The sequence below is a fragment of the Dendrobates tinctorius genome, unplaced genomic scaffold, assembly GCF_039654945.1.
Source record: "Dendrobates tinctorius isolate UK_male_01 unplaced genomic scaffold, ASM3965494v1 ptg000231l, whole genome shotgun sequence".
In the NCBI taxonomy this organism is placed as follows: domain Eukaryota; kingdom Metazoa; phylum Chordata; class Amphibia; order Anura; family Dendrobatidae; genus Dendrobates; species Dendrobates tinctorius.
In genome coordinates, this window is record NW_027361898.1 from 21,956,635 (window position 1) to 22,028,723 (window position 72,089).

General features: G+C 45.2%; 1 protein-coding gene across 3 annotated transcripts; it reads left to right on the top strand.

Moving 5' to 3' along the window:
* Positions 1 to 14,494: 14,494 nt before the first annotated feature.
* Positions 14,495 to 55,356, top strand: GJB1 (gap junction protein beta 1). Of its 3 annotated transcripts, none has more exons than XM_073556171.1 (2): positions 14,495 to 14,640; positions 54,094 to 55,356. In XM_073556171.1, the coding sequence occupies exon 2, from the start codon at positions 54,106 to 54,108 to the stop codon at positions 54,895 to 54,897; it is 792 nt and encodes a 263-aa protein (XP_073412272.1). In that variant the 5' UTR covers positions 14,495 to 14,640; positions 54,094 to 54,105; the 3' UTR covers positions 54,898 to 55,356. The 3 variants fall into 3 exon arrangements, with proteins under 3 accessions (XP_073412272.1, XP_073412270.1, XP_073412271.1); XM_073556169.1 differs by lacking the exon at positions 14,495 to 14,640 and adding an exon at positions 39,640 to 39,796; XM_073556170.1 differs by lacking the exon at positions 14,495 to 14,640 and adding an exon at positions 39,840 to 40,615.
* The last annotated feature ends 16,733 nt before the right edge of the window (positions 55,357 to 72,089 follow it).

Here is a 72,089-nt window from a genome sequence, read left to right on the forward strand (position 1 = left end):
CTTTCTGTTCCAGGCTGGGAATTCAGTTGTCCTTCTCCTCTGCTTTTCACCCTCAGACCAATGGGCAGACAGAGAGAACAAACCAGACCTTGGAGTCATATTTGAGATGTTTTATTTCTGCTGATCAGGATGATTGGGTTTCATTTTTGCCCTTGGCCGAATTTGCTTTAAATAATAGAGCTAGTTCTGCCACTTTGATGTCACCTTTTTTTTCGTAACTTTGGGTTTCATCCTCGATTTTCTTCAGGGCAGGTGGAGCCCTCTGCCTGCCCAGGTGTTGACACTGTGGTGGAGAGAATGCACCAGATCTGGGACCAAGTGGTGGATAAGTTATCTCTCTCTCAGGAGAAGGCCCAGCGGTTTTCCAACCGACATAGGACCATTGGTTCCCAGTTTAAGGTTGGTGATATGGTGTGGTTATCATCAAAAAATATTGCTATGAAGGTGGCTTCTCCTAAGTTTAAGCCTAGATTTATTGGACCTTACAAGATTGTGGAGATTATTAATCCGGTCTCTTTTCGTTTGGCTCTTCCTGTCACATTTAAAATCCATAATGTGTTCCATAAATCTTTGTTGAAGAGGTTTGTTGAACCTGTTGTTCCGGGGGTGGCACCTCCAGACCCTGTATTGGTTGAAGGTAACATGGAGTATGAGGTAGAAAAAGTACTGGATTCCCGTCTGGCTAGACGGAGACTCCAGTATTTGGTTAAGTGGAAGGGTTATGGTCAGGAGGATAATTCCTGGGTCTCCGCCTCTGATATTCATGCCAAATGATTGGTGCGTGCCTTTCATCGGGCTCACCCTGATCGCCCTGGTGGCATAGTTGAGGGTTCGGTGACCCCTCCTCAAGGGGGAGGTACTGTTGTGAGTTAATTTTCCCCTTCATTACTGAGGCCCGAGGAACTCCCTCTTCTGGTAAAAGAAGGTAGTGAGCCTGATTGTCAAACACCTGAGGCTGATGATTGTGACTGGCTGAGTGGAGTTACGGACTGGATATAATGCTGCCGACGCCCTTCTGCCCTGCGGGTGATTTCTCTGTGGGATCCTTGGAGACCAGTCTGAATTCCTGCTCCTCCAAATCTAAGTTTGCTGCTCGGCCTTTTGCTTTTGTGCTTTGACTTTGTTTTTGCTTTGTTTTTCTGGATTTCTGCCATTCCCTGCTGGGGTGTGCTGAATTCATTTAGCTCTGTCTTCTGAAAATACCTGAGTGCTGATTCAGTTTTTGAAGCCTAGCTGCTTCAGGGCCTTTTTCATATCAGCTGGTTGGCTTATGTCTTTGATAGGGTTTTGGCAGATTGCAGACAGCAGCCTTCCTGTCCCTTTCCTATCTAGGTAGTTTTGGGGCCCCGTCTTTGCTCAGTCTATCTTTCTGTCTGTGTTAGTATTTTCATCTTGCTTCACCGTCATTATATGTTGGGGGCTGCCTATTGCTTTGGGGTCTGCTCTGGGGCAGTTTAGATTTCCCCTTTCTTTCTTTAGGCCTATGTATTTCTCCGGCTGTGATCGAGGGGTCTAGGGCATCGTAGGAACCCCCCACGGCTACTGCTAGTTGTGTTGATAGGTTCAGGGGTCTGCAATCTGATAGTTGCCAACTTCTCTGGTTTTCTGGACTTAGCTTGTATTTCAGCTTTTGCCTCCTACGGTGACTCATTCATAACACGGGAGTATGTGGAGTGCCTAGGAGAATAAAAAGTATAATCTCTTTCCGATGCGTGTGAGTATCTCCAAAAATCTTGTAGGTGGAATTCATGGGATAGGAGGTTCAAACCCCTCCTAGTTCTCTTCCTTCCTGAAGAGCAGTCAAGGTCCGCATTCATGGGGAGATTGAAATCACCACATATGATATTGCTACCCTTCGCTTTTAAAGAGATATCATTAAAGGTAGTTCTCAAAAATTTGTGTTGGCCTTCATTGGGAGCATATACATTTGTCAACGTGTGCACCTTTCCATTTAGCAGGCAAGTGACTCTCAAGCATCTACCTACGGAGTCAGCATATTGTGATAACAATTGAAATGCTATTGTACGTTTCACCATAATGCACACACCAGCCTTTTTGGTCTGACCATTAGCAAAAAACATGTGGGGGAAGTGAGGGTGTCGAAGCCTGAAATTATCGGCTTCCAGTAGATGTGTTTCTTGAAGGCAGACAACATCCGCCCGTGACCTCCCCACCTCCCTCCCTCCACATCATAGAGCGTTTTTCAGGGGAATTTAGGCCCCTAACATTCAAGGATAAGATTTGTATACTCATAATACTGATACGAGAAGTTCACAGTGCTGCCGGCAGAATGGAACTGCACACTTAATATAGTCACATATAGCATGCTAGAACCAACACGTCTACAAATACACTGAGAGTCCATTGTAGCACATAGATGCATGGGTATTTGGGAGGAAAAAACCTGGAAGAAAAAATGGGAGCAGAAATACTTACAGACGGGCCAGAGTATTGGCCCGAAAGGATGCCAAAAAGAAAATAAAAAAGAGAACAGACAAAAAAAAGAAAGGAAAAGTAAAAAAGAAAAAGATAAGAAACCAAAACATAGTCAAATATACGAGAGCCACTCGTATAAACATCCAGAACAGTTCGGACGATCCGCAGATCAAGGATCTACGAGGGGGGTGGAAGTGAAAAGTTCACGAACCAAGGCCCACTAGGAAGCGTAGCAGGAGAGTCCAGTTATCCAAACTCATACCATGCAGTACAGTCAAGCCATAGACCACTCCGAAGCCACCTTCCTTGAGTGTATTGTTGTGAAGAGGTTTTAGAGCTTCGTGGTGTTACTCCATCAGCTAATAGTGATCAAATTATGACTGAACATTATGACCCAGAAAACAAACAGGATTCAATGCAGTGGGTCAAAAAATGAACAACCCTTTCGGAGAGTTCAAAGTCACCATTTCGGCTGAAAATCTGACGGCCACTTTTTTGGGGACCGCAAAGGAATTTCACTAATTAAATATGAAGAAAAGGGTGCAATTATCAGCAGGATATTGTATACTGCTACTTTAAATCGATTACAAGATGCCATAAAAGTTAAAAGGCGAGGAAAACTGGCCAAAGAAGTACTCCGTCTCCATGACAACACGACCGTATGCCCAGTGCATTAGGGCTGTTTTGCGAGACTGTGGATTCCAGGAAATTAATCATCCACCCTATAATCCTGACTTACCGCCAGTGATAACTAACTATCTGTTCCCCAATTTAAAAGAAAGACCTTCATGGATTGGGATGATGAGCTGAAATCATTGAAAATTGACCATTTTTTTGAGGGAAAAAAGAAATGTAATTTTTTCAAGGAATGGAAAATCTAGTTTCTAAATGTAATAGATTTATAGATGTTAAAGGTAATTATATAGAAAATGCATGTGACCAAATATGTAGGTGGAAAAGCTGTTTTTCAGTTGGAGGAAGCTGATGGACTGGTCTGGTCAGATACTCCTCCATCAGCAGCCATTTCGGAGCTTCGGAGCGGGAGAACTTTGCTGTGAGGAAGGAGGATAACCTGCCAAACATATGTTAGTAAGTGCCACACAATCATGTTCCTAAATCTATTTTTAAAGTAAAGATAAAATGTTCATCCTCTTCAAATGCATCAATCGCTGGTAAACTAAAGAGTCCTCTTGATTCCCTTTGCCACCATGCACCTACAGAAAAGCAACTGAACAGCCACATTGGAGACCTATTGGACCTGTGACACCCATTACACTAGCTCAAACCAGTTCTTCAAATCTGGTTCTTAAAATCACTAATTTTCAGGACTGGCTATTTGACAATGTATGGGAGACTACAGCACCTTGACTTTTGTTACTAAATTAACATTTTAACACAAGCTAGCCACCCAGCCCATGTAGCCACCTTGTAACTCCTGTACACTGCTATAAAGAGTTTCATGTGTATGCAATTCTTTTATATGTGATTGTAGCAGAAGGTCTGTTTTACCAGGGACCTCCATCAGTCATAAAGATACTCTAAGACCTCTTTCACACATCAGGTTTTCGCCGTCAGGCGCGATCCGGCGCTTTTGACAAAAACCGGATCCGGCGAAATGCAATGCCGGATCCAGTTTCCCCCCCATTGACTTGCATTAGAGCCGGATCGAGCCGGATGGCCATGCGTTTCATCCGATTTTCGCCGGATCCGGCAATGTGACGTGATCCGGCGTCTGGAAAAAACGGCTACTGTAACGTTTTTTGTCTCCGGTGAAAAAGCCGGACACGCCGGATCCGGCGTGTCCGGCTTTTTCATACAATGAAAGCCTATGAGCGCCGCAATGCGCCTGATCCGGCAGCAGCCGGATCCGGCGGCCGGATCTGGTTGTTTTGGTCTGAGCATGCTCAGTAGCTCTGCCCAAAAGACATATATAAAATCAAGACAGTGGGACCCTCAGCCACACCCAACATGACACCCAAGCCAAGAACCAGGAGCAGGAGAAGGCAGCAGACATCTGCAGCAGCACCATCAGCACCACCCCAAATGGAGCAGCATGCTGAACAACGGGAGGGGAGTCCAGCAGCAGATGAGAGACGGTAATTATCAAATCCCCCATTCCTCCAAACTAGGGCTATGGAATATCAAGGTATTCATTGGCCCTTTGTTTCTCTTTATTCAACAGCCGCCCAATAGATGCAGCAGCAGCAGCAGCAGCAATGGCGGCAGCAGCAGGAACACCACCCACAGCCATGGAGTCTGGACATGAGGAAGACAGCACATCTTCTTCTGGGAGCCCTCCCTCGCATCGTCAGCGTTTGACGGTAAGTTTTTATTTCCAAAATCCATCATCTCTGTAATATATGTCTATTCATTGCCTTTTATTTCAAAACAGGAATCACAAGATGAAGAGGAGCTCCCAGAAGAAGAAGGAAGGGGTGGACAGACGCTTGGAGTGGGCTCACAATTGGTAAGTTTTTTGCATCAAACGCAGAAACACAACATCACACTACACACAACACATAGAAAACAATGTTCTGCAGACCACACACAGCAAACAAATGCCTACATCCAAAGACATAACATTTTTTGTTTTCTTCTCTAGTCTTCCCAATCTGGTGCTCGGCCAAGAGGTCCTCGCAGTGCCTCCCGGGGTCGTCGGCGACAGCAACGCGGCGGTCACCAGCGTGTAAGTATAAATATTTTTGCTTTGTTTTTTTTGCACTTTTTATTTCATTTCTTTTGTGGAGGCTAATTATGTTATTTTTGTCTTTTTCTTTAACAGCCTTCACAGCGTGCTCTCAACTCTGACGCTGAGGATGGAGGGATTGATGTGGACCGCCTCATCGATCTCGTCAGAGAAAGGGAGCTGCTCTGGAATATGGCTGACCGCCGCCACGCTGACCTTATCGTTACCCGACGACTCTGGGAGGAAATCTGTTCGCTCCTTGTGGACCGCTGGGAGGACATCGAAGCTCGGGCCCAGATTAAAGAGCGTAAGTATATACAGTACCGGTTGCTTGATTTAAACCAGTGTTTCCCGAACTCCAGTCCTCGTGGTCCCCACGGATCATGTGTTCAGGATTTCTATTTACTTTGGAAATCCTGAAAACATGACCCCTGGGGACCATGAGGACTGGAGTTTGGGAAACACTGATGTTGTATACTAACCACTTTGTCCTTTCTCGTTTCAGGGGAGAGAATTGTGAAGCGGTGGCGGTCTGTGAGGGATCGTTTCAAGAAGGAGTTCAATAAAGAGATGCGGGCCCCGAGTGGATCTGGAGGACGCAGGAGCAAGTACAAGTACGCACGAGCCCTGTCGTTCCTCCGGGAGACAATGCTCACCAGAAGGTAAATATTACACACCACATGTGACAAAAAAATGTTTAGATGTAACTTTTTTTTCAGCCAGGGCCATGCCATGTCACTATTTTAATTGGTTTTTTTTCTCTTTATTCCACAGCACGGTGAGCAGCACTCGGGAGCCTGCACGATTGGACCCTTCTGCCCCTGCCACCTCTAGTACACCTGCGGGTACTGGGCGGCAGCGGCAGAGGGGTCAGGAAAAGAGTTATGCGCCAGAGTTCTGGCATCTGAATTCATCTTTCCAGAACTGTCTAAAAGTCTTGTCAGAGCAAATCTCCGCAGGCTTTCAGCAGATCAACTCCAGCATTCTGGAGGTGAAGACACTTCTGCAAACCATGCATTCAGAAGCAAGATCTTCTCCAAACCACACCTTTTTCAGGTCTGTTGTGGAGCGCATGGCAACACTATCTCCTACCCAGCAGATGCATGTAATGCATTCGTGCCACGGTGCTCTACAGCAGGTTACCTCCCAACCTCCACCTCCCACCACTGTAGTTCCTCCACCTGCACCCCCTCCAGCCACTTTCCATCCTCCCCCTCCTATTACATCTGCACCCCCTCCAGCCACTTTCCATCCTCCCCCTCCTATTACATACCAGCAACCTGCCCAGTACCAGCAACCTCCCCAGTACCAGCAACCTCCCCAGTACCAGACATCTCCCCACTTCCAGCAACCTGCCCCGTATCAAACTCCTTCCCCGTACCAAACTCCTTCCCCGTACCAAACTCCTTCCCCATACAACTTTCCATCAACATCATCTGCTCCTACAGTCCCTGCCCAACCCTCCACTCCACCGCCCACCACCTCTTCTGCCTCCCACATGTCCACCCATTCTGTAGCTTTTTCCACACCATCACCTCTAACTGTTCCTTCCCCACCACGATCCCAGTCCTCTCTCCACACTCCCATTGTCGAAGTGTCCCGCAGCCCATCCAGCAGTATTTCCACCCCACACTACACAGATTTGTAATGTGTGTTTTGTAATAAAAATGCCCAGTTTTTTTTCAAACCTTTATTAAAAAAGTTTTTTTAACTTTAAAAACAGTTTACAAACAAAAAAATATTTTAAATAAAAGTTAAATTATTGTTTACACTGGTTGTCTGTCATTTCTTTCTGCGGCGAAATATGTTTAAAAAAAAGGTTAAATAAAGGGTATTTAAAAGGTAAAAAGGTATTCAAAACCAGGTATATAACTGTGGGTAAATTTTAGCTTTTTGCCACAGTTGTGTTCCTGGTTGTGTTTGAAGCAAAGTATTTCACCTAAAAAGTTGTGTTTATTGTTGGTGATTTCCTAACAATGTACACAACTTTTGTTAAAAGGTGAAATACTTTGCATAAATCACAACCAGGTACACACCTGTGGCCTAAAGCTAAAAATAGAGACCATGACAAGATAGCCAACTTTGGTTGGGAAAGGTATATACTGTTGGTACAGAAGGTACACAAGTTTGGTTAGGGCACAAATCTTTCACACTCTGTCATCCTGCCAGTGTACTCTGCCTTGAGGTGACATAAAGTATAGTGCAAAATTGTCCCTCATTACTGAAACCGTCACAGAACTTCTAGTGTCATGGTAATCTTGCAAGGTGGTTTCTTCAGAGGTGTCCTCAATGGAAATGGGTTCCTTGCAGATAACAAAATTGTGGAGTACCATGCAAGCTTTGATCACCTCGTCAACAGTTTCTGTCTTGAGGTTGATCGCAGTCAATAGGACCCGCCATTTGGCTGTCAGAATACCAAAGGTACATTCAACCATTCTTCTTGCTCTTGTGAGGCGGTAATTAAAAATGTGTTTTGGTCTTGTCAATCCTCTGCTAGAGTACGGTTTCAAAAGGTGTTCTGACAGCTGGAAGGCTTCATCCCCTACACAGACAAATGGCATAGGTGGACCAGATGTTTGCGGCAGCGGTCTAGGTGGTGGGAACTGGAAGGTGTTTCCATACAGTTTACGCCCCATGGCAGACAGTTTGAAAACTTGAGAGTCATTGGAGCGGCCATAGGCCCCAATATCCACAGCAATAAATTTGTATTCCGCGTCAGCGATGGCCATGAGGACAATTGAAAAATATTTCTTGTAATTGAAATATTCCGATCCCGATCTGGCTGGCTTTACAATGCGGATATGTTTCCCATCCACAGCGCCCAAGCAGTTGGGAAACTGACATATCTGTTGAAACTTGTCAGCAATTTCAATCCACCTCTCTGTTGTGGGCTCTGGTAAAAACTCTTCAGCTAAGGAGTCCCACAGTGCACGGCATGTGTACTTCACTATTCCAGATATGGTGGAAATCCCGAGTCTGTCCTGGAAATGCAGTGACGAAAGGGATTCTCCAGTTGCAAGAAATCTGTGGGGAATTAAAAAACAATCAATTAGTTTTAAATCACAGCATTACATACCAAAACTCAGCTATAACACTTGGAGATACAAACTACCACCAACAAGATTGCAGTGAAAGTGTGCTCTGATGCGATCACATCCAATAAATGTGGCTTACCTTAAAGTCACCATCAGACGCTCTGCGGGTGAAACAGAGAAGCGGCAATAGGTGTCCGCTTTTCTTATGAGGTGTGCAATGCGCTCCACCAAGTAATCAAAATTCTCCATTTTCATCCGAACATATCCAAAAAATTTATCCAGGTTTCGTCGAAGGTCCATGCAGAGTGTAGAATAGACCCCACGCGTCATTCTCTTGGCTGTGATGGAGTGGATCCACAAACGTCGTCTACGATGCCTGATGCGCTGCTGTCTCGCTCTCTCCTTCTCCAGAACAATCACCCTCAAACGATTCGCCTCCGCTATAAAATCCGCCAAATTCTTCAAAATATTTCCAATCACAACATCCACCTTCGCCAGTAACTTGCTCTTCTCTCCAACCTGCACTTTCTCCTCGACAACCTGTCAAAGAAGGGCTGTAGGAACACTCTATATATAGTTTTCCAGTAGCCAATCCCGTTCGGAAGGCCACAAGGGTCAATTTAAAAAACCGGATCCGGCGTAATCCGTCGAAAAACGGATAGAAAAACGGATGAACCGGATGAGACGGATCCGGTTTTGTCTGTCAAGAACAAGACGGATCCGGCAGAAAACCGGATCCGTCACATCCGGTTTTACAAAACATTTGCCGGATCCGGCGTTCCGGCACGACGCCGGATCGCGCCTGACGCCGAAAACCTGATGTGTGAAAGTAGCCTAAGAGCAGCATTGAACATGACGTGAATATGACTCCATGCAGCTTAAGCTTTTGCAAAATATTTTTTTTACTTTAAAGGCACATTCCGCACAATGATTTTTCTGTACATTTATTTTCCCCAAAAGGTACCCTGTGATCATGTAACATGTTCCAACATAGCATCATAATAGTGTGTCACAAGTGCAAGTATGTTTCTATAATAATATACAGTATTACAGACAACTTTTAGGCAAGGATGGAAAAAAAATACTGCAAATTAAGAAAGCTTTAAAAAATAGGAAGGTTAATACTTTATTTCTATCAATTAATAAAATGCGAAGTGAATGAACAAAAGAGATGGTCTGACTAGAACAACTGGAAAGTCGACTGAGGGATAAGGTGCCAAAAGAAAATATCCTGGCTATTCTCCTGTTAATGCATGGAGCAGCTGCATTTCTAGCAGATGCTTCTATGGACTTGTGAGATTGACAGCAACGTCAGTAAGCCTTTCCAACACAGCCCGTAGAGCACTATGGCTTAAATAATGGCCAGGCGATGTCCAGTCTAAAATCAAACTAAATTCCATCCCATGTGACTTAGAATATTTGTTTGGTCCTGCTCTGGATGACATCCTGGACAAAGCTAGAGATAGGAAAGGGTTTCCTAATTGGCCATCCTAGAATACAAAAGGTCCTTTTGGAGAAGAAGGAATGGCAGAAAAAAAACCTCCCAGGGAGCAAGAAATATGAGAAGACAAGAGAAATAAAAACAGGGGTCATGTTTAGGAGTCCCTGCTCAGGGAAAAAAAAAGTCATCCCAGTGACGCCATCCTCCAGGGAGGGAGAAGGCTTTCCTTCTTTTTCCCTACTTGGACAAGAATCTCATCCAACAGATGAATTCACAATAAAGTGGAACCTGGAATTAGATTGGAGTTTTGGACTCTTCCTCCTCAGATGGTTGCGGTACCAACTCCTTGAATATCTTTGGGGGCACCGTTAGCCCTGGATCTAGTTAAAAAACAGGTTCTTATAGAAGTATCAATGGAGAAGAAAAGGAAAAGTTTCTATTGCCACTTTTTCTTGATAAAGAAGCCAGACGGCACCTTCAAAACCATCATCAATTTGAAGAATCTGAACAAATTCTTGAAATATTGGCCATTCAAGATGGAGTCAATAAAATCGACTATAAAACTTGTTTCCAGGCTGTTACATGAGTGTGCTGGACATACAAAGTAAAGTGGGCACCATCAACTAATAATTATAAAAATATTAGAAGTGAGATCACCTAAATGCACGTAAAGCACAGTAAATCCACAAAAGAAGAAAGCACATGCATAAACTCAGGATCACCACAATATATGGAAAGATACAAAAAAGTTTTTATTTATAAATCAGTTAAAAACATTTAAAAATTCCAAAAAGGAACATGCATATTAGATCCAAAATTTAGAATATAATATTCACAAAAATACCCACTGGCTGCAAAAATTCCTTATTATACAAAATTATTGCATGATATCACAGAAAATGCTGCTAACATATTGCCATCCATAATATTGTTTATACACAAGCAAAAGAAAGCAAAATCTTATTCAGGCACAGGCATTGGTAATCACTAGGGCATGACCACCTCTGAATCCTGCACAATAGCACTGAGCTAAGAAACCCATCGGAAAAACACAAGCCCAGTGGGAACGAACAAATGTATATACCAAGGCAAGCTAATACTTCACCCTAAGCAATCTAAAAAGTTGCCCCATAGACTAGAGAGCAGCAATGTAGCCAAGTGGAGAAAGAGGACCCACACATTCCGACACTCAAGGTGTCTTTTTCAAGGTGAGTGTATCTGGTCCAGAGAGAGTAACTTATTTATGGGTACATAATTAATTATAATTCTTACCAGCTGGTAACTGGCAGCAGGAATGAATACCACATGTCCCGGTGACATGCTAAAGAGACCCGGAACTTAAGCACAGAACGGGTCAGATTGTTAGTGCACTTGCATGCACCACATATCAAGCAGAAGTCACAAAGAATTTCTAGCGCATGCACAATCTAACCTGAAAGGGGAGAGCTCAGAGCGCAGGCACGAGTCTACTAAGGCAATAGATCACAAGCACACACTGCACACTATCAAGCACATGCGCAATCAATACCAAGTGCACAGCAGTGTACAAGTATAAGCGCATAAGACGAGAATAACGTTGGTGCAGATAACTCGAAATATACAATGTGGTATAGGTCATTATAAATACAAAGGAACAGAAAAAGGAGTCATGAATATAGGAGTGTCAGGAACACTGCACTGCACTTGCTCACTGAGCTAGTGCGCATGTCCTGAGTACAAAAGATACCTGTGGAGCAGGGCAGCAGCAGTGAAGATGCGTGCTTCAGACTAACAGGGCCTGAAGCATGTGACTGCTGGGGGCGTGGCCTAAGCTCTGCAGAGCTAGGAGCTGAAGGAAAATTCCTAGAAAGGTAACTACGGGACAAGTTACCAAGGGGCATAGGCAGAGACGTAAACCAGGCTAAGCCAGGGTCAAAGCACGAGATAGCATGACAATACCAAAGTGTTAGACAGAGCGGATAATCAGGACGTAGCAATAGATCAGAAAACCAGAACGGGCAATAGACGGTACAATAGGGACAAACTGTAACAGAGTAACGATAGCCAAACCAGGAGGTCAGAACCGGAGAAGGCGATAGTACCAAAACGTGAGACAGAGAACAGAGTGAGGGGACAGACCGGGTCATACACGGGAAGCAAACAAGCAACGCAGTATACACGTACACCAGGGGTCAGACACACAGCCAGAATAACAGTATACCTGATTGGGAATCCTAGTCTGGAGTGAGTATAAATACCCCTCCCAGATCCAACAAGAGGCCGGCAAAAGTTAACCCTGCGAGAATAGGACATTAACCATGTCCTAACCATGACAGTACCCCCCTCTTAATGGGGGGCCACTGGACCCCCAGGTTTCTCTGGGTATCTGGCATGAAAAGCCCGCACCAGTCGATCAGCGTGCACCAAACTGGCCGGAACCCATGACTGATACTCAACGGAATATCCCTTCCAATGAATAAGGTACTGAAGTCTCCGGCGCACCCACCGTGAATCAATGATGCGCCCTACCTCGTACTCCAGTTGACCCTCTACCAACACTGGTGGAGCCACAGATGAGGGATCTTCTCTAACTGTCCCCACAGGTTTTAATAGGGACCTGTGGAAGACATTAGATATTTTGAAGGAGGTGGGCAACTGTAATCTGTATGCCACCGGGTTGATCACCTCTACAATCTTGTATGGGTCAATAAATTTGGGGCCCAATTTCACAGAGGGTATTTTAAGTTTGATGTTATGGGTGGACAACCAGAGTTTTTCCCCCACTGTTAATGCAGGACCCACCTCCTCCTGTCCGCAAAATGTTTGTACTTCTTCTGGGCTTTGAAGATGTTCCCCTGCACCTCCCTCCAGAGGGTTTTTAACTGTTGTACCATCCCCTCAGCACCAGGGCAATCAGAATCCATACGGGAAAATTCCCCAAACTGCGGAACAAGTTACCAAGGGGCATAGGCAGAGACATAAACCAGATTTAGCTGGGGTCAAAGCACGAGATAGCACGACAATACCAAAGGGTTAGACAGAACGGATAATCAGGACGTAGCAATAGATCAGAAAACCAGAACGGGCAATAGAAGGTACAGTGGGGACAAACTGTAACAGAGTAACGATAGCCAAGCCATGAGGTCAGAACCAGAGAAGGCGATAGTACCAAAACGTGAGACAGAAAACAGAGTGAGGGGACAGACCGGGTCATACACGGAAAGCAAACAAGCAAAGCAGTATACACGCACACCAGGGATCAGACACACAGCCAGAATAACAGTATAGCTGACAGGGAATCCTAGTCTGGAGTGAGTATAAATACCCCTCCCAGATCCAAAGAGAGGCCGGCAAAAGTTAACCCTGCGAGAACAGGACATTAACCATGTCCTAACCATGACAAGGAGATTCCTGAAAAATTATACACAAATATAAATATAAGAATTCTTCATAACTACAGTAATATATGTATATATAATGGGCACAGAGAAAGAAAAGTATAATTTTACAAATATAAGAATTTCATATCCCTTGGATGAATAATTGCACGAAATTTCCATTTGTACATCAAAATGCCAGAGTTGTAAATACAGAAACATATAAATATGTCATCACGAACTAGACAGCTACCATGGACATCCAAAAAAAAGTTGGAGAATATAGACCCCATTTCAGTAACAAGGTAATTAATATAAAGACATAAACAATGTATTTATAGTCAATGTTCAAAAAAATGGGAGAACAATACGTTAGCAGCATATATACATGCATAAGGACAATAAGAGAAAAAGGTCAATTGTCACATAGCCAACTAAATGTTGGCTATTTGCAAACAATATATACGTAATTCTAGGCTTAGTTTAAAGGCACTTCCAATCATATAAATAAATCCAACAGAGCAAAAATAGGAAGCCTATGCCAAATAGAATTAAAATTAATCAACTTTATTTATCACAGTTAAAAATACACTCATAAAAATCATTTTTCAGTGGAGATATATGTCACCAAAATGAACTGTTTAACAAGGAAAGAACATGCTTTGAAATGCCATAGTAATAAGTAGTTTAATAAAAACCGTTCCAAAAGTCAAGTTAATTTGCATAAATCACAATTATGGCATATATATACACAAAAAGAGAGCTACATTTATGCACTCATCAACTAGTACCCAAATGGGTCATGCACATTAATTTAAATGTCCTTTGTATTCATATATATACCTGAGAGAAAAACATCTTTTCAGTTAGTCAAAAAAAGTATCCACATAGCCAAGCCTACATAGGGTTAAATAAATGAGCTGCCATACAAAATGAAGGCTCATATATAGGTAAATAAATAAACAGACTGTCTCCCAGCTTAATTTAAAGGTGCTTTTAACTGGTGCAGAATATAAATTGCAAAGTGCATTTTAGCTGAGAATAATGGCTAAGTAGCCAATTAGCTGATAATATTTACTAAAGTGCCCAAAATATGCCAGCAGAAATGTAATACAAAATGGACAACCTCACAGCTTAATTCAGAGGTATTATTTACTAGTGCAAAAATGTATACATTGCAAAGTGCAATGGCTAAATAGCCAATAAACTAATAGTATTGCTAAAATGCCCACTATAGTACGCCAGCAAAAGTTATACAAAATATACAAATTGCAGTGTGCACTAGCTTAACATAATGGCTAAGTAGCCGATAACTTGATAGCATTTACTGAGGTGTTCAATATAATGTGGCCGCAAAACATGGACGGTGAAAAAAAGGCTGATTTCAAAAGGACATGTTACCTTGTAAACAGCGCTATGCATACCTCTGAATTAAGCTGTGAGGTTGTCCAAAACAATGACCATGTCTTTATAAACCCTTTTTCAAAATAAGCCGATCTCTCACATTTTACTTTTTTCAGGAGCGCCGGCACCAGACTGGATTATTTTTCTTTTATCCTACAGTACACCTGCGGACGACTGAGGATTGCCCCGTTGACCAGGAGCCGTGCAGCATACCGAGTAATTAGGACCTTGGTTTAGGACATTCCCCTAGGGCCAATACGTTGTTCCTTCTACCTCAATTTGGTGAGCGCATCAGCTTTGTAATTTCCTTTTTGACATTTTTAATATCGCACTTAGATCCTGTGCGGTGCTGTCCCTTTTATATTCCCTATCCATATTTATATGAAAATATGTTATGTGCTTGGAAGCTTCTGATTTTTTGGCAACATCTGAGTTAGAGACACACCTGTGGATGTATTTTAATGCACACCTGAAACACACTGATTCTTTGTGTAGCATCATGGGAAAGTCTAAAGAAATCAGCCAAGCTATCAGGAAGAGAATTGTGGACTTGCACAAGTCTAGCTCATCCTTGGGCACAATTTAAAGATACCTGAAGGTGCCTTGTTCATCTGCACAAACAATTATATGCAAGTACAAACAAGATGGGAATGTCCAGCCATCAGGAAGGAGACGGGTTCTATGTCCCAGAGATGAACGTGCTTTGGTCTAACATGTGCATATCAGACCAAAGCACTGACATGTGCATATCAACCCAAGGACTAAAGCACAAGACCTTGTGAAGACTATGGCAGAAGCTGGTAAGATTGTCTCAATATCCACAGTGAAACGAGTACTGTATCAACATGGGCTGAAGGCCACTCTACCAGGAGGAAGCCATTACTCCTAAAGAAACATAAAAAAGCCAGATTAATGTTTGCAAATGCACACAGGAACAAAGTCCTTAATTTTTGAAGACATGTCCTGTGGTCTGATGAAACTAAAATTGAACTTTTTGGGCTTAATGCTCATCGTTACATTTGGAGGAAAAAGGGAGAAGCTTGGAAGCTTAAGAAAGCCATCTCAACTGTGAAACACGGGGGTGACAGCATCATGTTGTTGGGTTGTTTTGCTGCAGGAGGGACTGGTGCACTTCACAAAATAGATGGCATCATGAGAAAAGAAGATTATGTGGCAATACTGAAGGAACATCTTAAGCCATCAGCCAGGAAGATAAAGCTTGGGAGGAAATGGACAATGAACTGAAGCATACTGACAAATTGGTAACAAAGTGGCTTAAGGATAACAAAGTCAATGTTTTGGAGTGGCCATCACAGAGCCCTGATCTCAATCCTGTTGAAAATTTATGGGCATAGCTGAAAAGGCAGGTTCGAGCAAGGTGACCTACAAATCTGGATCAGTTACACCAGTTTTGATAGGAGGAATGGACCTAAATTCCAACCAACTCTTCTGAGAAGCTTGTGGAAGGATATCAGAAACATTTGACCCAAGTCATTCAGTTTAAGGGCAATGGTACCAAATAATGAAATGTATGTAAATGTTTGATTTTGCAATAAGTAATAAAAATGCCCTAAAACATTCTCTCTCTCTCTCATTATTCTGGCAATTGGCAAATATTAATAATTATGGTGATCCTAACTAACCTAAAACAGGAAAGGTGTATTCTGATTTCATTTAGTTATTGAGGAAAACAAGCATATGTGTCTTTTTATAAAGTACCATGTATACTCGAGTATAAGCAGACCCGAGTATAAGCCGACCCCCCTAATTTTGCCACAAAAAAACTGGGAAAACTTATTGACTCGAGTATAAGCCTAGGGTGGAAAATGAGGTGGACGCCGTGTCATTGCCCCATATGCTGCACACTGACCGAACTGACTCTGTATAATTGTGCCTTTTGTCCCTACTCCCGGGAGGACCACTTACCTTTTTTGGCTCTCCTTCTTTTGAACATAATGCAAATGACAGCAGTACAATACATAGTACTGTGATGAAGGTCAATGTGACCGAAACGCCTATACTGTATGTACTGTACATTAAAATCTACCTTTTCACTGGAAAATATATATAGTGTGTGCCAAGTTTCTATATTCATATGATTACGGACTAGGATCCTACTTGCTGCACCACCACTTATATAGCTGTGCTAAACGGTTTTTGTATTGTAGGGTGAAAAATGCAGCAGCTACTGGCAAATTTCAAAAATAAAAATAGATACCAATAAAAGTAAAATTAATTGAGACATCAGTAGGTTAAATGTTTTTGAATATCCATCAGGAGCCCCATATAATGCTCGAAACAGTTCATGATGGGCCCCATAAGATGCTCCATACAAAATACTCCCCATATAATGCTGCATAAAGGTTAATAATGGCTCCATAAGATGCTCCATAGAATAATATGCCCCATATGCTGCTCCATAAAGGTTGATGGCCCCATAAGATGCTCCATAGATTATGCCCCTGTAAGATGCTCCATAAGAGGCACCATAGATTATGCCCCCATATGCTGCCCCCATAAGATGCTCCATATATTATGCCCCCATGTGCTGCCCCCATAAGATGCTCAATAGATTATGCCCCCATATGCTTCCCCCATAAGATGCTCCATATATTATGCCCCTATATGCTGCTCCATAGATTATGCCCCAAATGCTGCTGCAAATAAAAAAAATGACATACTCACCTCTCCGTCACTGGAGTACAGGTGTCGGTGTCACCGCTGGCTCAAGACCCGGCACCTGAGATATTCACCTGTTCCCAGTCCATCGCTGCTCGCCATTGTCTGCCACGTCCTCTGTCAGTGAAGTTCAGGCAGCAGAGGGAGCGGCGCGCACTAACCACGTCATCGCGCCCTCTGCTGCCAGAACATCACTGACAGAGGACGCGGCAGACAGCGGCGAGCAGCGATGGACTGGGGACAGGTGAATATTGGATATATTTACCCCCTTCTGGCTTGGTCTCTTCAGCCCCGTTCTCCCACGGTCTCCCTTCCTTCAGCGGTCACGTGGTACCACTCATTAAAGTCATGAATATGCGCATATTCATGACTTTAATTAGCGGTACTATGTGACCGATGAAGGAAGGAAGGGAGACCATGGCACAAGCAGGGGGGCTGCAGAGATGCGTCAGGGGGGTCAGTATGATCTGACACCCCCGCTCCCTCTCCCCCGCCGACCCCCTGGTGTATATGACTCGAGTATAAGCCGAGAGAGGGACTTTCAGCCAAAAAAAAATGGGCTGAAAATCTTGGCTTATACTCGAGTATATACGGTATATGGAAACTTCTGGTTTCATCTGTATCTCTGTAAATCTCTAATGTGGTGCTGTCATGAGGGAAAGAAAAGACGTACAGTGGGGAAAATAAACATTTTAAACACCGCCGAATTTGCAAGTTTTCCCACCTACAAAAAATGGAGAGGTCTGTAATTTTTATCGTAGGTACACTGCAACTGTGAAAGACAGATTCTAAAAAAATCCAGAAAATCATATTGTATTATTTCTACAAAATTAATCTGCATTTTATTGCGTGAAATAAGTATTTGATGCAATAGAAAAACAGAATGTGATATTTGTTATATAAACCTTTGTTTGCAATTACAGAGGTCAGACATTTCCTGTAGTTCTTGACCAAGTTTGTACACACTGCATTTTGACCTACTCCTCCTTACAGTCTGGAGACTGGCTAGACCACTCTAGGACTTTGAAATGCTTCTTTTTTTCTGAGCCACTCCTTAACTGCCCTGGCTGTGTGCTTCGGGTCATTGGAAGACCCAGCCACTACCCATCTTCAATGCTCTTACTGAGGGAAGGAAGTTATTGACCAAAATCTCATGATACATAACCCCATCCATCCTCCCTTCAATAGGGTGCAGTCATCCTGTTCCCTTTCTGGAAGAGCACCCCCAAAGTATGATGTTTCCCTCACCATGCTTCACGGTTGGGATGGTGGTCTTGGGGTTGTACTCATCATTCTATTTTGGTCTCCTCTGACCACATGACCTTCTCCCATGCCTCCTCAGGATCATCCAGATGATCATTGGTGAACTTCAAACTGGCCTGTACATGTGCTCGCGTGAGCAAGGGGACCTTGCGTGCCCTGCAGGATTTTAATCCATTGTGATGTAGTGTGTTACTGACAGTAGTATTTGAGACTGTGGCTCCAGCTCTCTTCAGGTAATTAACCAGGTCCTCCTGTGTAGTTCTGGGCTGATTCCTGACCTTTCTCAGAATCATCCTTACCCCACAAGGTGAGATCTCGCATGGAGCCCCAGACCGAGGAAGATTGACAATCATCTTATGCTTCTTCAATTTTCTGTATTTTCTAATAATTGTGCCAACAGTTGTTGCCTTCTCACCAAGCTGCTTGCCTATTGTCCTGTAGCCCAACCCAGCCTTGTGCAGGTCTACAAATTTTTCCCTGTTGTCCTTAGATGGCTTTTTGTTCTTTGTCATGGTGGAGAGGTTGGAGTGTGATTGATAGTGTTTGGACAGATGTCTTTTATACAGGTAGCAAGTTAACAATCAGGTGCAATTAAATCAAGTAATGAGTTGAAGGGCTTCTTAAAGAAAAACTAAGGGCATGTTCACACGGTCAGTAACTGGCAGCGCTTTGAACGCAGCAGATGTCTGCTGCGTCCAAAGCACTGCCGGCGTTTCAACTCAGGTGATTCCGAATATGTTCCTTGAACCGTGCAGAATCACGGCGTCCTATACATTGCACTGGTGATATTTATCTTGCGGAGATAGACATGCTGCGCTCTGGAAAGACACGCCGCATGTCCGTCTTCGCAGGGAAGCCGGATGCATCTGTGCACGCATAGTGGAGATGGGATTGCTTGAAATCCCATCCACTATGCTGTAACATCTGACCGCTGTGAGCTGGACGCTGCGGATGTACGCAGCGTCCAACCTGCAGCGTTTACTGACCGTGGGAACATACCCTAAGAGGTCGGTGAGAGTCAGAATTCTTGCTGGTTGGTAGTTGATCAAATACTTATTTAATGCAATAAAAAGCAATTTAATTATTTAAAAATCATACAATGTGATTTTTTAGATTGTGTCTCTCACAGTTGAAATGTACCTATGATAAAAATTACAGACCTTTCCATTCTTTGTAGGTGGGAAAACTTGCAACATCGGCAGTGTATCAAATACTTATTTTGGTCACTGTAATTACTGTACTTACTGGTAATGGGATTTTCCAGAGCACTTGACAGTACCCTTATATTCCCCCCATATGTCACTGGTAATCGATGGGCACTAATCAAAATTACGGCGTGCATCTAGGTTATGGTTTGGTGCAGGTATGTGTATATACGAGTAATTGTATTATAGGTCCTCTCACACTCTGTAACCCAACTGATGAGGAAGAGAGGTTCCTCCCTTTTTATTTAGTAGGTTCCTGTCCTTGATAGGCAGATCGCCTATTTCGCCTGGTGTTGTCATTGGCTCTGGAAAATCCCACTACTGGTAAACAATTACGTCTTTTTCATATTACACCCACAAACTTAAATATATTTTATGTGATATACCAACACAAATTAGCAAGTATTTTTGAAATGTAAAGGAAATGATACATTTTTTTTTGTTTTTTTAATTATTTAAAAAATATAAATCTGAAAATTGTAACATGCATTTATATTTATTTATTTATTTTACTCACTTATATAGCGCCATTAATTCCACAGCGCTTTACAGACCTGTGTTTGGAGTGTGGGAGGAAACTAGAGAACCCAGAAAAAAAAACACACAAACACGGAGAGAACCTACAAACTCTTTGCAGATGTTGTCCTTGATGGGATATTCAACCCCCTGCAATCTGATACCCCTAAAAAAAAATCACGAGTAACCAACTTTCTCTAGAAGTCACATAATTAGTAAATTGAGTACAGTTGTGTATAATTTATTCTCAGTGTAACTACAGCTGTTCTGTGAAGGCCTCAGAGGTTGTTTGAGAACATTAGGGATCAAACAACATTATGATAACCAAGGAAAACAGCATGATTAGTTTATAAAAAAAATAGCCCAAGCTCTGAATATCTCACGAAGCACTGTTCAAGCCATCTTCCAAAAATGAAAGGAGTATGGCACAACTGCAAAATTATCAATACATGGCCGTCCACCTCAACTAACATCCCAAGCAAGGAGAGCACTACATGTAGATAGAAAAGCAGCAAAGAGGCCCATGGTCATTCTGAAGGAGCTATAGAGATCAACAGCTCAGGAGGGAGCATCTGTCCACAGGACAACCATTAGGGCTTGCTCACACAAGGGTAAAACTGGGACGAGTGCTATCCGATAAAAAAAGGGATTGCACTTGGACTAATTTAATTCAATGATGCAGTGCTGATGAGTGTATTTTTTCTTAAATGTATTTGACATGAGATAAAAATTGCAGCACTCCAAAATCAAACGGGTACGAGAAAAAAATTGGATGCCATATGGACCATCAGTATGGCATCCAAGTTTTACAGATACATTGCAATACTGTAAGAAGTTAAACTGTAAAGGGTCCTATAAAAGATTAATAGCTGCTTAGTTAAAAAAATGGATCGCTTACGAACTGCACATTTAAGACAAGTGAGAAACAAAAAAGTACCACGCTCCTAGTTGAGAATGGGACTGATTTTTTTATATGCTCGTATGACTCCGACCTTAGTCATATACTGAGCAAATCTAGCCTTTATGAAAGGAGAGGCAAGAAGAAAGCCATTTTTAAAGCAAGAGGTAAAAAGTCCCATTTGTAGTTTGCAAAAAAACATGTAGGGGACATAGCTAGCATGTAGAAGAGGTGCTTTGGTAAGATGAAGTCAAAGCAGAACTTTTTGGGGCTAAATACAAAATGCTATTGTGGTAATAACAGGTACGCAGGATGCAGTGAGGAGACGGGAGACTAATTTGTACTTTGGACTGTAACTTTTATAAATGGAAGCTGCTAGGGCTATCCTAAGCAACCAAAACAAAGTAACAGCAGTTGTCCTCACAGGGACTCAGCACAAACACTATTAAGGAGAACACAACAACCCCGGCAAAGGCCGGTTACTATAGGGCTGCGGTATGGCCGACTGTGGGTCCTTAGTTTCTATAGTATCACTTATCCGTCCTGACGTCCCTCGACGTCTCAGATGATGTTGCTTCGGCATCGCAGATCTGGCGTAGTCTTCGGGCGCTCCAACGCCCAGGAGGGGTGGGGGCACAACATGTCCTGGGCGAGTTCTTTGATGAGGCAACCCCTGTGAAAGCAGCGGGTTTCCGCCGGTTAGCGGATTAAGGGAGACCCCAGCCTCTGAGCAGAGGTGAGTCGCAGTTACGTGGAGTGGTGGTTGGTAGGCCACGTGCACAGCCTGGGGCTGTGCAGAGAGTTTCTCTGTTAGCGAGGAGCAGGCCTCAACTGCCGACTGCAGCGGGGTGATGGCAGCTGTGGGCGGTAATGGACAGGCTGCAGCTGCGGACTGTAGTGGAGCGGCAAAGTCTGCTGGCGGCAGCAGGCAGGCCGCAACCGCGGGCTGGAGTGGGGCGGCAGCGGCCGAGAGTGGCAGCGGACAGGTCGCAACGGGCTGGAGTACAGTGGCAACGGCCGCAGACAACAGTTGGAAAGCCGCGACTCCGGACTGGAGTGAAGCGGCACTCTCCTGTCAGTAAGCTCGGCGCTTCCTCGCGGCAGGCCACTGACGCTCCCACAGTCTCCTGCTCCGTCTCTGCCGTTCTGCTGACTGACTGTCCGGCGCGTTCCCTGCCCCTTTTATACTCGGGCCTTCCCCTGCTGTTTTGTCCCTCTCAGCCATCCGCCTTCCTCCTCCGAACCACGGGTACAGTTCCCTTAGGAACCTAGATGGCGGTCCCCTTGGTTCCAGCCCGGACATTCTGCGGGGGCCCTCCTTCCCACACTCCCCCATCCTGTATGCTTGCCAGTCCTCGGGCGAGGGCCTTAGTAGACTTGGATTGGCCTGTGGAAATGTCAATTTTTGTTGCCATATGAACTGGTCCTGTTCGTATCGTTCGGGGGGTTTGCCAGCTGCTGACTGCTCGGAGCGTCTAAGTTCGACTATGGTGGAGTCTTCCGGGGTGGTGGATGGTGGTGGGCTAGTTGGTTCAGGCATGTAAATTGGGTCAGTTGAGTTGTCATTGAGTGGACAGCCCACAGATATCGTGGGGAAGTCTTCCTCGTTGTCCGGGTCCCAGGCCACTGGCAGTGGTTCAGAGACCTGGGGGGGTAGGCTCAGGTTGTACAGGGTCGGTGGAAGTACATGGGCGTACCATATTACGGTGTACAATGTGATTGGGCAGTGTTCCGTCTTTCTCGGGTCGTATTTCGTATACAGGTCCATCGGGGTTTATGCGGCGTAAGACTCGGTAGGGACTTTCTTCCCAGCGTGGTTCTAATTTGTTCTGGGGGCGTTGGTCTAGTCCGAGTACCCGGTCTCCGATTTGAAGGTTGGAGGGTGGAGGTAGATTTCTTCCTGGGTGTTCTAAGTCTTGGAGCTTGGTATGAACAATTCGGTGGAGGGTTTGCAGCCGGTGTCGGTGATTTCGTACCCATGATGATACTCCGGTCCAGGGCTGGGGCTCCTCTGGGTCCAACTCTACCTCCGTGATCCCTTTGCCTTCTCGCCTGAATAGTAGGGAGTAGGGGGTATAGCCGGTAACTCGGTGCACCTGGTTGTTATAGACCCATACTAGTTCAGGGACATACTCGGGCCAGCATGCCTTCCTGTCACTCTCCAGGGTACGCAACATTTGAATTAATGTCCGATTAAATCGATCGCATGCCCCGTTTCCCTGCGGGTGGAATGGCGTGGTCCGGGATTTGTCGATACCGTAGAGACGATGTAGTTCCTCCATAATTTTTCCCAAAAAACATGCTCCTTGGTCGGAATTTATACGTTGAGGGCAGCCGTACACTTGTATAAAGTTTCTACAAATTGCGGAGGCGGCCGACTCCGCGGTTTGGTCTCGGGTGGGAGTGACCACGGCAAACTTAGTGAAATGGTCCACCATGACGAGGCAGTGTTTGTACCCCTGGAATGCGGGACCAATGTCAAGTAATCTACCATCAAAAGCTCGAGGGGCGCTGAGGTCACTATTGTTTGCACTGGGGCTCGCTGTGCGAGCGGTTTGGCTAGCTGCATAGGCTGCAGGCCCGTAAAGTCTCGTCCACAGCAGCATGCAAGCATGGATAGTAAATTATCTGCTGCAACCATTGCAAGGTCTTTTGAGCCCCGAAGTGGGTCCCTTTTTCGTGGGCTTCTCGGGCCAGTTCGTTGAGTTGGGCTCTGGGCGCAACTACCTGCCAAATCGTCTTAGATGTTGTCCGTGATGTCGTTTTACGATACAATAGTCCTCTTCTGATGACCAGCCTCTCCCATTGTCGTAACATCAGCGACATATCCTGAGTCAAAGTCTGTCTTTGAGAGTCAGTGGGTAGTTTGCCAGCAGCTACCCATTGCCGTAGCAGCCCAATTTCTTCATCTTTTTGCTGCTGTTGGATCCATTTTTTCACGGGATTGCTCCAGCATGCCCCTTAGGGGTTCCGAGGGGGATACTTTCTGGGTGGCAGCCGTGAGCACGGTGGCAGTGAGGGCGAACGGTATCTCTTCCCCTTCCAGTTCGTCGTCTCGACTCTTCCCTGGAGTTGTATGTCGGATCCGGGAGAGGGCGTCAGCATGTACATTTTCGGCCCCTCTTTTATAGATAATCTCATTGTCAGGAACACTGCACTGAACTTGCTCACTGAGCCACTGCGCTTGTCCAGAGTAAAACAAACTGTGCTCAGAGATACCTGTGGAGCGGGCAGCAGCAGAGAAGGTGCATACTTCAGAACAGCAGGACCTGAAGCACGTGACTGCTGGGGGCATGGCCTAAACCTCAAAGAGCTAGGAGCTGCAGGAAAACTCCTAGCAGGGTAACTATGGGACAAAGTTACCAAGGGGCATAGACAGGGGTGAAAACAGATCAAGCCGGGGTCAAAGCACGAGATTGCACAACAAAACCAGAGGATTATACAGGAAGGATAGTCAGGACGTAGCCAATGAGTCATACACGGAGATAGCTGCAAAGTACAAGAGGGGCGAGCAGAGAGTAGTCAGGTCACAGGCAATGAGTCATACACAGAGAGGATAGCGCAGTACAGAATCAACAGGTAAACTCACAACGGGGAACAGAACCGGGTCAGAACCAAATAAGCAAGCTATAAGACAACGAACAGGCACAGACACACAGGGGTCAACACACTCGGCCAAAGGCAAACGTATAACTGACGGGGATGGGAGTTTCTCAGGGGTATAAGAAGCTCTCCCTGAACCAAAGAGAGGCCACAATGATTAACCCCAGGCGTGCAGGTCAAAGCCTGCACTGGGCTCCCGGCATTAACCCTTGATGTGCAGGTCAAAACCTGCACTGGGATCATGACAGTACCCCCCTCTCAACGGGGGGCCTCTGGACCCCCAGGCTTCCCGGGGTATTTGGCATGGAAAGCCCGAACCAGGCGATCTGCATGTACAGTGAACCAGGTACTGCAAGGAGCGGCGCACCCGCCGAGAGTCCACAATATGTCTGACCTCATACTCCAATTGACCCTCCACCAACACTGGAGGAACAACAGACTCAGAGTCTTCCTTGACAGACCCTACGGGTTTCAACAGAGGTTTATGGAACACATTGGATATTTTTAAAGAGGCGGAGAGACGCAACCTATATGCCACTGGGTTGACTATCTCCATAATCTCATACGGACCAATGAACTTTGGTCCTAATTTAGCTGATGGTATCTTTAAGTTGATGTTACGTGTGGAAAGCCAAACCTTCTCTCACACCTGAAACATGTCTCTCGGGACTCACTTTTTGTCAGCAAAATATTTGTACCTCCCCTGGGCCTGAGAGATATTATGCTGGACCTCAGCCCAGAGGTTTTTTAACCGTTGAAAGGACCCCTCTGCCCCTGGACAACCGAAATCCACCCATGAAAACTCCCCAAAATGAGGATTAAATTAATCAGGAAAGGGGACATGTTGGTGGACTGACTCACCCAGTTGTTAAAAGCGAATTCCGCCAACGGTAACGCATCACACCAATCCTCCTGTCTGGCAGAGGTCAGACACCGGAGAATTTGTTCCAGAGATTGATTGGTGCGTTCCGTCTGACCATTACTCTCCGGGTGATATGCCGACGAGAAGGAGAGTGAGATGCCCAATTTCATACAGAATGCCCTCCAAAATTTGGCCACAAACTGCACACCTCTGTCAGACAGGGGTACCCCATGCAATCGGACCACATGCTACACAAACAACCTTGACAATGTTTCTGCTGAGGGTAATGCTGCCAAGGGAATGAAATGGGCCTGTTTAGAAAACCTATCCACCACCACCCAGTTCACGGTATTGCCCCTGGAAGGTGGAAGGCCGGTAATAAAGTCCATGGAGAGATGAGTCCATGGCCTATCAGGAACCGGTAAAGGTATGAGTTCCCCAGCCGGCCGGTTATGCGAGCTTTTGGAACGGGCACACACACCACAAGCAGAAATAAATTTCTTGACATCGGACCTCAGTGAAGGCCACCAAAAACCCCTGGCTACTGCCTCTCTAGTGGCCGTGATACCAGGATGAGCACTCAGCTTAGACTCATGAAACTCCTGCAGAAGTCTAGGCCACAATAAATCTGGAACAAACAATTTATCCCCTGGCCTGGTTGCCGGAGCTAGGGCCTGAGCCCTTAAAATTTCTTGTTCCAACTCTGATGAGACCCCCGCCACTACCACCCTGGGGGAAGAATGGAGGATGGCATCTCGGGGGGAGACACCGGGTCAAAACTTCTGGACAGGGCATCCGCTTTAACATTTTTGGACCCCGGTCGAAAAGTAATGGAGAATTGAAATCGTGAAAAAAAAGTGACCAACGGGCTTATCTAGGAGTAAGCCTCTTAGCAGATTCAAGGTAGGCCAATTTTTTGTGATCCGTGATAACAGTGATAGGGTGAGCCGCCCCTTCCAAAAAATGCCTCCATTCCTCGAATGCCAGCTTGACCGCAAGAAGTTCTCTATTGCCTACATCATAGTTTCTCTCGGCTGAAGAGAACTTCTTGGAGAAGAAGGCACAGGGTTTGAGATTAGTAAGGGTGGCCGGACCCTGGGACAGCACAGCCCCCACCCCCACTTCAGAAGCATCCACCTCCACAATGAAAGGTTTGGCCGGGTCTGGTTGGGCCAACACCGGGGCGGACATGAAACATTTCTTAAGAGCTGAGAAGGACTCCTTAGCGAGTACAGACCAATTTTTTACATCAGCCCCCTTCCTGGTAAGATCCGTGAGTGGTTTAACCACTTGTGAGAAACCTTTAATGAATCTCCGGTAGTAGTTCGCAAATCCTAAGAAGCGCTGGAGCCCCTTGAGATCTCGAGGCTGGACCCAGTCAGCAATCACCAGCACCTTCTTAGGATCCATACGAAACCGCTCACAGGACACAATCAGCCCCAAAAAAGACAGTTCCTGTGCGAAAAACGAACATTTTTCCAATTTAGCAAACAATTGGTTCTCCCTGAGTCTCTATAGACACATCCTCCAGGGAGTCAGGTGGAGGATGAAGTGCCAGGGCATCCTTCAGACGTTCACACAGGCCTCTACAGAACAGCCCCTGAAGGGCGGCATCACTCCAAGAGATCTCGGCTGCCCAACGTCTGAATTCAGAACAGAATCACTAGGCCGAGTGCTTCCCCTGACAGACACTCATCACCTTGTCCTCAGCCAAACGCACTCTATCAGGCTCATCGTAAATAAGCCCTAAGGCCTCAAAAAACGCATCCACAGTCATTCTCTCAGGGGCAGAAGAGGAAAGCAGGGACATAACCACCCCCACCCTCAGTTTCTCAACCCCAGAGGAGCGGGGTCTCAAGGAGAAAAAAAAGCTTACAGCCCTCCTTAAATGCCCTAAATTCATTTTTGTTACCAGCAAACGTATCTGGCAATTTAACCGGGGATTCGGGTGGGACTAAAACGACATCTCTATTCCCCACCTGCTGAAAGCCTGCAGAAAGCACCCCCTGAACCGAGTCCGCAACCTGCCGTTGGGACTGGGCCAGAGCTTGGTGTTCCAAACTTAGCTTCTGCATCGACTGAGTCAAGCATTTCACCTGGTCAGATAAAGCACACATTGGGTCCATGCTGCAGAAGTGAGGAGAGAAAAAAAAGTTCACGGTCAGTTATAATGTCAGGAACACTGCACTGAACTTGCTCACTGAGCCAGTGCGTGTGTCCTGAGTAAAACAAGCTCAGAGATACCTGTGGAGCGGGCAGCAGCAGAGAAGGTGCATACTTCAGAACAGCAGGACCTGAAGCACGTGACTGCTGGGGGCATGGCCTAAATCTCAGAGAGCTAGGAGCTGCAGGAAAACTCCTAGCAGGGTAACTATGGGACAAAGTTACCAAGGGGCATAGACAGGGACGAAAACAGATCAAGCCGGGGTCAAAGCACGAGATAGCACGACAAAACCAGAAGATTATACAGGAAGGATAGTCAGGACGTAGCCAATGAGTCTTACATGGAGATAGCTGCAAAGCACAAGAGGGGCGAGCAGAGAGTAGTCAGGTCACAGGCAATGAGTCATACACAGAGAGGGTAGCGCAGTACAGAATCAACAGGCAAACTCACAGCGGGGAACAGAACCGGGTCAGAACCAAATAAGCAAGCTATAAGACAACCAACAGGCACAGGCACACAGGGGTCAACACACTCGGCCAAAGGCAAAAGTATAACTGATGGGGATGGGAGTTTCTCAGGGGTATAAGACGCTCTCCCTGAACCAAAGAGAGGCCACAATGTTTTACCTTCAACCCGTACTTTTGCAGCCAGCCGAGTACCTGCCCCAACCGCCTCAGGTGGTCCTCAAACCTGGCAGCATAGATGATGATATCGTCTAGGTATATTAACGTGGCCACGAAATTGAGATCCGCCAGACTCCGCTCCATCAACCTCTGAAAGGTTCCCGGGGCGTTGGTCTTCCCGAACGGCATTCGATTGAACTCAAATAGTCCCATGGGAAGAATGAATGCCATCTTAGCCCTGTCTTCTTCCGACATGGGCACCTGCCAGTGCCCACTTGCCAGGTCCAGAGCCGAGAAATACGTCGCCTTCCCCAAGGCGGACAAGGATTCTTCTATACGGGGTAGTGGGTACAAGTCTTTAATGGTACAGGCGTTCAGCTTTCGATAGTCCACACAGAACTGTAGGGTTGCCATCCTTTTTGCCGTCCAACACGATGGGAGCTGCCCAGGGGCTTTGGCTTTCTCGGATGACTCCCTTTCGTAGCATTTGAGCCAGTAAAGTTTTCACCTCTTGGTAGAGCTGTGGAGGAATCTGCCGATACCGTTCGCGGATGGGGGCCGCTACTACCGTGGGAATTCCATGGGTGATGGCGGTGGTACATCCAAAATCATCCTCGTGACTAGCAAATACCTCGTGGTACTGTCTGAGCAGTGTTTTTATCTGGGAAAGTTGAGCTGAAATCAGGCCGGAGAGCTCGGCCCGCATTTGTTCCAGGATGTTTCGACCCTTCTGAGTTGAGGTCTCGGCAGCCTGTAGAGTCCGGATAGTCACTGCCCAAGGGTCCTCAGGTTGCACTCTCAATTGGACCGCCGGGGCCAGCAGCACTTCTTCCAAAGGCCTTACTAGCTTGGCCATTTCGGTCCGGGGCTTCAGAACGATGTCTTGGTCTTCAAGGTTGACGCAGCGCACCAGGACGGTCCCCTTCCGCACTGTGGTCAGGGAGCGGGCCACCAGTATGCCAGGAGGCAAGCGCTCCGAGTAGCATGGCTCCACCTGCATCTCTACGCCCTCCAATGGTATCGAGGCTCGGATCGGCAGGGCCACTGCCGTCTGCCCAGGAGGCAGCACAAGCAGGGGAGTCGCTGGCGCGATGACTTTGCCCAGAGCCTCGTTCTCCTGGCAGTCCTGGAGTACTCACACTTCCCGCACCAACTGCTGGAATACCTGTCCTTGGGCCATGCGGGAACCCCACTGCTTCAGGGTCTCGTGCGTGGGATCATTGAGGAGCAGATTACCGAACTCCCGCAGTATGTTCATGCTCAGAATGACTGGATGCTGCTCATTGGTTTCCCCTTGAGTCAGAACCCTCTGTGGCTGAGGGATTTACCACACAGTGTCACCTGCACCCACACCACTCTGGCAACAGGGACCGGTAGTTGATTGGCGGCTACCAGTCTGATCATGGACCCCCACTGGGGTCTCGCTGCCTCTGGGAAATTCTGCCGGAAATAAGTTGCAGGCATAGTTGTTACTTGTGACCTCGTGTCCACTAGGCACCGGACGGCACGGCCCTCGACTTCTGCCCATACCACCGGACACTTTGCGACCAAATCTTCGGGACTTCCACCACCCCAATCGTGGTTTCTGGCTCCGAGCAGCATCCCCCCAGCCCGGAGCCCTCTAGTTTAATGGCCGCCGGGGTGGGTATCTCCCATGCCGCGGACACTCTCGGGCAAAGTGGCTCCTTGCACTCATAGCACCGGGTCTGCGATGCCCAGCCGCCCCGGGTAGGGCGAGGCCCCCAGGGACCGGGATTGAAACTGTCATGGTCCAGTCCGGAGTTTATCTTCTGCTGTCTTCACTCCGGACTGGTCATGCGGGGGTTAATCTCCTCAGCCTCGTTCTGGAGCTAGCTGGGCTATTTAAATCCCTCACAGCCTGCTGACCAGTGTTAGTGATAGCTCAAGCTTGCAGTTTAGAGCCGCTGACCCTTGTACCCTGGTGATCCTCCTGCCTTTGACTGATATTCACGTGTATGACCCGGACTGATTTCTGACCCCGTCTCTTGGTATTCGTCTCTGCTGTTACGTTCCCTCTCTGGCATCTGACTCCCTGGCTTGTACCCCGACCTCGTATTTCGTCTCACGTTTTGGACCCCGTGCTCATGTTCTGGCTTTCTGACTCTCGGCTTTGGTATTTTGACTACGTGTATTGCTGCTCCTTCTGGTACGTCTGCTCCTGTTAGTTTCTGACTCGGTTCGTCTGACTATTCTCTCTCGTTACCTGTCGCACCTGTGCTGTTGCTCAGGGTTGCTGCTCTTAGTGTATAACCTCTCTTCCCTCACCAGCTCCCCCTGGTGGAGGTTTCACTACAGAAACTAGACCGTCCAGTCCCGAACTCGGTCCTTCTTTTCACTTCGGCCAACTCGCCCTTGATGTTCTTCAACTCTTGTTTCATCTCTTCTACCCATTGGGGCTCTTTGACTGCATTCACGGAGGCCTCTACACTCTGGACCTTCCCCACGGGGACCGCCATTCCCTGCTCCTGCTCTCGAGCGCGTGCTTGACTTCCCACCTCTGAAAAGTCCATACGTGGGTTCACTCTGACCTGCTCCCGTAATGACTGCTTTATTAACGGGTCCCGCAGTCCAGTCACCAACAGGTCGCATAGTGTAATGTCGATAGGTTCTACCCCAACGCCGTCCTTCCATTCGATGGCCGTGTTTAACTCTTGGAGGACATTCATATACTGGGTGATGGTCTCCCCCTCCCCCTGCATCCGACTGAACAACCAGGTCCTTAACTCTCCCACGTTGGTTCAGTCCCCATTGGTCTGTTCTAAAATCTGCAAAACTCTACCAAAGGTGTTGCGGTGTCCTGGGGGCCTCAACATTACTGAATCCCGAGCCTTCCCGTCCAATGCCATGAGAGTTACTTCGGCTTCCAGGTCAGGAGTCATCGGGTGCATCTGAAAGAGCCCCCACATTCTCTCTGTCCAGCTCCATAGCATGGTATTGGAGCTGGAAAACCTAGGCAGGTTGCTCAGCTTAGCCCTCAACGAAATGCTGGACCAGGGGCCCTCGTTATCTGTTGACTTCACGGCCCTGCCCTGATCTGGGGCGTCATTGTCAGCGCTCGGAGACTGCATCCTGCCGACTAGGCCAAATGTGGTAATAACATGGTAATAACAGGTACGCAGGATGCAGTGATGAGACGCGAGACTGAATTGTACTTTGGACCGTAACTTTTATAAATGGAAGCCGCTAGGGCTATCCTAAGCAACCAAAACAAAGTAACAGTAGTTGTCCTCGCAGGGACTCAGCACAAACAAACACTATTAAGGAGAACACGACTACCCCGGCAAAGGCCGGTTACTATAGGGCCGCGGTATGGCCAACTACGGGTCCTTAGTTTCTATAGTATCACTTTTCCGTCCTGACGTCCCTCGACGTCTCAGATGATGTTGCTTCAGCATCGCAGCCGCAGGGCCCAGCTGCTGAGCATCTGGCGTAGTCTTCGGGCACTCCGACGCCCAGGAGGGGTGGGGGAACAACAGGCACTGGGCGAGTCCTTTGATGAGGCAACCCCCTGTGAAAGCAGCGGGGTTCCGCCGGTTAGCGGGTTAAGGGAGACCCCAGCCTCCGAGCAGAGGTGAGTCGCAGTTACGTGAAGTGGCGGTTGGTAGGCCACTTGCACGGCCTAGGGCTGTGCAGAGAGTTTCTCTGTTAGTGAGGAGCAGGCCCCAACTGTCGACTGCTGCGGGGTGATGGCAGCTGCAGGCGGTAATGGACAGGCCGCAGCTGCGGACTGTAGTGGAGCGGCAACGTCTGCGGGCGGGAGCGGGCAGGCCACAACCGCGGGCTGGAGTGGGGCGGCAGCGGCCGTGTGTGGCATCAGACAGGTCGCAACGGGCTGGAGTACAGCGGCAACGGCCGCCGACGACAGTGGGCAGGCCGCGACTCCGGACTGGAGTGAAGCGGCACTCTCCTGTCGGTAAGCTCGGCGCCTCCTCGCAGCAGGCCACTGTAAGTCTCCCCTCTGCTGCTGGCCTCCTCTCTGGTCACTGTTTGTGGCTCCGGCTCCCTGACGCTCCCACAGTCTCCTGCTCCATCTCTGCCGTTCTGCTGACTGACTCTCCTGCGCGTTCCCTGCCCCTTTTATACTCGCCCCTCCCCCTGCTGTTTTGTCCCTCTCAGCCGTCCGCCTTCCTCCTCCGCACCCCGGGTACAGTTCCCTTAGGAACCTAGACGACGTTCCCCTTGGTTCCAGCCCGGACACTCTGCGGGGGCCCTCCTTCCCACACTATGTGTGTCGGAAAACTAACACTTCACATCGCCTTGAAAATACCATCCCCACCAACAAACATAGTGGTTCCAGCATCATCCTGTGGTGCTGCTTTTCTTTAGCATGGACAGGGAAGTTGGTCAGGGTTGATGGGAAGATGGATAGAGTTAGATACAGGGAAATCTTGGAGGAAAACTTGCTAGAGGCTGCAAAAGACCTGAGACTGTGGCGTAGGTTCATCTGCCAACAGGGCAACGACCCTAAACATACTGCGAGAGCTACAATGGATGGTTTAGATAAAACATAGTCATGTGTGCGAATGGGCTAGTCAAAGTCCAGACCTAAATCCAATTGACAATATGACTTGAAAATCTCGGTTCACAGACGCCTCCATCCAATCTCACTGAGCTGGAGCTAATGTGCAAAGAATGGACAAAATTTCAACCTTTAGATGTACAAAACTGAGAGAGACATACCCCAAAACACTTACAGCAATAATTGCAGTGAAAAGTGATCCTACAAAATATTGACTCAGGGGGACTGAATACACATCACAATTTATATTTTCAATATTTAGATTTTTAAGATACTTAGAAAACCATGTATCATTTACTTTACAGTTCACACTTAACTGCTATTATGTCATGATATATCACATAAAATCTAAATAAAATTATTTCAATTTGTAGGTGTAACATGAAAAATGTTTGGAAAAGTTCATGTGGTATGTCTGTACTGGAATTAAGCTGTAAATACAGGAATGTCCAAATAGTGACCATGAGGTTTAGGTGGTACAGGTTAATATTCTAATATCTCCTTCCTTATTCTTTGCAATGGTTTTTTCTGCCCATAGCAGAGAAAGGAGTAAAGTCCATGTGAGGGGTAGCACTGATGCTATCTCGTTAATGTGTAAAGTGACCAGTGACCGCCCCCCTCGCCAACCTAGTTGATTATTCACCTCACCTTTTATCCACATTTTTAATCCTGCTAATAACTACAAACAGGACAAATGATAAGAAAATATTGACCAAACTGTGACAAAATTGTAAAGACAAAGAAATGTAAACTTTAGGCTATGTGCCCATGCAGCGTTTTTCATGCAGAATATTCCTGAGCGAAAATGCACACCCTCTTCCCGGGAAAACGCATGCGTCTTGTGAAGCGCTTTTGTAAGCGTTTTTGACGCTTTTGTCAAGAGTTTTAGCATGCGTTTTCCTATGCGTTTTTGCAATACAATCTAATGTATGTGGAAACGCGTGCGTTTCCGCAAAATTAATGAACATGCTACATTTTTTTTCCACTTAGCGTTTCCGCAGTGGAAAAAAACGCACCATTAGCACAACATGTGCGGATTCAATTATGTTTCCATGGGATGCTTTTCTTAAGCGTTTCTGCAGCAGATACGCGTGTCACTGCGGAAACGCTTAAAAAACGCAACGTGGGCACACAGCCTTAAACTGAAATATTGTTCAGAGGTACAGACAGGTTCCTTACTGATCGATTAATTGGGGGAGAATGAGGAATCAAAGTAAACCAAAAGTATTATATGTATAAAAACACTTTTCTGGCTTCGCCAATAATTTTGAGGTGCCTGAAATACAGTTTTGCTGTGTGACCATAAAGTGTGACTATTTAAGGTGCGACCCACCATCTTGTGGCACAATAAAACCTACAGAATTTGTCCTACCGAACCATAGGAACACAATGTGCTGCTATATAGTCTCCACCATGCCATTCTGATGGTGGGGTCTTGTTGACATAGATGTATTGTTGACAAACAATAAAGAGATTCTAGGAACAAACAATACACTTATTGTTAAAAGGGTATTGTGGTTTCAGCAAATAAATTCTATTCTTTACAATACATTACACAATTTTTCAATAAATTCCTATATCAATATCTCAATGCAGTCATTCAGTAAGACCCTTCACTGCTTACTTAAAGCAGATCAAAGTCTGTGCTGGTCATGTGATGGACGCACAGCTGCTCATTCGTTACAGTTACAGAACGAGAGCTGTGTCTTGTAGTGATCAGCATACCTGTGCACCTGTTTCATAACTGTGGTTATATTTTTATATATCAGAAGTCAATAAATAATTACACCCTCAGTGATGCAGACTATTTGGGACATTATTAGGACACAATCTTATTTTTCAAATTTGGCATGTGTTACTTTATTTAACAATATCTTTGCAATGTCTTTATGTATCCAAGTTGATACTGAGATTATTTTTTGTGACACATTGTAATTTATATTCATAGCAAATTTAGGTTTATTTGTTTTGAATTTATGGAAAAAAAAGACTGACATTTACAAAAAAAAAATTGAAAAATTTAAATTTTTCAAACGATCAGATTAGGGCTGCACAGAGACAGCAATTCCTTGAAAAGTCGCACAACAAAAATATTTGTGCAACTTGTGTGCGACTTGCTGTCACACAACTATTTTTGAGCTCTGATTTGGTGTAAACAAAATAAGTTGCACAAAAGTCATATGTCCCGTGTGACTCTTCCTTCAAAGTCAATGTCAAATGTGTCATGTACGACTTGTGACCAATGCAGAAAATCCAACACATTTGGAAACATTTGCAACTCTGTATTGTTGTCGCAATATGTTAGAGGTCACAATGCAACACCATAAGAAATCATTATATCCAATGTTGCCATTTATTGCTGTAATTTTAGTGTCACGTGACACATGTCCTGTATAGCCCTAGCCTTATGTGTATACCCTAAAAACAGATAGCTATACCATACAAAATAGATAGCAATTAACATTTCACATACATTATATCCTCATATGCCCCATAATATATCTAACATATGTTGGTATTTTTTTTACAACATTAGGTGGCTTATAAATTTAGCAGCAATTTCACACATTCTCAAAAAAATTTCACGAACCTTTTTTTACAGGGGGAATTGAGCATTCAAGTACCTTTGAGAGGACCTATGTATGACAATGCTATCACCCCCCACACATATGCACCTTTTAAAGTATTAAAATATTATCTAGGAAGCATGTCAACCCTTCACGAATTAAGCCCGCCGATTCCCCGCAAATGATTTTCCCGCCTCCAGGAGTCTTCATGAACCCGATGATTCTCAGCAACAGCAAGAATTATTATTATTATTATTTATTTATATAGCGCCATTAATTCCATGGTGCTGTACATGGGAGAATAAGAATATAAAATACTGCCACAGGGCCGCAGGGGAGAAGTAAAAAAACTGTAACAAAAGCAAAAATAAATATGAAATGAAATACAAATGCTACTTGGAAAAATGGAAATAGATATGTAATAATAAAATGTATTTTGGTGTGCTCGGCGCACCGTCAAAAGGACGCATGCGCCAGCAAACGCATACCTGCGCACGGCATGCGACCTGTGTACCCTATCTTTAGCATTGGGTACGCATGCCGTGCGCAGGTAGGCGGAGCTGACCGGAGGAGGCGCAGCAGGGGGCGGAGCTTAGTGGTGGCCGTGCGCAGCTCCAAGGAACGCAAGTGTGAAACCAGCCTTATGCAAATCCTTGTCTTTTCATTTAGTCACAGACTTGATGTTGAGATCAGAGCTCTGAGGGGCCACATTATTACTTCCAGCACTCTTTGTTCTAGGCTGTATTTTTGGGGTTGTTTTCCTAATACAGAATAAATTTGGAGCCAATGAGACGCCTCCCTGATGGTACTGCATCATGGATAAATAACTGCCTGTATTTCTCAGCATTGAGGACACTAAAAAAGGGTAATGTTGGTCAAAGAAACTTAGGCTGGTTTCAGATTTGCAGATGTCAGAGCTGCAGAGGGCTGCGTAGTTCCTCTGTGAAGCGCCGCCCACTGCCGCACCTCCTCCATTCAGCTCCGCCTACATCTGCATGTGGCCTGCGTACCTATCTTTACCATTGGGTACGCAGGCCATGCGGATGTATACGGATGCCTCTGCATGCGTTGTTTTGATGCTGCGGTGACCTGTGGCGAACGCAACATGTTGCATTTTGTTGCGTTTGTCGCAGCATCAAAACAACACCTGGGGCTGAACAGAGGAGCTGAACAGAGGAGGTGCGGCAGTGGGCGGAGCTTCACAGAGGAACTACGCAGCCTTCTGCAGCTCTGACATCTGCAAATCTGAACCTAGCCTTAGTGCAGCAGCTGAAAGACACATCGTGGTGTGAAATCAGATGTTCAGCAGTGCCATCAGATCAGAACTGACAGCAACCAGTGGGACTAGCTACACCCATCTACTGTTCAGATAAATCTGGCTGAAGTGGTGTTCATGGAAGAATTGTGGTCATATACAATACCTTCAACATGGAAATAAGACAAGTGACCCAACTATTCATAGAGCTGGTGTGCAGAAAAATGGCAGCAGGTGCTCTGGGCTGATAAGTCAAAATGTGAATATTTGGCTGCAACTGAAGACAACTTGTTCACCAAAGAGCTGGAGAGTGGTACAATAATAATCACATTTTTGTGCATGTCTGAAAACAATGAATATTGGCAGGACAGAGGCCAGATATATGTATTTATACACTATCGTTCAAAAGTTTGGGGTCACCCAGACAATTTTGTGTTTTCCATGAAAACTCATACTTTTATTAATCAAATGAGTTGCCAAATGAATGTGAAATCTAGTCCAGACATTGACAAGGTTTGAAAAAAAGGTATTTATTTGAAATAATAATTTCCTCCTTCAAACTTTGCTTTCGTCAAAGAAGGCTCCCTTTGCAGCAATTACAGTATTGCAGACCTTTGGCATTCTAGCAGTTAATTTGCTGAGGTAATCTGGAGAAATTTCACCCCATGCTTCCAGAAACCCCTCCCACAAGTTGGTTTGGCGTGATGGGCACTTTTTGCGTACCATACGGTCAAGCTGCTCCCACAACAGCTCAATGGGGCTGAGATATGGTGACAGCGCTGGCCAATCCATTACAGATAGAATACCAGCTGCCTGCTTCTACCCTAAATAGTTCTTGAATAATTTGGAGGTGTGCTTTGGGTCATTGTCCTGTTGTAGAATGAAATTGGCTCCAATCAAGCGCTGTCCACAGGGTATGGTATGGCATTGCAAAATGGAGTGATAGCCTTCCTTATTCAAAATCCCTTTTACCTTGTACAAATCTCCCACTTTACCAGCACCAAAGCAACCCCAGACCATCACATCACCTCCACCATGCTTGACAGATGGCGTCAGGCACTCTTCCAGCATCTTTTCAGTTGTTCTGCATCTCACAAATGTTCTTCTGTGTGATCCAAACACCTCAAACTTGAATTCGCCTGTCCATAACACTTTTGCCATATTAATCTTTTTCTTTTATTAGCCAGTCTCAGATATGGCTTTTCTTTGCCACTCTGCCCTGAAGGCCAGAATCCCGGAGTCGCCTCTTTACTGTAGACGTTGACATTGGCGTTTTGCCTGTATTTTTTAATGAAGCTGCCAGTTGAGGACCTGTGAGGCGTCGATTTATCAAACTGCAGACTCTAATGTACTTGTCTTGTTGCTCAGTTGTGCAGCGGGGCCTCCCACTTCTCTTTCTACTCTGGTTAGAGCCTGTTTGTGTTCTCCTCTGAACACTCCGTTGTAGGAAATCTTCAGTTTCTTGGCAATTTCTCGTATGGAATAGCCTTCATTTCTAATAACAAGAATAGACTGTCGAGTTTCACATGAAAGTTCTTTTTTTTCTGGCCATTTTGAGAGTTTAATGGAACCAACAAATGTAAAGGTACTGTCACACTAAGCGATATCACTAGCAATATCGCTATAACTTGTGACGTTATAGCGATATTGCTAGCGACATCGCTGTGTCTGATACTTACCAACGACCCGCTCCCCCACTGGTTATCGCTGATCGCGCGAGAACGTTCAGGACCACTTCTCATCGTCAGCTTCCTGCGGTGCTTCCTGTGGAGAGACGAGCGACGAGCGTAGAGCCGGGCGGGAGGATGCAGGATCGCCTAGTGTGACAGGTAAGTAGCGACCCCCGTCCCCAGCGATGTCGCTGGTGAGATCTGCCTGTGTGGCAGCTCACTAGCGACCACTTAGCGATGTACCAGCGATCCTGACCGCGTCATATCGCTGGTCGGGATCGCTGGTACATCGCTAAGTGTGACAGTACCTTAATGCTCCAGTTTCTCAACTAGCTCAAAGGAAGGTCAGGTTATAGCTTCTCTAATCAGTCAAACTGTTTTAAGCTGTGCTAACATACTTGCACAAGGGTTTTCAAGGGGATTCTAACCATCCATTAGCCTTCTTACACAGTTACCAAACACAAAGTACCATAAGAACACTGGAGTGATGGTTGTTGGAAATGCGTCTCTATACACCTATGAAGATATTGTATTACAAAGAAGACGTTTGCAGCTAGAATAGTCATTTACCACATTAACAATGTACAGAGTGTATTTCTGAATCATTTAATGTTAGCTTCACTGGAAAAAACTGTGCTTTGATTTAAAAAATAAGGAAATTTCTAAGTGACCCTAAACTTTTGAATGGTAGTGTATATAACACATGTAAAACATGCGTTTATATGTAACAATTATCTTTTTTTTTTTCATTTTAGATGCTTTCACAATCATTTGTCTGTCCTCATATCCCGTCTGCCCACAATTAGAAAATGCCTGTTCACACAAGAGGATAAAATGCTGATAAATAGTGATGAACGAATGTGCTGGGATAAGATGTTATCGGAGTATGCTCGGGTGCTCAAAGAGTGTCTTCCATGTGCTCGAATAATATGTTTGAGTCCCCACGTTTGCATGTCTCACGTTTGTTAGGCAATCCCTACATGTGTTGTGGATGTCGGACAGCCACGAGACATGCAGGCATGGGAACTCGAACATATTATTTGAGCACGCAAAAGACACTTGGTTATTACCCAAGCATGCTCCGGTAACACCTTATCCCAGCAATTTTGCTCATCACTACTGATAAACTATTTTTTAGACCTCTATGAGAGATTGGCAAACAAATTCTGGCTGATCGCGCAATCACTGCACTTGTTTACACTGGACAATGATTGGGAATATTTTTTACATGATAAAAGGCCCTCAGGAATGCCAGCACTGAGAGATATCACCTGGCTGTAGTTATTGGGGGAAATGGATAAACTTTGTTAAAGGGTATCTGTCTTTGCTAGCCATGAGTGACACATAAAAGTCACTCCTCTATTTTCTTACTAAGCTGAGTAAACATAGGGGAGATTGGGTTATCAGGACTGTGAGTAGCTTAATTAACAGCCAAGGGTATAAAGGTCCAGGGACAATTGCAATGTCAGTACAAGAGAAAACATCTGATTTGTGCCATTGTGCTGCCTACATTTAACATAGTGTGCCAACAACCCAGCTGTGTCTGACCTACCATTGTATCCTGGTGCCTGACATTTAAACACTCAATATCAGGTAAGGAATATTAGCTTTGTGGGCATTAATGTATTTTGTGCAGAAGAAGGGTTCATTGCAGTGAAAATAACATACATGCCATTGTTATAATGAAGTTGTCCTTATCCAGCATCATAGGCACATGTCATTAATTCCTTCACATCCGCTTCAGCAAGTGCAGCCAAGTGACCATCACCCCAGTCAGATGGAGTCGAAGATGGAAAAAGGGGAAAAATTAGAAGGGTTGAGCTCAAACGATATTGTGAGCCAGTGAAAGTCATGGAGGGCTGACAGAACAATCAGGAGGATGGAGGGGGTGCTAATTTGCTTATGATTCTCTTGTCCTGTTGGGGAAAGAGACGCATTGTGACTATCCGGTGGGTGGAAGTCTGAGAAGAATGAATGGTAACATGTTACCAAAAGTGAGAAAGGAGGCATTGTGTGGAGTCCCAGCAGAAAGGCAGTGTGACAGGGGGAGCGAAATAATGGAGAAGAAGAGAAAATGTTACAGGCAGTGAGAGACTCTTACGCAGGGGCGAAAGAATAGAGGGGACAGCCTAAATTAGGCTAGATTAATAGACACGAGCGCGTAACGCAAAAGGTAGGGATTAAAGAGATAGAATAGGGAATAGTGAGTGGAGTGGGATAAAAGGATGACTTAACTGTCAAGTAAAAGGTAACAAGAATAAAGAAGAAAAATTTGACAGAAAATTCAAGCGACGAAATTAGGGAAAGTGTCCAAAGTAACCGACAGAGAAAAAGATTGAAATACGCAGTCTACAAGAAGAAGGTAAATCCAATGAGAGCTTGTAACCAAGTAGCTTCCTGATCAGTACATTGGTAAGTGCTTCTAACGGAATAAATTGTCAGATATAACAGTAGGTTTTGCCATTTGTTACATAATCGTTCGCAATATTATATGTTTAAGAAATCTGGTTATATGTTTATATATTTAATAGGTTTCGTGCTCTACTAGATTGCATCCATTTCTCAGTCTATATTGTGAGCACTTCTGCCTTCCATGGTAATCACAGACTCTGAGATCAGTGATGGGGACAAGTTTAGATCTAATAGCACAAAGTTTAATAACTTCAGAATCCTGCCTGTGTCCTGTTAATTACAGGTCCTAATAGCAGGTACTGGGTATATAAGAAAATATATGGACGCTTTTCATTATATTTTACCTTGCTTCTTAAAGGTGACACTTTACACCAAAGCCACTAAAACCTGCCCTTCTTCATTCTTTACTGACTATACGGAGAGCTAGGGAGTGGAGGGAACAGCCGTTGTGGGGAGTGGAAGGACATTGAAAAATGAACTTATTTTAAGTCGAATGTCTTGAACTGGTCAACAATGCGTTCACGTGAGGGGGCACTGAGCGCTTATATAGTCAGAGAGTGCTCTATAGAATACTTCTTAGCAGGTCATAGATGATTCATCCCAATGCTTGGAAGTGCATGCAGAGTTTCAGCTTTCTCTAGCATGTTTTTGTGGACATTTGTGGGCAATATAGAAGCTGGGATTAGTACAAGGTATGTTATACAATATGTTCTACTATATGTTTTGTTATAAGGAAGATAGTACTATTTAATTTGTAGGTGTAATAACAAATATTTTTTTTTCCCATTTCTAGATATAAGTAAATGGTTTAATAATTTTCACTAAGGATTCTATTGTATTTTATTTGTGGGTTTTAGGGTTTTCTTTTAGTTTATGGTTTAGTTTATGTTTTCTTTTAGTGTGCATACAGTATATCTTGTACAGTACAGGTGAAGGGCTAATAATGGCTGTGGTATGATAATCCAATGATACAAAGTAAGATGCCCGTTTTATTTAATAATTAATATCTCTTGATGATATCAGCATGTTATGTACAGACCTGCTGAACAGTTTCCCTCATTGGTGACAACGTACAACACTATTTTAATACGATAGGTCAGTTCACATGGTGTGATTGTGAAATTCATCTTTTTGGTAACCAAGTCCATTTGGACTAGTCGCAGTTTTGGGTACTGATTGAGGGTAGGACTAAGCTCATGTTTACACGGTCCTATATACAACATACACTGCTTGGAAGCGCGAGTCTCTATTTTTCCTTCTACGTCACGGACTCATTTATGAAATTTACAGTGTACAGTAAGTGGCGCCAGAACCGGACGGTCGCGGTGTGACTTCGGTTAACCACCTTATGACTCTCTCCTTTTCTCAAATTCAGGGGTTGATTGTGGGTCTCCTCACAATTTAGAGGTCCTATAGTTGTCAATGTAAAAAAAAAAAACACCAGCTCACCCTTTCTGTTCCAAACAGTGAGGAAGCAATAGGTCACGCCACCACCAACGTTTGTGGATGTAAATTCAAGGAAAAAAAGGGGTACAGCTTCCAGATCCACTTGCACATAAAATCATGATTTTATAGTTAATCCATAAATAAATATACACATTGCAAAAATAAAATAAATTTAGGGAGAGACCTCCGTGAAACCGATGCATTTCGAACTCTAAAAGTTCTTAATCCTGGTTCATGTTATGTATACGTACATTTGGTATTCAAAACACATAGGTTTCACAGAGGTCTCCCCCCTTATTTATTTTAATTTTGCCATGTGAATATCTTTATCGGATTATTAGGATTGTATCTGCAATTGGATACGGAAGCTGGATCTATTTTTTTCGTTGAACTTTTGTCCTATAGTTATCACTGTGCCTGCCTGTGACTTTGAAGCTACAACGTGGTAACCTGTGATTTGCTTTCTCTGCCTAACAAATAGCAATATTTCTTTCCTTGTCACAGCCAAGCATAGGGACCGAGAGAGATATGGGACATATGAGTGAAGGAGGCATATTAGGGTTAACTGCTGGCATTGTTATTTTTTTTTTAGTGAAATATTCAAACATATATTTTAATTCTATAGAAAAATCAATAGTGTTATAATTTCTTGCTGTAAACATAAAAGAGTTGTGCCATTAACAAAAGTATATTTTAATCAACAGATCTTAAAAGAATAAAAACTTCCACAATTGGATGTGTTTAAAAAATGTTTCCTTTGCTGAGATAATCTTATAAATGTTCCCCTGCTGTGTACTGTGTAATGGCTGTGTCTGACTGTACAGGAACATGGTCTGATCATACCACAGCTCCTGGGCAGGGGAGGAAGCAAAAGAGTATACAGACATTACAGCAGGGGATTGTAACTGATTCTTTCTCTGAGGTAAAATATTATTTAAAACCAGGCAGTAAAATTTTTTCCCTCACAAAAAGAATCAGCTGTGATCTCGTGCTGTCCTGTCTGCCCTGCACGGCCAGACACAGCCATTACACAGTACACAGCAGGGGCACATTTATAAGATTATCAGCGCAGGAACATTTTTTTTAATCACATCCAATTGTGGAAATTATTATTAATCCAAGATCTATTGATTAAAATGAACTTTTGTTTGTGGGAAAACTTTAATGAAATTTTTTGTAATAGAAATGAGCTAATTGATTTGAGGAGAATCAAATTTATGTTGAATTTTACTAAATTCACTGGACCAGACAAGTTAGAATAATTTCCAATTCAGTTAGCAGGAATTGCGAAACAATGCCCACCATTATTTTACACAATGAAGATAATTTCATAAGCCAGAGAGAACCATCACAAAATATAGTATAGCACATCACATAGTGTAGCACAGCCATCACATAGTACATTAGAGCATCGCACACAGTATAGCACATCACATAGAGTAGAACAGCCATCATATAGTATAGCACAGTACATCCCTGAAGACAGCACAGTCATCACATAGTATAGTGTAGCACATCACACAGTATAGCACATCACATAGTATAGTGTAGGACACCCATAGCAGTGTATAGTATAGCACAGCCATCAAATAGTACAGGATACAGCACATCACATCACATAGTATAATATAGCACAGCCATCACACAGTATAGTATAGCACATAGCATAGCACATCACATAGTGCAACCATCACATAGTATAGTATAGCACAATGAACACATAGTATAGCACTGCAATCACATAGTATATAGTGATGAGTGGACCCCTGGATGCTCGAGTCCAGCAGTTTCGGCCGAACAAGCAAAAACAGTTTGATTTGGGTACCAGAACAGTGCCCGAACCTAGACCCCATTCACACGAATGGGGGGCTGAACAGCCAGTGTTTGCCATGCTGTCATGTGCATGACAGTGCGGCAAACACTGCCTCTGAATGGCAGAAAGATCATTACGGATTGTCAGACAGCCGCAGTGCCCATGCTGTCAGATGACAGTGTGAGCCCGCAATGGTGACCAAAAGTAGAAGGTTTAGCTCTGGTCACAGATGTTGACTGATGGGACTACTACTACCACCATCAGCCGATGTCTGCTGCCGCTAAGAAGAGCGAGAGCAGGCAGCAGTTGATGGGAGTATTCATCATCCAGTGCCTGCACTATAAATAAATAAATAAATAAAATGGCATGGGTTTCCCTGTATTTCTGATAACCAGCCAGGCAAAACTGACAGCTGTGGACTGCAACCCTGAGCTCAAGGCTGGTTATCAAGAATAGAGGGGTCCACATGCCATATTTTTTCAATTATTTAGATAAATAATAAAAAAAACAGCGTGGGGTTCTCCCCATTATTGACAACCAGCCAAGCTAAAGCACACAGTTCAGGGCTGGTATTCTCAGCCTGGTAAGGGGATCATGGATATTGCCCCACCCCCAGTCTAACAGTAGCAGCCCACAGCCACTCCAGAAAATGGCAGTGGCAAGAGGGGTTCATATTTGTGGGGTTGATGTTATATTTGTATTCTCTGGTGACATCAAGCCCAAGGCTTAGTAATGGAGAGGCATCTAGAAGTGAAAACCACGTCTCATTATCAATTTGATGAGCGGAGAGTGCCACAACCCTGTCACGCTCAAGCTCCACTCACTTCGCCTGTTACTTTGGGTGTGAAAATTGTTGTGAGAACGCCATAAGTAACAAAATTTCAGTGCAGCTTTGAGTCACGCCAAAATGTTGCAACCTTTAAATGTGGCGAAAAAGCTTTGAAGGATCTGGCCAATTGAGGAAGTGTGACAAAACGGCATTGAAGATCACTTTCCATCTGCTTACCCATAGCTACAGTTGTGCTCAAAAGTTTACATACCCCGGCAGAATTTTTGCTTTCTTTGCCTTTTTTCAGAGACTATGAATGATAACACCAAAACTTTTTCTCCATTCATTTTTAGTGGCTAAGGCTAGTTTCACATTAGTGTTTTTTAGCTCAGCGCTTCGTGCATTCCGTGTGCATGCATTTTTTTGACTCAGGTTGGACGGACCAAAAATGCAACAGGTTGCGTCCAGCGCGCTTAGGCGCACACTACAAAAAAGCATGTGCACGAAAATGCATACAAACGCGTGCAAACGCTAGACCATGTTAAACATAGGGGAGCATGGCGCATGCGCATGGACGCGCACGATGCGCTGTGCTAAAAAACGCTAGTGTGAAACCAGCCTAAGTTAAGCCATTTATTGTCAAACTACTGTTTTCTCTTTTTAAATCATAATGACCACCCAAAACATCTAAATGACCCTGATCAAAAGTTCACATACCCCATTTCTCAATACCGTGTATTGCCCCTTCTAACATCCATGACGGCTTGAAATGTTTTGTGGTAGTTGTGGATGAGGTTTTTTATTTTCTCAGATGGTAAAGCTGCTCATTCTTTTTGGAAAAAAGCCTCCAGTTCCTGTAAATTCCTGGACTGTCTAGCATGAACTGCGTGCTTGAGATCTCCTCAGAGTGTCTCAATGATACTGAGGTCAGTAGATGGCTACTCCAGAACCTTCACTTTGTTCTGCTGCAGCCAATGACAGTTCGACTTGGCCTTGTGTTTTGGATTGTTGTCATGTTGGAACGTCCAAGTACGTCCTATGCGCAGCTTCCGGTCTTATGATTGCAAATTTGTCTCCAGTATTTGCTGTTAACCTGCTGCATTCATCTTTCCTTCAACTTTGACAAAGTTTCCTGTGCCTTTGTAGCTCACACAGTTTACAGTAGAAATGGTGTTCCTTTCATCATAGCCCTTGTTGACCTCTCTCCAAATGTAATGTTTATGGTTGCGGCCATAAAGTTCAATTCTGGTCTCATCACTCCAAATTACGTTGTTCCAGAAGTTTTGAGGCTTGTCACTGTGCTGTTTTGCGTATTGTAGGTGCGATACTTTGTGGTATTTTCACAGTAATGGCGACTCTGTAGAATTGCAGATAAGCGGGATGCAGTGACGGACAGGATGCAGAGCAAGGGTTTTATTAAACGGGAATACTCCACGCAGGGAGGTAAAGGGTAAAACAGTGAACTAAACAGTATAAATGGCAAAGGATATGGGAAGGTGAAGAACAGCGGTTCAGATAGCGGCAGTTCGGTTGTACTTGTGTCCGGAGTTCCTTAACCTGTAACTCCTGCTGTGAACTCAATAGCGCCGGCAACAGCTGGCACGGTGTCTTTTCCAGGAAAGTTCTTTAGTAACAATGATCCGTCTTCTAGCGGCAGTGGTCGGTCTACGGTACCTTCCGCTGAGCCTAGTCCATATACTACAGTGGCTGAAAAGGGCAGGCCACAGTCCTGCACGAGCCAAATGTGGCTCTGCAAATATACACTGGCAAAGTCAGGGCACAAGTGTCTGGGCAAAGAGTCGCTAGCAACGTCAGGGCGCAAGTGTCAGTCTCGTATGTGGTCACTCTTATGTGGCATGTGTACTGTACTCACGGACACTCGGCGTGCGGCGCCTTGTTCTCTGGTCACTACTGAGAGCACTGCACTTTTCTCTCCATGCTGCACGCTCCCTGTTCGTGCCAAGACTGAAGCGCCGACAAACACTGGCGCGCTGCTTCTTTCTGGTAGTCCCCGGCACCCTGCACACTGCACCTTCTCTCTGTAGTCACCGAGCACACACTGCACGTTCCTCTTCCTCTCTGGTCCCCGCTGCTGGTGGCGGGAGATGGGGGACGCTGGTCTGCATGATGCTGGTGCTCCACGGATGGAGCAGTCTTCTCCCTGACTGCTGCTGGACACACAGCTCCCCATCATCGCAGCGGTCCCTGTCCTTCCCGTCTGCTCGGTATGCACGGCTCTGCTGTGTGCACGGCTCTGCTCTATCTGCACAGCTCTTCTCTGTTCTATGTGGCCTATAGCAGCGCTGATACTCTGTGGTGAGAGAAGGGGAATCTTAAAGCGCGCCACTCACCGCTCTGCGCGCTGCACTCCATTGGCACCAAACTCCTCTGCTGTGCGCGCTTTCTCCTTTTATCTCCCCGCTGCTGCGACCTCTTTCCTCCTGTCTCTCCCCACTCGTTCAGCAGGAAGGTCCACCTCGTTGGAGCTTCCATCAGGCAGCAGGGGAAGGTACGCCTCACTAATGCTTCCCCCAGGGAACAGGGGATGCAGCCTCAACAGTTCCGGTCCTGGCTAGCAGGTACCCGCGGTGCAGTCCCCCCCCTTACAACTCATCCATGGAGCCCATTTTTCCTCAAGGGCCTCCTTATTGTGCATCTTGAAATAGCCACACCGCTAGATTTCAGAGAGTCCAGTATTTCAGCTAATGTTATTTGTGGGTTTTTCTTTGCATCCCGAACAATTTTCCTGGTAGTTGTGGATGAAATTTTTGTTGTTCTTCCTGGCTGTGGTTTTGTTTATACAGAGCCCCTGAGCCCCTGATTTTCCATTTTTTAATCACAGTTTGAACACTGCTGACTAACATAAATTCCTTGGATATCTTTTTGTATCCCTTTCCTGATTCATTTGGAGCGCCCCACCCAGGGCCCAGCGGGGTACTCGATACCGGGCCCGTTGATCTCAATGGGAGTTGTCACGGAAGCTGTGACCCGTTCTGTGGCCCTGGGGCTCCATGGCAAAAAGGGGATGAATGTACAATGAAATAAAGTTTATGAATGGTTCGTGACGCCACCTGTGGTGTTTGGCAAGTGAGGTGTTAGGCCAACGCTGCATGCAGATTCTCTGGGACTGGTGGTGGGTTGCAGCCAAGATGGTGAAGCTCTCCACAGGTGGAGCTGTAGTCCCAGGGCAGTGTAGATGTAGCAATGGAGGAGAGGCACAGGTGGTGTAGAGGCCGGTGCCCAGATGTAGTAGTGCGGGGTGTAGTGATGCGGGAATAAGTGGAGGACACCAGGGCATGTAGTTCCAAAGCTTTACTCACAGTCTGCAGTTCACACAGATGCCTGCCTCTGTGCTGTGTCCTCCGGGTCCTGAGCTCAGTCAACCTCCAGGCAAGATAGGATGCTCCCTTCCAACACTCCGCCAACATGTACCTTTCTGAACGTCTCCTCTATAGTGCCTTTAAGTGAAGTACTCCTAGTACTGAGTTACACTGGAGTGCCTCCTGACAGATGTTCGCAAGAACTCTACTTGTACGGCAGACAGCTGTAGCCTGCTTCGGGGACTCCTTACTCCTGAGTCCCGGCTCACTATCCAAGTTGCTGTTGTGCCCCCAAGTCTTAGATGGGAGTAGTGCATTTACAGCCCACTACTCCACCGGTGTCTTCTGCAGGACCTTCAGTATCCATACAACCTTGGGGACTGGGCCCCAGCCTTCTGCTTAGAACTTCTAGGCAGGGTTCTTCCTCTAACCCACGTCCTCTGTGTTCCCTTTTACTCCTTCGTTCCGTACTAATCCCTCTCTCTCATAGAAGGTCAGGTTTCAGTCTAATGTCTTTCTCCTTCTTTCCTTTCCAGTGCCAGCTGGCACAGATCACTGAGGCAGCTGCATCACTCCATCCTCCATCCCTCTTCCAGGGATCCTCACTCCTCTCTGAGTGACTCTCTCTCTCCCACTCACTGACTGACTGACTGACTCTTCCCGCTCTTTATGTATTCTAAACTCCACCCGCCTCCCAGCACGTTTCGTGTTCCAAGCAGGGAACCACCAAAGGTGCTCTGCTACTCTCTAAGCAAGGAGCCACAATGTGGCTTTGCTGAACTACCATGTTGTGTGGGATGCGAGTGTTGGAGCATGGTTAGGAGTTCCCACCTTACCTGGATGGTGGGGCACCACACCTCAGGAGGAGGTGCAGTACCTCTGTGGCGACTGAAGCCTCAGGGGCGCCACACATTCATATTCTCTGAAAAAAGGCCAATAAAGCAAAAATTCTGCCAGGGTATGTAAACTTTTGAGCACAACTGTATATATTGAGGTCATTTTGACATTACTAAGGCTATGTTTGCGTTAAAGAGATTGAAAGGGATTGGATACCGTACTAGGAGAGTCTTTTACCTGCAATTTGCATTCGATTTTCTTAAATAGTCAACGAATTTGAATTTCAGAAGATTGGATCATCTCTATACTGTACTGAAGAGAAGCGTGCCAGGCTAGAAATAAATTATTCCGAGACAGCGAGACTTTAATTGCAAACAGTAAAACATTTCTACAGCTTGATGAATGCCATTTTCAATAGGCTTTGAAGTAGATAACAGCTTGTGTTACTGTTGCGTCACTACAATCCCCTACTTATAAAACATTCTCATACTGCCTAGTCAATGGAAATGTTGCACTGCTGATCCTAGATATAGAAATGTGGCGCCCCTGAGGGTTCAGTCGCCACAGAGGTACTGCACCTCCTCCTGAGGTGTGGTGCCCCACTATCCAGGTAAGGTGGAGACACCTGACCACACTCCAACACCTGCATTCCACGCAACATAGTAGTGTAGCAAAGCACCCTTTGGTGGCTCCCTGCTTGGAACGCGAAGCGTGCTGGGAGGCGGGTGGAGTTTAGTTTGCACTAAAAGAGCGGGAAGAGGATAGGAATGAGTTAGTTAGTCACAGGAGTCTGACGAGGTCAGTCTGTGAAAGGAGATGCCCTGAGTGGGATGGATGAAAGAAGTGCTGCAGCCAACCTCAGTGATCTGGGTCCGCTGGCACAAGAAAGGAATATTGAAAGAAAACCTGACTCTCCATAAGAAAGAAAGGATTAGTATGGAACGTGAGGAGAATAAGAGAACCAAGGATTAGGGTTAGAGGAGAACCCTTCCCAAGTTCTAAGCGCAAGGCCGGGGTCCGGTCCCCGAGGTTGTATGGATACTAATGGTCCTGCAGCAGACACCGGAGGAATAGAAGTAGTGACCACTTTATTCCCACACAAGACTTGGGGGCACAACAGCAACGAGTGTGAGCCAGGACTAGGTAGAAGGAGTCCCCGAAGTAGGCTACAGCTGTCTGCCGTACAAGCAGAGTTCATAGGAACATCTGACAGGAGGAACTCCAGTGTAACTCAGTACTGTGAGTACTTCACTCAAAGGCGCTAAAAGGGAGACGTTCAGAAAAGGCATATATGTTGGCAAGGAGTACTTCATCTTGCCTGGAAGTTGGCTGAGCTCCTGACCCGGAGGACACGGCACAGATGCGGGCACCTGTACCACAATAGACTGTGAGTAAAGCATTGGAACTACATGCCCTGGTGTCCTCGACTTATTCCTGCGTCAACCTGCCCGGCACTGCTACATCTCTCCTGCGCCCGACACTACACCATCTAAGTGTCACTTCACCTACTCTGCCCTGGGACTACAGCCCTGCCTGTGGAGGGCTATAACATCATTGCTGCACTACACCATCTGTCCCAGAGGATCTGTCTGCAGCGTCGGCTTAACATTTGCCGAGCACCACAGGTGGTGTCACGAATCACTTATAAACTTTCCCCACCATAAGCACACTGAAACAACCCCTTTTGCAATGGAGCCCCAGGGCCACGGACAGGGTCACTGCTGCCGTGACAACTCCCGTTGAGAAGATCAACCGGCCTGGTACCGAGTACTCCATGACCCTGGCGAGCGAGGGCGCTCCAGAAACAATGTCACTTTTGACTTTAAAGGCCACGTCACACATAGCGAGATCGCTGATTTTGTGACGCATCAGCGATCTCACTACATGTGACACGCATCAGCGACCTCCCCCCCGCCGGGTATCGCTGATCACGCAGGAATGTCCTGGGCCATTTTTTGATCGCTGGTCTCCCGCTGGCCAGCGCGCATCACTGCGTGTGGCAGCGGGAGACCAACGATAAGCGAGCTCCCAGCGCTGTAAGCAGACGCTGCTAGCTGGTATCCAAGGTAAACATCGGGTAACTAAGCGTGCACGGCGCTTAGTTACCCGCTGTGTACCTTGGATACCAGCGTGCTCGCGCTGGTAGCTGGTATCCAAGGTAAACAGCGGGTAGCTAAGTGCCGTGCGTGCTTAGTTACCCGATATTTACCTTGGATACCAGCTCCCAGCGCGAGCACGCTGGTATCCAAGATACACAGAGGGTAACTAAGCGACGCGCGCGCTTAGTTACCCGATATTTACCTTGGATACCAGCGTCCTCACTGATCCTGATCGCTGGTGAGATCTGCCTGTTTGACAGCTCACCAACGATCATGCAGCGATGCACCAACGATCCTGACCAAGTCGTATCGTTGTCGGTATCGCTGGTGCATCGTTTGGTGTGACGGGACCCTTATGGTGGGTGCCTGTCTGACAACACAAGTGTTAATTTTTAGATTACTTCTATAGGAAGAAAAAGAAAGTCACAAGACTTGAATCATATGAAAGCGACATCAAGACACACAAGCTGCTATATATTCTCTGCCAGTGAGTGCATGGCTACATGAAGGGTTGAATAGAATTAGTTGTTAGGCCGGAGTCACACTGGCGAGGAATACGGGTGCGTGAGAGGCGCAAAAAGCACGCATTAGACACGGACCAATGATTCTCCATGGGGTCCCTCGCACCAGGCGTATATTTCTCCTCCGTATCCTCCGCTCCGTGCCACTCGCAGCATGCTGCGATTGTCAGCGTACTACGCCCGTAGTACGCCAATGCAAGTCTATGGGTGCGCAAAAAATACGGATTACACACGGAGCACACATGTGACCTGCGAGAAATACGCACCCGGTGTCTTTTAGCAAAGCCGGCAATTCGGTGCGCTATACAGTAAACTCACACTGACAGTTTTAATAAAGAAATGAGAGAATAGATAAAGACACATAGAATACATTTTTTTCACCACTTAAATAAAGAAAATCCTGTACATGCTTGATTTCTGCGTACTTTTACTGACCTGGAGAATCCTATCAGTTTTACCATATAGTGAACATAGTAAAGAAAAAAAAACAATTGTGGAATTGCATTTTTTTTTTTGCAATTTCAACGCACTTGGAATTTATTTCCCGCTTTCCAGTGCATCACATGATAAAAATCTAAAAACAACAACTCATCCCGCAAAAAAAAAAGCCCTCACATGGCTATGGGGATGGAAAAAATATAAAAGTTGTGGCTCTTGTAATAAGGGGAGGAAAAAAAACGAAAGCGCAAAAATCTAAAATTGTGAAGTCATGAAGGGGTTAATTTTATTATTTACTGCTTGTTGCCTAGCTTACTGGCTACCTCCATACACTCCACCAGCAGTGGCCAGTTTCCTAGACAAGGTGTGCGCACATGCAGGCTTTTTGTTATAAAGCTTTCCTGATCCAGTGTCCCCTCATTGCTGTGGAGGAAAAACTGCCGTCACTTAGAACCTTGGAAAACTCATCTGGTCTGAACCGCCAGTCATTCACGAGTGCACTGCTTCCTCCCTTCATCCCAACTACTTAATCTATCTGCAGACAAGGAAAACTGTGCGCTGTTAAAGATCAATAATGAAAACAATACTTTAACCACCATTAACAAATGTTTCAAAATATTTTCCAGCATGAATACAAATGACTGCAACGGCAACCCTCATGCAATGTACAACCAGGACAGCAAAGATCCCACCCAGATCTCTAGATATATCCCACCCATGCTTGCCTACAAATGCCCAGGATCAATATCCAGCTCTCTTTCAGTGGTGGCTCTGAGTGACAGTCTGGGGCATGTATTTCTATGCAGCCGCATGTTCCGCTCTTGAGTGCCTGCGGCAGTGCCGGGTATTAAGATACAAGACTCGTCCAAGTTTCTCCCATGTGTGATCCCAGCCTGCAGCTCAGCTTCTAGCCCCCTAGTGGCATGCTGAGTATTTACATCCATTCAGGAAGGAGAACGTTGGAAATTTATCAAATTGGAGATCGATTGCCTAATCAATCAGCTTCCAGCGCTCATTGAGGCAGGGGTGACATGTGTCACATAACAACAGTTCTCTGAAAAATCACATGACAAAAACCTTTATGCAACTTGCTGTGATTTTACTGTAAAAATTGTGACTTGCAACCAGCAACAGAAAATCCAATGCATTTGGAAACGTTATGTGACTTTGTATCACAGTCTCTGGAGGTTGCAGGTTGCAATGCAACACCATCAGAAATTATTCCATCCAATGTTGTAATATGTCAATGTACTTTCAGACTTGTGCAACACGTCACCATGTAGCCTTTGTCTTAAAGGGTTTGCCCACTACTAGGACATCCCCTTCTTAAACTAATTGTTCAGCTCCGATAAAATAATAAAGCTTATACTCCCCTCCCGTGCCAGCTCTGTTCCAGCGGTGTCGGCATTCGCTTTCCCCAGGGCTCCCGTTCTGTTGTCGTGACGCTGGTGCCCAATCAGCGCTGGCATTACTGTCTCCGTCTTCAGAATGGAACATGAAGAGGATGTCGGGGACAGTGACGCCAGCGCTGGTTGGGCGCCAGGCATCACATGTCATTCCACCGCATCACAGCTCCCGGACCGCGAGTGCCAACACCGCTGCAACGGTGAGTCTAGGCTTTATTATTTTATCGAGGCTAAACATTTAGTTTAAGAAGGGGTTGTCCTAGCAGTGGACATCCTCTTTAATGACCATTGTATAATAAGAGCTGGAAGGCGATTTTTATGTACCAATTTTCATTTGCACAGATTTTCTAAATCTCCTTTAATGTGTGCATTTGCTGGATCCAAAACTGTCATGCAAATTCTCGTTGAGGTTTCGCACTGCATTTAGCTGAACTCCATGTTCAAGACTTCATCAGGGGGTCTGTCATAATCCCCCCAAAATGCGATTCAGACAGGATCCCTAAAGGAAATTCACTGAATACAACAAGTCAAATTGAGTACAAAGTATGCTGGACACAATATCGAGGTGCGCTGGCAAGTAGACTAAAAGGAGTCCAAAGGGGCAAACTTTGTATTCTGTATAAATCATTGCAGTCAATGGCTTTGTCAGGACTTACTTCTTGAAATGTGCTTTTTAGGGATTGAGATGGAACCCCTGATGGAGTCTTGTAGTAATACAGTAATACAGTACATGTATTGGCATAGTCCATATTGATTATGTTCTTCTGTTACAAAAATCTTGGATGGCAGTTTTCAAATATATTCATGTTCTTATCTGTTTTCTCCCCAGAGCTAATACGCAATGAATTGGGCAGGATTATATGCCATTTTGAGTGGTGTGAACCGCCATTCCACCGGGATTGGGCGAATATGGCTCTCTGTGGTTTTCATCTTCCGTATAATGGTGCTTGTCGTAGCTGCCGAAAGTGTCTGGGGAGATGAAAAGTCCTCATTTACCTGCAATACACAACAGCCTGGATGTAACAGTGTTTGCTACGATCACTTCTTCCCTATCTCTCACATTCGGCTGTGGGCCCTTCAGCTCATTATTGTATCCACGCCTGCCCTTCTTGTGGCTATGCATGTGGCTCACGTGCAGCACCAGGAGAAGAAGATTTTGCGACTGTCTGGACACGACGATCCTAAAGAACTGGCTGAAGTGAAAAAGCAGAAGGTCAGAATCTCCGGCACCCTGTGGTGGACATATACACTGAGTGTGATCTTCAGAATCGTCTTTGAAGCGGCTTTCATGTACATTTTCTACCTCATCTACCCTGGTTATGCCATGATACGACTTGTCAAATGCACCGCATACCCCTGCCCTAACACCGTGGACTGTTTTGTGTCTCGGCCCACAGAGAAAACTATCTTTACCGTTTTCATGCTCTCGGCTTCAGGAATCTGCATTGTTCTAAATGTAGCTGAAGTGTTCTTCCTCATCGGGAAGGCTTGTGGCCGCAGAAGGCAGAGGCACGGGGACTCGTACCGTGATAAGGAGCATCGGCAGAACGAGATGAACACGCTCCTAACGGAAGAGGGTTTTATGAAGAGAGCACCAGGGAGCCAAGAGAAAGAGCATTGTGCCACCTCCTAGAACCAACACCTCATCACTAATTAGCGGAGACTCTTGTCGGACTCGTTACTTGGCCAAAGAAGAAAAGATCATTTGCAGGACAATTTAAGGTTTGACTGTGAAGGGTAATGAAATGACCAACCTAAAACTGCAATATTTGCACAAGATGCAGCAAATGGGTCCTAATTATTACAGTAATGTGGGCACATATATTGTACCCTCATCACCGAACCCGTCTAGGTATTGTTACACCCCCATTAACGCACGCCAACAGCCCACAATGAACTGGTGCTTATTGCAGTATTTTTTTTTTATATAACAAGGGAAAGGGAGGGTGGGGAATTTTTTTTATGGGATTGGAAGTATTAGAAGGAAGAAAACATATGTATTTGTACTGGTAAAGATTTCAGATTTTGTTTTAATATTTTATGTGATTTATTCTAGGACCACAGATTAAAATAAAAAAAAATCATAAAGGTTGATGTAATTTGTCTTTGCTTTTTCCACTAAAATATAACAAAAGTTGCCAAAAATAAAGTACAATTAAAATATACAGCTCTGGTAAAAATTAAGAGACCACCACATCAAAACCCTGTCATGGGCAGTCCTATCTCCAGACCTGAACCCCATTGAAAACCTCTGGAATGTAATCAAGAGGAAGATGGATAGTCACAAGCCATCAAACAAAGAAGCACTGTTTACATTTTTGCACCAGAAGCTGTGTGAAAGACTGGTGGAAAGCATGCCAAGATGCATGAAAGCTGTTTTTAAAAATCATGGTTATTCCAAAAAAATATTGATTTCTGAACTCTTCCTGAGTTAAAACATTAGTATTGTTGTTTCTTAATGATTATGAACTTGTTTTCTTAGCATTATTTGAGGTCTGAAAGCACTGTTTTTTTTTAAATTTTGACCATTTCTCCCTTTCAGAAAAAAAACCCAAAATGTATTGCTTGGAAATTCGGAGACATGTCGTCAGAAGTTTGTAGACTAAAAGAACAATTTACATTTTACTCAAAAATATAAAGAGAAAAATCAGACAAACTGAACATTTGGAAATGGTCTCTTAATTTTTGCCAGAGCTATATATGTACTATATATATATATATATATATATATATATATATATATATATATATATACACATATGTTATATACAGTGCACAACATAGAAGGTGTAAAAAAAATATATATATGTATAGGTGTACGCCAATTTTTGCGCGTGCGCTAAGCATTCATAGCTAGCGCACGCGCAGTATGCTTTGCCCAACTGCGGGCAAAGCCGAAAAGCCAGACTGCGCATGCGCCGGTTAACTAAGCCCTGGAACACAGCAAAATACTTCCGGGGCTTAGTTAACCGGCGCATGCGCAGTCCGGATTTTCTGCTTTGCCCGCAGTTGGGCAAAGCATACTGCGCGTGCGCTAGCTATGAATGCTTAGCGCACGCGCAAAAAATGGCGTACACCTACTCCAATTCAGCAATAACCTGCGGACGGCGGGCAAGGATGGGGAGGCGGCACACATCGGGAACACCGCCCATCGGACCCGACCGACCTCGTTTTCATCGCCCGCCAAAGGGTAGGTGACAGATTCCCTATAAAGAGAATCTATCCCTAGCTTTTTGCTATGTGTGATTTTTGGATGTGCAATCCATGTCTTTATACTACAGTTCTGGCATTTTGCTTCTCTATCTGAGTGCAGAACGATGTAGGGCAAGAGACACTGATTCCAACAATGCGTTACTCTGTGTTCTCTGAATCTAATCTATATAACCCCACCCACATCACTGATTGGCTACTTTCTGTGTGCACTGTGAATAGGCAGAAAGCAGCCAACCAGTGGAGGAGGTGGGGTTATACACTACTCATGAATATCGAGGACTATATGGCAACAGGATTACTAGTCCTCTAGTGATAATCTCCTGCTGATAAAACAGTGAGCATATTAAAAGTACACTAAGTAGTAAGTGATACATCACTGGATTTAGGGTCTTTGCCCTTGTATTATGCTGCTCTCTGATTAGGTGTCAAAAACTTGGTGACAGATTTCTTTTAGAGACGCAGTAGAAAAGTTAATCTAACAAAGTTCCTGGTATATTTGTTTCTTGAACCTTACAAGCCCCACAATTCATCTTACTCACAGCAGTCAAATAAGGAATACACGCAACAGAAAAAATATGCCCACAATAGCCGAATAAATTAAAGGCATAATTATATCACTGCTATTTGTTATTTCACAGGATCTTTCACAGTATATTAAAACATATTATAAAGACTTTATGTGCATACAGGGTATATTTCATTTAATAGGTGTAAAACCATATTGTTTTTGTGTACATTGAGGCATTTAGCTTGCACCAGTAGGCTATCAATGCCAGACACAGATCAGCACTTCTATGAAAACCAGGTTAGTGGAGGGAGATCATGTTCTGTCAAGGAAACAATAAATTAGTGCACTCCTATCCAGGGCCGGCACCAGGTTTTTGTGGGTCCCGGGTGAAAGAGTCTCATTGGGCCCCTTTAAGACATACCATGATTCATTATGCCCAAATATGGCATAGAAATATAGGTATAGTACAATGCAAAAAAGTCACTTACTTCTTACAGTATAGTCCTTCATACTGTATAATGGGCATCATATAATGCTCTATACAGAATAATGAGCCCATATAATGCTCCATACAGAATAATGGACCCCATATAATGCTCCATACAGAATGGACCCCATATAATACTCCATACAGAATGGACCCCATATAATGCTCCATACAGAGTGGGCTCTATATAATGCTCCATACAGAGTGGGCTCTATATAATGCTCCATACAGAGTGGGCTCTATATAATGCTCCATACAGAATAATGGTCCCTGTTATGAACGGGTAGCCGAGGAGAAAATAAAAAACAACACAAGCTAAGTCTCAGAAAACCAAAGAGGTTGGTAACTATGCAGACTGCAGATCCCTGATTCTAACCACACAACTAGTAGCAGTCATGGAGCGTTCCTACGTTGGTCCTAGACGCCGTCACAACCGGAGAGCTACATAAGCCTAAAGCAGGAAAAGAGGAAAACTAACTGCCCCAGAGCAGACCCCAAAGGAAAGACAGCCCCCCACATGTATTGACGGTGAAACCAGATGAAAACACACACAAAGGCAGGAAAATAGGCTGAGCAAACGATGGGGCCCGAGTAACTAGAAAGGACAGCAAAGGAAAGACACTGTCTGCAGTCTGCCAAAAAACCCTACAAAATGTCCAACACAACTGATAGCAAAATTAACCCTGAAGTCACTAGACTTCTCCCACTATATCAGCACTCTGAAATATTCTGAGCCAGAGCAAAAAGAGGCCAATCTAACAAGGGACAAAAAAAGGCAATTTGGCAAATAAGAGTGGAAATTCAGCACAGCCCAGCCGGGCTGGCTGACCACACAAAAAACTGAAAAGACAAACAAGAGCAAGTGTGAACATTAGCAAAAAAACAAACTTATCTTGAAAGACTGGAACAGAGCTGAGTCCTAGACCTGAGAAGCAGACTGAATCACCAGCAACAGGATAGGGCGTCGGCTGTCTTATATCCAGTCTGATACTCCAGAGATCCAATCATTATCTTCCTCACCAGGTGGCAGATCACTACCACTTAAACCAACCTCACTACCTCCCGTCACCACCAGAGGGATAACGGAAGGGGAACTCTCAACTGGTGGAGCAGAAAATGAGCTCATAACAGGTCCCCGTATAATGCTCCATACAGAATAATGGTCCCCATACAATGCTTCATGCAGAATAATTGGCCCCTTTATAATGATCCATACAGAATAATGGACCCCATATAATGCTCCAAACAGAATGGACCCCATATAATACTCCATACAGAAAGGACCCTATATTATGCTCCATATAGAATGGACCCCATGTAATGTTTCATACAGAATGGGCTCCATATAATGCTTCATACAGAATGGGCTCTATATCATGCTCTATACAGAATAATGGTCCCCATACAATGCTCCATACATAATAATTGGCCCAATATAATGATCCATAAAGAATAATGGACCCCATATAATGCTCCATACAGAATGGGCTCCATAAAATGCTCCATACAGACTAATGGCCCCCATATAATGATCCATACAGAATAATGGTCCCCATACAATGCTCCATACAGAATAATGGTCCCCATATAATGCTCCATACAGAATAATGGTCCCCATATAATGCTCCATACAGAATAATGGTCCCCATACAATGCTCAATACGGAATAATTGGCCCCATATAATGATCCATACAGAATAATGTACCCCATATAATGCTTCATACAGAATGGACCCCATATAATACTCCATACAGAATGGACCTCATTTTATGCTCCATATAGAATGGGCCCCATATAATGCTCCATACAGGATTGGTCCCATATAATGCTCCCTACGTAAAAAATAAATAATCGAATACTCACTTTTCCTTGTTACTTGCTGCATCTCTAGTCTCCTCAGTGACTTCTGACTCTCTGCATTGCTCAGTGCAGAGGATGCCTTGTAGTGATGTCTTCGCACCTTCTGCCCTGAGACGTCACAGAATCATAACTTGCGGAAGAGACCAGAGCTGCCTAGGAATAGAGAGAGGTGAGTATAAACAGTTTAAAACACGATGGGGCACCTGCTGGTGTCCATGATGGCGAGTGCCCCCTCCCACTTGCTCAGGGCCTCAGCACTTGCACAGGACCGACGGGTGGTGATGCCGGCCCTGCTCCTATCATCTTGATTAACAGATTAATGTGAGCAGTATGTAAGAGTGGTGTTTCTTAACAGATCCAAATCATAGGTCTCCAGCCACGACATTTTTATGGAAGCTAATGGATTATAATAATTTTCAACCATTATTCTGTGCCCTAATTATCCCACAATACACTACTCAGAAACCACATTCACAATGTGTCCAAACAGATACCAGATAGCACAACCATACAGAACACAGTTTACATCGCAAATATAGCAGTATACAGACACACATATAGCCACGTATGTATTAGCACATACTGTACATACACATATACATTCATAGATCCATCAACCTACTTTTCTTGCATTAAGACTTAAAGATGGACAGAAAATAAAGAGTGACACCCACATTACAAACATGCAAAGTTTTATGGTACAGCATTGTATAATAAGTGCAGTAATATTACTAGACAAAACTGTAATATCTTAAGTCTGTTAATGATTAGAGTTGAGCAATTTTTCAAAATTCAGTTCTGATTACGATTGATGGCGACTATTGTTTTTGCAATACTCGCTGAACACAGCCGAACGTCACTGGAGTCAATAGGGGTAGAAATGAACAAATATGTTTGGAACCGATCATCAAGCATAAATTTGGCACAAATAGGGTACCAATGTGGCACATTCAGATTCGGTGACCGATTACGAACATATTTGATCAACTCTATTAATGATATCAGATTGGGAATGAAATTCAGCTATGGCATTTGAAAGGACTAGGGCCCAATTGCAAATCATTGTGAGTTGGAGTTGACCAGCGTGTATTTCACATTTACAGAATATGATCAGTTAAGTCACCGAATTATTACAGCGACCAAATAATGCCACTATACAAGTGTAATCACCATACTGTTATTGAACAAAATCCAATATAACAAAACCAATATTAACAAGAATATTGCAATACAAAAGACAAATAATACCAGCACACCACCATGACCACATAATGCCCCCACACTGTTCATTAGCAAAACCAGTGTACATTGCAAGCATACAGTAACCATACAATGGTAGATATCATATAGGTGTCCACAATACGGGAAAATAACATAAGTCACCCGTGACATCTCTATCTTTCTAGATAAACTCTTTTCTAGTTCTTCTCTCCTCTCCTCAGACTTCTTCATTCACAATTCATCTTTGAGTCGTCACTTTTCTGTCACCCTCCCTGCTTACTTCACCTCTATTCAATCTCTTCACTGCTATAACCATCCAGAGTGCCTTAGACAGAAATAATGCCTCAATCAGTGCCCCACAAAGTAATAGTGCATCTCTTTATTGTCAAAAGCCAGCAGCCCAAAAAGGCTACCTCGACAAATTTAGCTCCAGCTACTCCATTTAGCAGAACCCAGAGGAACCCAGGCTTTCACACTTTAACCGATCTGCAGGTATCTGGATTTATTACTGGGCCCCCTGGATTGCGTCCTTGGAGTAGTTGCTGGACAAAGGGGTAAAGGCAGGGTCGGACTGGGGTGTCTGGGGCCCACCAGGGGAATGGACTCTAGGGGCCCACCCTACAGTTATATGCAAATATCTGTCAGTCGTTATCCCCATTATAGTGGAGCATCGGTTGTAAAACACAGGCAGCTCCTGCACATTTACTGTGCGCCCCCATAATTGGGATGTATAATTACAGTAGCTTACATTAATGGGGTTCTTTGGTTAAAACAAGTTATCACCGATCCATGGGCTCTACAGGATAGGTGATCGCTTAGGTCCGACCATTAGAAACTGCACCGATTGGAAGAATGAGGAAGTTTTATTCTTGATAGGACACTTATCCCCATTTTAAAATGGAGCAGCAGGTGGGATATCTGACCGAAGCTCCATTCATTCTCTTTGGGGCTTCTATAAAAAGATAAGTGCAGCCAATGAGGGGATGAATGGATCAGTGATCAAGTCAGACATGCCACTCCAGTCTAATGGGGAAAAAAGCTCCACATTTTGCCAATTGGGTCCACATAGTCCGCCATACAATATTATGGGCAACCACATAGTCCGCCATACAGTATTATGGGCAACCACATAGTCCACCATACAGTATTATGGGCACCACATATTCCGCCATACAGTATTATGGGCAACCACATAGTCCGCCATACAGTATTATGGGCAACCACATAGTTCACCATACAGCATTATGGGCAACCACATAGTCCTCCATACAGTATTATAAGCACCCACATAGTCCGCCATACAATATTATGAGCACCCACATAGTCCGCCATACAGTATTATGGGAAACCACATAGTCCGCCATACAAGATTATGGGAAACCACATAGTCCACCATACAAGATTATGGGAAACCACATAGTCCGTCAAACAAGATTATGAGCACCCACATAGTCTGCCATACAGTATTATGGGCACCTCATAGTCCGTCATACAGTATTATGGGCACCACATAGTCCGCCATACAGTATTATGGGCAACCACATAGTTCATCATACAGCATTATGGGCAACCACATATTCCTCCATACAGTATTATGAGCACCCACATAGTCCGCCATACAGTATTATGAGCACCCACATAGTCCGCCATACAGTATTATGGGAAACCACATAGTCCGCCATACAAGATTATGGGAAACCACATAGTCCACCATACAAGATTATGGGAAACCACATAGTCCGCCAAACAAGATTATGAGCACCCACATAGTCTGCCATACAGTATTATGGGCACCTCATAGTCCGTCATACAGTATTATGGGCACCACATAGTCCGCCATACAGTATTATGGGAAACCACATAGTCCACCTTAAAGTATTATGAGCACCCACATAGTCCACCATACAGTATTATGGGCACCTCATAGTCCGCCATACAGTATTATGGGCACCACATAGTCCACCATACAGTATTATGGGCAACCATATTGTCTGCCATACAGTATTATTGGCAACCACATAGTCCGCCATACAGTATTATGGGCCCCATAAAATGCTCCTCCATACAGTATTATGGGGCACCTGCTCCTTCATACCTTACTATGGGCCCCCTGCTCCTCCATGCAGCACATTATGGCCCCGCTGCTCCTCATTGCAGCACAATATGGCCCCCTGCTCCTCCATGCAGCATACTATGGCCTCCTCAGCTCCTCCATGCAGCACATTATGGCCCCCCCCCTCCCTGCATACATGAAGAAAAAAAAAAAACAAGTACTCACCTCTCCCGTTCCACTGCAGGTCCTGTACACTCAGTGTCTCTTCAGACTCTGCAACGCTCAGGACAGAGAGGCTGAGCACGCTGTGATGATGTCAAAGCTCCCTCTGCCCTGAGACGTTGCAGAGTCACAGGACACTGCAGCTGCCGGAACGAGGAGAGGTGAGTATTAGAGGGGGCCCCGATGCCAGCGCTGGTGCCGGGGGGGCCCAACTCACTGACCCCATGCTGTCTGTCCCACTCCCATTCACCCATGGCCCCCAGCGCCTACCTGATCGTCGGGTGTTGGTGCCCCCGGCCCTGGTCCTAGCGGCGGGTCGGGACAGCGTGCATGCGCTCGCGCGCCTCTGCCTTGGCCTCCTTCAGTTTTAAAGGGCCCGCGTCCTTAATTTTTTTTCTTCCTCCTCCTCTCTGGGGCCCAGGGGCCTACTGGGCATTTCACCGGTATCCCGGTGGGCCAGTCCGACCCTGAGTAAAGGCCCCGTTACGCATAATGATGTCCCAGCGATCCCACCAACGATCCGACATGGATGAGATCGCTGGGACATAGTTAGGCTGATCGCTGGTGAGCTGTCACATAGACAGCCCCTCCAGCAATCAGGACCAGCAAGCAAGCTGGTTTCCAATGTAATCAGCGGGTATTCAAAAGCCGCGCGGCTCTTAGATACCCGCTGTTTACATTGGAAACCAGCGTCCAGCGTCGTTGATCGCTGGTCTCTCACTGCCATACGCAGCGATGCACGCTGGCCAGCGGGAGACCAATGATCAAAAAACGGCCCAGGACGATCCTGCACGATCAGCGATACCCGTCAGGGGGGCCGGTCGCTGATCCATGTCACACACAGCGATCTCGCTGGCGAGATCACTGTGGCGTCACAAAATCAGCGATCTAGCTGGCGAGATCGCTGTGTGTGACGGGGCCTTAAGCCTGCAGCAATGATGGCCCAACAAAGCCAGGTCAATATCAAGAGAGACAGGGCATGATGCAAAAACCGCAGATGGGTCGCCCTCCCAGGGCCGTGAGGTACTCGGTACCGGGCCAGTGTCAGCGGGATGTGTCACAGCAGCGGTGACCCAGACCGTGGCCCTGGGCACCCAATTAATAGGGGGGAATTGAAATGGTGGTGGAATGTAGTTAGATAAATAGTTCGTGACGCCACCTGTCGTGCTCGGCAAGTGAGGTGTTAGGCCGACGCTGCATGCAGATCCTCTGGGACTGGTGGGGTGTTGCAGCCAAGATGGTGAAGCTTGGAGAGGCACAAGTGCTGTAGAAGCTGGTACCCAGATGTAGCGGAGCTGGGTGTATTGGCGCGAGAATGAATGGAGGACACCAGGGCTTGTAGTTTCAAAGCTTTACTCACAGTCTGTAGTATACACAGGTGCCTGCCTCCGTCCCGTGTCCTCCGGGTCAGGGACTCAGTCAACCTCCAGACAAGATGGAATGCTCCCTTCCAACGCTCCGACAACATGTACCTTTCTGAACGTCTCCTCTATAGCGCCTTTAAGTGTGAAGTACTCCTAGTACTGAGTTACACCGGAGTGCCTCCTGACAGATGTTCCCAAGAACTCTACTTGTATGGCAGACAGCTGTAGGCTGCTTCGGGGACTCCTTACTCCTAAGTCCCGGCTCTCTATCCAAGTTGCTGTTGTGCCCCCAAGTCTTAGATGTGAGTAGTGCATTTACAGCCCACTACTCCACCGGTGTCTGCTGCAGAGCCATTAGTGTCCATACAACCTCGGGGACTGGGCCCCGGCCTTGTGCTTAGAACTTCTAGGCAGGGTTCTCTCCTATCCCACATCCTCTCTGTTCCCTTTTACTCCTTCATTCCGTACTAATCTCTCTCTCTTATGGAAGATCAGGTTTCAGTTCAATGTCTTTCTCCTTCTTTCCTTTCCCGTGCCAGCTGGCTCAGATCACTGAGACAGCTGCAGCACTCCTTCCTCCATCCCTCTTCCAGGGATCCCCACTCCTCTCCGAGTGGCTTCCTTCCTCTGACTCCCTGTCTGACTGACCTGTAATCCTAAACCTCCCCGCTCTTTTATGTATTCTCAACTACACCCGCCTCCCAGCACATTTCGTGTTCCAAGCAGGGAGCCACCAAAGGTGCCCTGCTACACTCCAAGCAAAGAGCTGCAATGTGGCTTTGCTGAACTACTGTGTTGTGTGGGGTGCGGATGTTGGAGCGTGGTCAGGAGCCTCCAACTTACCTGGATGGTGGGACACCACACCTCAGGAGGAGGTGCAGTACCTCTGTGGCGACTGAGCCTCAGGGGCGCCACACAGACAAAGCTGAAGTCAGAGGGGAAGTCGGGGTTCTATACAAGGAGGTCAGTCAAAAGTGGAGTCAAACAAGCCAGGGTCAGAATCAGGAAGGACAACAGATAAGACAAGGACAGGACAAAAGGACAAAACTCGGTCCGTAACAGAATATCCCCATGAACAGTATAAGACATATCTGAGGTAAACTGAGCTCAGTATCTTGCAGGCCCTGGAAGATTACTGGAAGTTAAATTTGTTTTTGCAATTTGTACTGTTGGTGTATGCTGTCAACAAGTTTTCTTTTACTGTGTGTCTTTTTGATGGGAGTGTGTGAGACAATCCAAGTCCACTAAACATCATTGTTAAAAATCTGTGGGTGCTGGTTTAAAAGCCCATCTTGCAAAGCAATATCATAAGGTGCAGACAATGGCACTTGTATTAAATGCATAAACACCATGTAATAAGAAACTGTGAATGATGACAAATAAGATGTAAACCATTTAAAACATTAATAAGAAGGACAAGAGATGCCAAAGATACTTGATATCAGTAGGTCTTACCCATAGTCAGTCTCGTGAGAATAATGAACCCATGCCACCCTTTCGCTGATACATGTTGGTTGCTTTTCCTATAGAAGACAATGAAAATATGGCCATTAAAGTCTGTGGGTGTTACGGAAACAGACTAAAAGGCCTAATAATATCCCCTTGAAAGCACATGCATATATATTGGACCGCACAATATGGTGTCTTTTACTGAACAATGATCGCATTCTCCTTCCGAGCAAACAGCTGGCGACCAGAAAATGACTGCCTTTCTCCTAACCAGAAATAACTGTCATTATCATTTAGAGGACGTCTTGCCCTTGTGCACATATTTATTACAGGATAACATTCTTTTTATTGGATTTAGCATTTGAATTAATGGCTTGTTCTGTACATACCAATAAATTCTCCAATTAAAAGCTCTGCAGTCTACAAAAAGAAACTCTTGATTTTGGTCAAACATTCCTTAAATGTGAGTAAAGGCCCTGTCACACACAGCGAGATCGCTAGCGAGAGCGCTGATTTTGTGATGCATCAGCGATCTTGCCAGCGATCTCGCTGTGTGTGGCATGCATCAGCGACGGCCCCCCCCGCTGGGTATCGCTGATCGTGCATGAATGTCCTGGGACATTTTTTGATTGTTGGTCTCACACTGGTCAGCACGCATCGCTGCGTGTGGCAGTGGGAGAGCAACGATCAGCGAGCTCCCAGCGCTGTAAGCAGACACTGGGAGCTGGTAACCAAGGTACACAGCGGGTAACTAAGTGACGCACACGCTTAGTTACCTGCTGTGTACCTTAGATACCAGCTCCCAGCGCCAGCACGCAGGTATCTAAGGTACACAGTGGGTAACTAAGCGACGCGCTCGCTTAGTTACCGGATATTTACCTTGGATACCAGCGTCCTCGCTGGTCCTGATCGCTGGTGAGTCTGCCTGTTTGACAGGTCACCAGCGATCATGTAGCGAGGCACCAGCGATCCTGACAAGGTCGTATCGTTGTCGGGATCGCTGGTGCATCGTTTAGTGTGACGGGGCCTTTAGAAAAGGAGAAAATAACAGTATTGACCAAGTTGCAAGAAAGAGATGCACAGTTGATACATAAACATTGGCATTACTTCATCACCCATTGTTACCCATTGTCATCCTGCATTTTTCCTAGACAATGAATTAAAGTGGTTGTCCAATCCACTAATAAAAAACTTTTTGAAATGGCAACATTTTAGCTCAGTGGTTAGCATTGTAGTATTGTGGCACTGGGTTCAAGCAGTTTGTATTATCTGCCCGTGTTTGTATGGGTTTCTTCTGTGCACTCCATTTTATTCCCATATTCCAAATATTTTGAGCTCCAATGGATAAAGTGATAATAATGACATTAAAGTGCTAGAGAATATGATGGCGCAAAATAAGGCAGCAAAATTGCAATTTAAAACAGGGCTTAACAGTGTTAACCTCTTCTTGACATAGGACCTATGACGTATCTATACGTCATGGCAATCTCCCATGCACAGGAGTTGTGTGCGGGCGATCGCAGCCGGTTGTCAACTGATTCTGACAGCTGACACCCAGCACTCATTGCAGGAGAGGTGCCGGCAACGCTCCCGACACTTTAACCCCTAAATACTGCAATCGAAATCGACCACAGTATTTAGCAGGCAAGCAGAGGGAGCCCCCTTTATTCTCCGATTGACACACCCGCAATATCATCCAAAATAGGGAAATTTGTGTGGGGTTTCTAATGTTTAGGAACATCAGGGGCTGTGAAAGCGCGACATGACACCTGCAGACCATTCCAGCAAAATCTGCATTCCAAAACGTCACTCCTTCCTTTCTGAGCCCTGCCGTGCACCCAAACAGTAGTTTTTCACCACATATGGGGTATCTGCATACTCAGGAGAAATTGCACAACAGATTTTGGTGTCCATTTTCTCCTGTTACCTTGTGAAAATAAAAAAATTGGGACTAAAAGAAAATTTTTGTGAAAAAAATGTGATTTTTTTTTATTTCCATGGCTGGAGTCTCTACCTTATAAACTTATGTGAAGCAAGGTGCTTAGCACACATCTAGATAAATTCCCTGAAGGGTCCAGTTTCCAAAATGTTGTCACTTTGGGGGGATTGCCATCAGGGGCTCTCCAAATGCAACACGGCATCCGCTAATTATTCCAGCAAAGTTTGCATTCAAAAGGTCAAATGGCGCTTCTTCTATTCCAAGCCCTACCATGCGCCCAAATAGTAGTTTTCCCCAAAATATTGGGTATCAGTGTTCTCAGGAGAAATTGCACAACAAATTGTATGGCGCAATTTCTCCTGTTACCCTTATGAAAATGCAACAATTGGGGCTAAAAAAATATTTTTGTGGGATAAAATGTGATTTTTTATTTTCACGGTTCAATGTTAAGCCATATGCACTCGATGGCGTTTGTCCGATGGCCCTTTCTCCCATAGACAGGAGCACTCACTTAACCAAATGCTCTTGTGTTCCTTCCCTTGATGCCAAACCTGCTCCCATTTTGGCGCACTGGCTTTTTTTATATAAGGGAACTTCATCATCACTGTTGCCTGACCCAGTGCTCCATCAAAACTCTTCCTTCTTGAAACTCTTCCTCTTCCGGTTGGTTTTTCAGGGTCTCGCTTGGACTGAAGATGGCAGTCTTCTTGCACAAATGCCGCACAGCGCTGGGAATTTTCCTCTTTTATGTCACACCGTCTTACACAAGCATTGTGTTGTGATACTGGAAGGAGGAGACAGGTTCCCTCAGTTGCACCCTTCCTTCCGTGTGAACACTCTGTGCCCTTCATATATATATATGTTATGCACTTGAATGTACTATGTGTTTATACTATGTATTATGTGAATGTTCCCTTTAATGTGCTGTGTCTGCCATGTATGCAATACACCTAATAGAGGCAGGGACAGCAACAATTATTATTGTGGGCTGGGCCAGCAGCAGAGAGGGAGCAGGAAACTGCTGCTGCCTAGTCAGCTCTGTGACCTGCCCCTGACCTGCCTCTGACATGTCTGACCTGTCTGCAGAGGTCCTCACTCTAACTGAGGAGTCCTGCAGAGAGGTCGGACGCAGCAAGAGCTCCTGTGCTGGGTATTGTGGTGCCACAGCTTGTAGCATCACAATCCCTGCAGAAGAAATAAGAAAGAACACTACAACTGTAAGTGTTAATTAATCCCTGATCCCCTGCCCAATCTATCTTCACCCCCCAATCTATCTTCATAAGTGACGTACATCACTTATCAGAGCTTGTGCCTGCCGTTTTTCATTTTTTTCACCCCTTCTTGTGCCACCTAACTACAACCCTAACTGTTGATCCCTGCCCGATCTCTATTCATCCACCCCAATCCCCCAGCCCCCTCTTTTTACCCCCCTTTGCGCCGTTTCCGTGTGCACATTTAGCAGCCGCCGAATTTTGATAAGTGACGCAATTCACTTACCAAAGTTTGTGCCGGCTGTTTTCCATTTTTCTTTTTCACCTCCCCTCTTTGAGCCACCCCTGTGCACACATCCAGCAGCCACTAAATTTTGATAAGTGACGCCATTCACTTATCATATCTAGGACCTGCTGTTTTAGACTTTTTTTCACAGGTATTTTGCTTCCCATTTCCTTTTAGCTTTTTCTTACAGGATAGTGTGCACCAATCACTAGCCCCCCCACACATACACAGTTATAAATAAAGTACACCCAAGCACCATATTTACACAAAAAAAATGACCCGCCCATCACGTTCCTCCCAACAGCACTATTCAATGGAGGAGGCATATGCTTTACTTGCCTACGACACTGATAGCGAGGACGACGATCCGACTTTTCTTTATTTTTCGGATTCTTCATCCTCTTCCTCTTCCCCCTCCTCATCTTCCTCCTCGGGTCCTGCGGAACCGCCACGCAGACGCTCCAGGATAGAAGATGAGGCAGCGCCCACCATGCCCGCAGCTGATTCAGCAGACCCTGTGTGGACCTCGCCCCCCGAAAATTACAAGCCACTGATTCCTGATTTTGTGGCAGAATCAGGAATCAAGTTTGACACCACCGGCCTCACAGAAATTGACTTTTTCAAAGTCTTTTTCTCTGAGGATTTTGTTAACCTCATGGTGGAGCAAACTAATTTGTACGCTCGGCAATTTTTGGAGCAAAACCCGCGTTCATCCTATACTAACTTGTCTCCTGTGGACGCAGTTGAAATGACGCAGTTTTGGGGCCTGGTCCTCCCCTTGGGTATCCTGAAGAAGCCTGAAATTCAGCAATATTGAAGTGTTGATATTTTATACAACACTCCAGTGTTCCGAATGGTCATGGTCCGGACGTGTTTTCAGGCCATCCACAAGTTTCTGCATTATAACGATAATCACCAACAGGTCTGACAAAACCACATGATTATTTAACCATGTATATGGTTTGATTAATACAGCCTATCATCAGTTACCACATAGAACCACACAAAGAAAGATGATCAAAAGGCAATCATAATATATAAAAAATACAATTTTTATTATGACAACATTAAAATCATACCACCAAATACCAGAACAAGAAGGAAAGTACAGTGCATTCACTGCTCACAACACTCAAGGACGCTAAGGTCCAGGAAAATAGACACCACAGATAGAATCACAGGGCTAAGGGGGTATCAAAATCAGATATATAGGACGCAATGTTATCCACTACTGCACAGTAATAATAATTATTCACAACATAAGGGAAAGACATGCACCAAGGTGAAATATTGGGACTAAAACGCAATCACCAGGTAGAAAAACCATACAATCTTAACCCAATAATATCCACTGCTGCGCAATGATCACAATTTAAATCTATAAGGGCATAATATGCTCAGTAGCACCTGGTGTGTCCCCTTTCCTTTTGACTATTTAATAAAGCTATACAGGGTAGCAAAAACAATGTAATTAAAAAGTTCCCTGTAATCAGGTTACTGCTGCAATGTTATATCCCACTGTGCAATAATCAATCTAGTATAGCCCTATAAAGGATGTCACATCTAGCACCACCTAAAAAGCCCATCATACCAGTGACTATCAGAACTCCATAATTTATAGTAATTACCTATTGGTGTCAGTGGTACCGAGTGCCGTGCTTCCTGGGCCAGCGTGGCCGCCCCGACGCGCGTTTTGAACTCCTTTCTCAAGGGGCCCCCTCATTTTATGGTGACAAAGCTATATATGTATATATATGTATATATATATATAATGTATATAGCCACACACATACATGTATACACAGGGTGGTCCAAAAGTAGGTGGACAGTATGTGTAATAGGGTTATGAAGGGGGAGATTTATCAAACATGGTGAAAGTTGAATAAGATTCCAATTTTCTTTCATTCTTCACAGGCTCTTTGGAAAATGAAAGGTGGAATCTTATTGGTTGCTAAGGGCAACTGAGTCAGTTTCACAGATCCAGTTTTCACAGATAAATCTCCCCCAAATCTGTTTTCTTTTCAGATAATTCAGATAACCCATAATGGCAAATAATTTCAATACAGATCAAAGAAAATGAATTTTAAAAGAGTATTGGAAATCTCAAAATGCTGAAACAGTTAGAGCAAATTGGGTTGAAACATTTGGTACTCAAGCCCCAAAGAGACAAAGTAGTTTTCTCCCACATATGGGGTACCAGCGTACTCAGGTCAAATTGGACAACAACTTTTGGGGTCCAATTTCTCCTGTTACCCTTGGGAAAATTAAAAATTGGGGACTAAACGATCTTTTTTGTGGGCACAAAATATGATTTTTTATTTTCACGCCTGGGCAGTATAAACTTTAGTGAAACACTTGGGGGTTCAAAGTTCTCACCACATATCTAGATAAGTTCCTTAGGGGGTCTAGTTTCCAAAATGGGGTCACTTGTGGGGGGTTTCTACTGTTTAACCACATCAGGGGCTCTGCAAACTTAACATAACACCCGCAGACCATTCCATCAAAGTCTGCATTCCAAAGCGTCACTTCTTCCCTTCTGAGCCACAACGTGCGCCCAGACAGTAGTTTTCCCCCACATATGAGGTACCAGCGTACTCAGGACAAATTGGACAACAACTTTTGGGGTCCAATTTCCCCTGCTACCTTTGGGAGAATAAAAAATTGGGGACTAAACGATCATATTTGTGGAAAAAATATGATTTTTTATTTTCTCGCCCGGGCGTTATAAACTCCTGTGAAGCCCTAGGGGGTTCAAGGTGCTCAACACACATCTAGATAAGTTCCTTAGGGGGTCTAGTTTCCAAAATGGGGTCACTTGTGGGGGGTTTCCACTGTTTGGGCACAATGGGGGCTCGCCAAACGCAACATGGCGCCCAATCTCAATTCCAGCCAATTTTAGGTTGAAAAAGTCAAACGACGCTGCTTCCCTTCCGAGCCCTGCCGTGCGCCCAAACAGTGGTCCCCCCCACATATAGGGTATCAGCGTACTCAGGACAAATTGGACAACAACT

Coding starts and splice junctions, on each gene's coding strand:
- GJB1 (XM_073556171.1), top strand. CDS start 54,106: ATGAATTGGGCAGGATTATATGCCATTTTGAGTGGTGTGAACCGCCAT.